Source organism: Acyrthosiphon pisum, chromosome A1, assembly GCF_005508785.2.
Source record: "Acyrthosiphon pisum isolate AL4f chromosome A1, pea_aphid_22Mar2018_4r6ur, whole genome shotgun sequence".
In the NCBI taxonomy this organism is placed as follows: domain Eukaryota; kingdom Metazoa; phylum Arthropoda; class Insecta; order Hemiptera; family Aphididae; genus Acyrthosiphon; species Acyrthosiphon pisum.
The window spans coordinates 139,826,482-139,898,570 of record NC_042494.1 but is presented as its reverse complement, the minus strand read 5'-3'; the positions used below and the strand labels follow the sequence as shown (position 1 = coordinate 139,898,570).

General features: G+C 29.4%; 1 protein-coding gene across 1 annotated transcript; it reads left to right on the top strand.

Moving 5' to 3' along the window:
* The first annotated feature begins 19,857 nt into the window (after window positions 1-19,857).
* On the top strand, window positions 19,858-54,553 carry LOC100571354 (activating transcription factor 3). Its single transcript, XM_003243510.4, has 4 exons — window positions 19,858-20,031; window positions 46,051-46,753; window positions 48,051-48,158; window positions 53,864-54,553. The coding sequence occupies exons 2-4, from the start codon at window positions 46,184-46,186 to the stop codon at window positions 54,386-54,388; spliced, it is 1,203 nt and encodes a 400-aa protein (XP_003243558.1). The 5' UTR covers window positions 19,858-20,031; window positions 46,051-46,183; the 3' UTR covers window positions 54,389-54,553.
* The last annotated feature ends 17,536 nt before the right edge of the window (window positions 54,554-72,089 follow it).

Sequence of the window (72,089 nt, the reverse complement as noted above, 5' to 3'; positions counted from 1 at the left end):
GATTTATTACAAATTATTAGAAATTATTATGTTTTTTTGATGTTTTAAACATTTAAAGCATCACGCATAAGTACTTATTTGTTTTTTTGTATTCTCTGAAAATATGATAACATTAGTCTTTATTTTAACTTGATTGTAATTAAAAATATATTATATTAAGATAACGCCTCATCCTCGAGCGTTGTCTCCATATAACCTATTTATGTAAATTTTAAATGATAATAATCATGACTTGCTTCAAAATATTGAAATAGAAATAAAAGCCTCATATTTATATAATAATTTTATCTTTACATTTTATAATAGGTAAATTCACTCTAATTCTAAAAATAACTGAGTAAAATGGATTATAGCTAACGTACAATTTTCTATGCGACTGTACGTTTGCAAGACGGAGAAAACTACATATGCAGGTGCGACATTCTCTCCCTGTGTTCAACTCATCTAATATTAGATGAATTATTTTAATACAGTTTTCGTTTTTTATAATTTAATTTGTTTGTTTTAGTGTCTTTTTAATATTGTATTCAGTGAAACCTCTAACAACCGGACACTCTCGGTCGCTGAAGATTTGTCCATTATTTGGAAGTGTCCGCTATTGAGAGGGTTCAGACTGTAGAAAGTTCGTATTTAGTTCCTAAGAAAGCGTCCACCATAGGTAAGTGTCCGTTTGGAGAGGTTTCATTGTAATACTAAAATATGGTATATCCACGCATATATCACAACTTGATTTAAGCAAACTGCTTATTAACCTACTTACCAACAGACAGAGTATACGAAATTGATAACAATAATAATAATAATAATACATAGGTGTAGTGATGTGAGTCTAGTAAATTTATCCTGAAAGGTATGTTTACCGACAAGGTATAAATTAACCGTGAATAATTTACAAAAACAAATTTATCGTGACCTACATTTTTACTATCGTTCTGAAAATCGAATGACCCCTTAATTTGTGCGTTTTTATATTTTTTACAAATATAATAGGATTAAAATAGGATTACAAATGGAATTTTTATTTTTATCATGTTACCCTATTTATAGCCATGAAATATTTTCGATATTTTTGATATTTTTTATTTTTTTATTTATTAAATTTGTTTATTTATACAGTTTGCTAGGTTGACTCAACTTCTTCGATCAGAATGGTTTATTATTGAATTCAAATATAACACATCCACTACAATGACATATACTCGACACTAATGTATTAGTGTAACAGTGTAATAAATATTGAGTTTTGCAGTGAAATGGAACATCTATTAGGTAGAATGCTCAAAATAACAATTTTTAAAGAAATAGAAATAAATAATAAATAAATAATTAGTACAATTTCTTATAATAATATGCACCTGGAGTTGGTAACCTTACGAATATTTATTTTTATTTATTTATTTAATTTTTTAGAATCAAGACAATAATCTGTTTATACATAATAGTTCTTATTTGATAAATATTTTAAATTACTGTTGATGCCTGATCCCTTCAAGCAATATAATAAATTGGTAGTTAATAATGTTTAGTATATCTTTTGAGACTAATGCCAATTGACAAAAATAATATAATATTCACTAATTCGGAGAATTCCGGATATTATAGTCGATTCTATAAAAATTCGATGAAATCTCTTAATCGGTTTCGTATTATTAACTCGCGGGTAAATGTAAAATATAAATCCTAAAAAATATTTTAAAGCTGTGCATGCAGCAGGAAACGGGTCAAAAACAAATAATAAAATAACTCACATTCATACTCATAGAAAATAACTACAGTATATGGATACAAAATGGCATTCCAGGAACTTAAATTGTATTAATTGAAATATTAATTACGTTCATTATTTATGTTTCTCAGTTAGAATTAAACTTAGCCCAAACAAACGCATGTAGATAGTAAAACTTGTGTAATACGTTTATGCAATAATATATACGTGTATATATTATATTGTTGTGTACAATGTGTAGAATATATATGACATTGACCGCGAGTATACATAAATGTGCTTATATAGTTTTGAGCATACAAACAGTTCGCAAGATATATATGTTAATATAAACAACTATATTATACTCTAAAGCACATATAATATTATTAAATAAATACGCAGTGGATCATCGTTGGTAAATCGACCATACGGTGAAGGAATTATAACCAATAGTGACCGCATTGAAATTTCGAAATTTTGGTTTTACTCATCTCAATAAATTGGACGGACGTAAGTACATATTATTTGATACGGCACCTACACTACACGACGCGCCATTATATGTTGTGATTCACAAAGTAAACTGCAGAGACATCCATGTACCAGACGATTCATTTATCATTAACCACTCGTTATTGCAAAAAGTATTAATGTTTTTGAAAAAAAAAACAATTTTGCATAGTTTCTAGTCGTTAAAAACATTTTTTTTAAATATTTTTTTTCTCATTTTTTAAAGTTTATTACTTTTTTGAATGACAGCATAATAGTATAACAGTTTTAATTTCATATTCCAAAGCAGAATATTTTTTTGAGTATTTTTATAAGTACATGTAAATCGAATTTATGACGAATAGTTTATGACCATAAGTTATAACTTATAAGTATTTAAAGTTGTAAACTCATAAACTACTCGTCATAATTCGAATGTATGTATTGAAATACTCAAAAAAATATTCAGCTCTGGAAGATGATATTAAAATTGTATTTTCTCATTCAAAAAAGTAAAAATCTTAAAATAACTATAAGGATAAAAAGTATTAAAAATATAGATTTTTTTTTTTTAAATATTTTCAAAAACGTAAATACTTTTTCAAATAATTAATGTCTTATGTTTAATTAATCACGCTGTATATACCATATAGTGTATTTGATACAACGAAAGTACTTAAGTGGTATATATAATGTTTTATAAGTAGATATATATTCTCAATATTTTGTTGAAATGTTTATATTTAATATATATTATAACCAGTACCTATCTGCGTATGCATATGACCACGCAGTTTAAACATTTTCTTGAAAAATAAAAACCGACCAAAAAATATATAAAGAAAAAAAATACTCGTCATAAATTGGTTTTGTTTGAAAGTGAGAAACGTCGGGACGTGATATCATCGATTATTATTATTATTATATGATAATTAATTGAACCATCATAAAATATGTGAAAAACAAACACAAGTGAATATTATAATAATAATATGCAGTCGTATATAATAACGTGTTTTATAATAAGTTACGTTCTATAATAATTTTAATAAACGACAATTAATTTATTGTAAGATATAAAAAGGTACGTATTATTTTATGATAGATACAAAATATGTATTATAATAGCCAACATATTTGTGTATTATACTTATACTTACTTTTCTTTTTTTTTTATCGGGACCAATGTATTGTTTATGTATGCACACACATGTCAATATGCATTATGCATATACCATAGATGTTTAAAGTTCGATAATATTGTATAGCGTTCGAGCGTACAAAGTTTTTGAGTGTTTAATTCGTGTATTTAGATATTCACATTTTATTAATGAATATTGAATAATATACCAAAATAAATAAAATAATAAACTGAAATTTAAAATTGTTTTTTTCCTTTTCACTAAAACCGGTTCCCGGACGTCTGGCTCTTGATTGTTTATAATAATATAATACCTTTTATAATATGTACACGAATACGCGATCATATTATACATTATTATAATTTATTATAACTTATACCTAAGCGATATCTGCAGTGGATAATTATCGTCTAGTCGTACGAGCTTTATCGCATATTATCATTATAATATAGTACCTCTATGTTTAATTATATTATGATTCTAATAAGTTATTAATGGTGGAGACTAGCATTATTAATTTAAAAATCTAAAAAGAAGTAACAGTCTTAAATGTACCTATATTATAATATTTTAATATTGATATTATTCAGTGGTAGGTAGGTATGTTATATGTAGGTACATTCATCCATGTAAAGAATATATAGGTACTATAAAAAACACAATAATATAATATGTTAACATAAATAGATAATTATGTTTTCGGGCTGGGTACAACATTTTTATTTTTCTAACCTATTTTCGATAGACTGATTTTTGTAACGCTTTGTCCATTGCTATAGAAATGCAAATCAACATTAATAATAAAAAAAATTAGATTAAATTCCTAGCAAAATTTAGCATATCTAACTATGCTACTAGATATTTTTCCACTGTTGTACTATGTAAAAAACATATATATTATTCCTCAATTTTCCTTGCAAAGGAAAAGTATCTAGAAGGTAGCTTGCTACTTAGGTATGAGCAGTACTATTAGCGAATAGAGCTTTATAATTGTCATACCTACGACACGACCCCGTGTGCTGCTGCAGTTGTACAAATATTAGTTTATTATTTGATGTATTGAGCATAATATTATTATGTACTAGTGTAATAGTATAATGTGTATATTATTATATCAATAAAAGGAACTATAAACCTTTAAAACGCGGTTTTTTTATAAATTATTGAAAACATGAAATTGATGGTATTTCCTAATAACTTCCTAAGCGTATACCTAAAAAAACAAGGGCTGCTAAATTTGAACTCGGGGTGCCAACGACACTATTGCACCCCCCCTACCTTTAGTTGGGTAAATGATATTAATGACATTTTTTTAAAATACCGAATATTGCGACAGCTTTTGTTGGGTTAGACAATGCGTATACAGTTACCAGGTACCTATCAAAAATTAATATTTATTAGTAAGTCTGTTACATAACGTATATATTGTAATATTATTATGATTAATATTTCATACACGCCGTTTTGTACATTATTATTGCAGTTGCGTAGGTACAATAAACTCTCAGAATATCAGTGAAATTTATTGAAATAAGCCATAATATAATAATGTATAAAAAAAACCCGTAATTAATATTATCCAAATCAAAGTTTCGAATTATTTCGTACGAGAATTATAATATAATAATATTATTTCGTGCGTTTATTATTTATATTTCTATATACAAATATTAGCACCTACCACGACTGAACAGGGATCGAAAGCGAGCAGTAGTAGGTACCTACGACTATACCTATCATCGCATCATTCGTCATAAGTGGAAAAAACAATTTTAATCAGCTGAAAGTGAAGGTATTTCTTAATGCTCATAGGTATTGCATAATATAAATCATATTATGTTGATATTATCATGACATATTAATGTGTTATTATTTGTATATCGAATGAGCTGTAAACCGTCGCCATTCGGAAATATGCGTTCGCATGACCACAATACTATACTACTATAATACACTACCTTATCGTTATTTTCATAAATTATTTGATAAATTTACTTGTAACAAAAACGTTTGTATGTTTACTATGTTATTGCAATGTTTTTTAAATTCCGAAACAACTTGATCATCTATTTGTATAGGTATGAAATAATTAAAAACTAAAAAAAAAAAACAATCATAAATGAAATGCTGAATGAATATAATAAGATAATAATAACTTAACTTCAGACAAATAAGAAATTGCTAGCATTATTAATACAGTTTTTTTTACTAATGTGGTACCTGACATTATTGCTGATAATGCAATTAAAAAAAATTAATACAATTATTGTATTAATATTATGAATAATTTTAAACGAAGGGAATTAAATGAACTGAACAATAATTGTTATAATATTATAACTAACCATATTTATTTAAAGCAAATTGAACCTAATGAAATAAGTTACCTTATTAGTGAATGTAACGAACTGCACTCTACTTCTATGAAGGATCTTTGACTAACTTGTTATTAAAAAAAAACCTGCTAATGATATATCACTGCCGTTAACTATTATATTCAGTAAGTGTTTATCTGAGGGAGAATTTCCAATGAGTTACATAAAAACAATTTGTATACCAATACCAATAAGAACAATAATATTAAAAACTGTACAGACTGTGGACGTATAACGTTGACAATATTATCTAAACTACCTACGCGTTTTTTGGATCGTGAAATTTGTGATTCGGAGCGTTTGTCAGGTATAGGTACCTAATATTATCCGAAGACTGTTTTATATTTAACTATATTTTATAGTTTACTCGACTGCTGTATTAACCCGACTTCAGCCGTGAAAAAATTAACAAACAAGATACGGCACTTTATCGGTGTAGGTACCTATATCTCTGTTTTAGTGTGCTTATACTTACCTCATTTCATTGGAAAATCGAGGTATTTATTTAGTACCTATGAATAGCTCTGTAAACTATTTCTGCCAAGATCTGCTTGTGGTATTTTTTGGATACAAGTGCCGGTTACTTGGTATATTTTCTAACGCTGTTTAAAATACTTTCTAAACTTTCCTGATATCTCTAAGAACATGATCACTTTAATTTTCATGAAAATTGGTCGATTAATTTTTGAATTTTTATGCTACAAACATGTGTACATTTTCTTTTTATGTAAATTGGAACAACAAACTACATTAGTTGGTTTATTTTGTTTCATTTTAGTTATATACATTAGTTGGAAAATTTAAAAAGTTTTAATATTTTTGAAATTTAAATTTTATTTTGGTGGACAGATGGCTACGCTGGTGTATTCCTATTTTGTCTCTCAATATATCGTATAGACAAGAATTCGGTCCATAAAACTATGCTTTGAATCTGCTCCTCGATGTCCTCTTTAAATTTAAAAAAAAACGCATGACTATATTGGATTAGTGGAGCCAATCCGTAACAGAAAAAAACACTTTTCACAATTAAATATATATATTTAGATTCTTATTCATAACTATTGTAGTAACAATGTGGAAAAGAGCTGTATCATTATTATAAGACAAATGATATAATTTTCGACAATAATTTTATATTATAAAACCTAACCTAACCTACCTATTTAGGTCTGTATTTTGAATTATAATATTTTATTAATTATTACCGATACCTAAACCTAAGTGATAACCAAAGACAGTGTATTAATTTTTAATGGAATTCTTGTTTACATTTTAAAACTACTTGATATAATATTTAAAGTAGGTAATAAACAATATTAACAATGAACTCAAATGTAAATATTGTTATAAAAGGAAAAGTTAATAACCGTTCTTCTGTACAGTAGGTGTCTGGTGTTGGTACTTCATCGTCGAGTATAATATTATTTATCATAGTTATTTTTAAATTGCAATAATAACTCACGAAGAATCACGTATTAAATTTTCAAGATTTTTTACCGAGTGAACATTTTTTTATCGATAGATATTTAAAGAAACAAAAACACCAAAAATATCAAATGTCTATATAATTATCTCAAAAAGATACTATGAGTTTTTTTGTTGCATAAAAACGTCTGCAAACTAATTTTTTTACAATGAATTCAACAAAAATGGATTATTCGTATACTATTTTAAGAAGGTTAGGTTAACCTATAATATGCCTATATCAAGAGTTATAAAGAAAAGTCTATACATTATATTAGATAGTTAAGATAATGTTCAAGATGCTATAATATGTTATTATGATATATACACGTCTTGTAAGTACAGAAAGTAATGCATTTAGTTTTATCTCCTCGTATGAGCGAAGATACCGTAAGTATGGTTGTATTTTTGTTCGCGTAAGAACTTATACATATTATCATGCAACCGTTTACCCGCAGCTATATAATAATAATAATAATAATATATGTTTTGTGCGGGAACTTCAAAAATCCCTTACGCAGGGCCGCGGGCCATCTTGCTCAACGATTTGAGATTCTCGGGGTGAATAGTTTATAAACACGAGGTCCTTTTTTCGTAAAATTAATTGGGGGCTATTTTTTTTTTTTTTGTAATTTACGGCTGCGATTATAGTCGTACCTATCTAGAGTTTATTCTGGGGGGAGGGTTTATAAAGATTTGAATAGACATATTATTCAGTATACACACATTATATTCATATTATTATAATAAATTACATTGTGTACAAAATTAGGTTTTTTTGCAGGGGTAGGGCAGGTTTGACCTCCCTATCCCCCTCAGGTACATCACTGCAAAAGTTGTATAGGTATTAGGTACCCTATTAGTATTAGCCTATACCTATTAGAATCTAATGTACGCGAACTGGTCAATCGTATTAAAAATTAATTATCCAAATATCGATTGATTATGACGTGCGTAATTTTTAACACTCTCTTACGCATTATATTTAAATTTCAAAGTTAAGTATTTATAAGCGATGAAAAACGTACAATATTACGATGGAGAAATAATAAAAGAAGAATATTATTAGATATCAAGGGTGCCTAGAAAATAATAAAGTATACGAAAAAAATTATATATGCTTTTAATCCATATACTTATTAGTTATTACATATTTATTACCATACTTGATACCATAGACTTTAGCAAGCAATAATTTTATTTTCGTACAGAATAATAAGTTTTGGAAACAAGTTTCACTACTCCCCCCCCCCCCTGAAAATTACGAAATGAACGCCCATGTTACATATTATTATATAATTTTGAATTTATTATTATGCTGCATATGTTATAATATAAATAACATACCTATACCTAAATAAATACTCGTACTATACTATTATACTAGTTGAACAATTTTCGAAAATATTTTTATTTTTAATTTTTATTAATATATTAGTATTTTGTTTTGATAACCAGCTGGACCTAATGGTGTTTAAAGTTCATGATCAATAGACCAATTATATAGATAATAATTATTATTTAATAGTCTGTGTTGGCAAAAAGTCTGATATATTGTATTTGTATTTTAGTTAAGCTTTTTCTATTCATCAATCCACTGTATATTTTATGACATAGATATTGCAATTATGTTAGGAATAAGATCTTATGCCCCCCTTTCCATGAACCTGTCCAGTGGGGTCAATTATTTTTTTGAAAGATTAATACTAAACTATTATTATACTGAATATCATCAAACTTTTTAAAAATTATTTTTCTTCTTGAGTTTAAATTTAGGAAACTGTTGAGATACTTTGATGATAGGTACACTAAAATTTTGATATTTGGACTTTAGATCTCAAAGTTAGCTCATGCCGTTGACCCTAAATTCTATTAATCGGGCTCTTGGTGTCTTAAGGCATTATTATAATGCAATTTATTAATATACAATTAAATACGTACACCATAGTATCTACCTACCTATCATAAAATTATCATATTAAACATTAAGAATTATATTTTATTATTCGGCCATATTTTCAACAAGATTATTCGGATAAATAATGGTAAATTGAGTGGAATATATTGAATAGTACTTAATGCATCAATCAGAATTTAAAATAATTTAGTTTGAATAGAAACAACCTGAGTGGTATATAATAATATTGTACAATCAAAAGTTTTGAAATATTACTGAATACGTTCAAATTAATTTGCAATTAAAATGTCTTGTCAAAATATAAACCATTGAAAATACAGTCAATACAGTTCAGTGATTCAATTTTAAATGTCTGTATAGTTTATGCACACCATACACACTTGTACTGATTATATATACCTATGTGTATTTGTGTATATTGTATAATGTACATACAACATAATATCATATTATTATCATCTAATAATAATATATTATGTATTATACACTTATACGTACCTAAATAGTGCATTAAAAATATAAATAATATGGATTTGTGTATGGCCTATCATAATGATTAATGAGGTACGTATAAGTAGGTAGTTATATTCAATAGCGCCGAACTAAATTTAAATTAGGGGGAGGGTGGAGGGGGGCAACAATTATTTCTCATTACCCATCACCTTTTGAACCATACATGGTACTAACTATTGGCTACATACCTTTTATATTTATGCTGACCATACGTACTTATAGAGTCAGGGGGGTTGCCACGAACCCCTACTCATCGAAAAAAAGGGTGGGCGGTCGCCTCTCTTGAGCATATCTATCAAGAAGTTTCAACAAAAGATAAATTAATAATAAAAGATATAATTTGGTAGCCTTTTAAATTTTTTTTTAAAATTCTAAATATTACATGTATGTATTACCAGATGATTTTACAAGAAATATGGAATAAATTATTCAAAATATGTCAATAGACAGACTCGTCTCGTGTATAATTCTGTGATGTACCTACATTGTACCTATTAGGTATGTTATTATAGTAGAGTGGATATAATAATAAATATATAAATACCCTATATGTATTAATTATATTTTAATATCTTATAGTGTATATAGACGTATATAACATATTAATATACCTATAGATTTTAATTTATGTGTTGATATATTATTTGTATACAGTGGCGGATTCAGGGGAGAAGCACACAGGCACGTGCTCCCCTGTCAATTTTCTATCAACAATTTTTTTATGTAACAACGAGTATCATATAAATGAAAAATTAATTTAATATGAATAATTCTGCAAACTATTAATTATTATTTATTATAATCATTATTATTTAAAAATAATAGTATGCAATATGTATGTATAATTAATTAAAATTATACAATGTATATGTCCCCCCCCCCCATTTCAAAATATCGAAGATCCGCCCCTGTTTGTATATTATTTGTCTTATATATTTTGTTCAAAAAATGTTTTCAACATTTTATATAACTTGCTCAAAATATTTTTACTCTTAAAAATAACTTATGAGTTATTTTACCTGATAGTAATTTGTATTAAAATTCAAGTTAAGACCCAAAATTACACACTTCAGGTCAAAATAAATTTTAAATTATACAGCCATCGTTTGTGAAAACAATTAACTTCAAAAAAATAATATTGAAAAAAATGTTTTTTTTTTTTTTACCATAGCTATATAATATATTATAGTTGTTATAAATATTAAATATATATAACGATATAATTTTATATTAATGATTTGCATTAGAAGTCTTAGCAATATAAATTTAACAATTAATTCTTATACCACTGTCTTAAAATATTTAAGAATACAATGTGTAAAACTGTATTTTATTGTAAAATTTTGACATTATAATTCATATTTTAGAATAATATATTGCCAGGCTACAAATCTGGTGGAGTAAATATTTACGTGATTATTGATTACAAATAACATTATCAAAATAAGCTATAACGGAATTCAAATCAAATGAGTTTAACAATCCAAGAAGTGAAAACTTAGGGTCTTATTGAAATTAGTTGTATGATGTGACTTTGAGATTATTAAAAAAAGTTTTTTTACTAGGTATTTTGCAATTAAAATAGTGTCGTTTAGAGGAAAAAGTTAAAAGAACTTTATAATTTAGTCTTTATTGACTTTATATTCTAAAGCAAATAATATGTTTTTAATGATAATATGATATAGATATTAATACCAATTTCACTCAGCTAAAAAATAACCGATTAATAAAACTAAATTAACGAGCATGCAATTATTATATGACATTCAAAATAATATTAACCATCAGTTTTTTTAACTAAGGAAATTGGTTTGACCACTAAAAATCTTATTGGAAAAATGGGGTCTGAAAAATAACACCCCCTGGCTAAGGCCTTGCTTTAAATTTAAAAAAAATATAAAATCATAATTAAAATGTGATAGCTCTACACTGAGATTATTTTGATTGTTCCTATAGTTATAGGCACGGAGACACGTTATAAGCTTTAATAGAATAATATATTACTATCCTATAATACGCAGATTGTATTATGCCATATAAAAAGAAAAGCTCTAATGCCGGTTGTATGTACTTAAATACTCATAAATAACATTACTATATAATTTGGAATTATTGATTTTAGATTTATAAAGATAAGTTTATAGATTTAATATACATTATTAGTTATTACTATAATAGTTTTGTTGTGTTTTGAAAAATATTGTCTTAATATAATTTGCCAAGATTATATTATGATATTGACATAGTCACTTATAAAGGTGTTGAAAACTAGAAATGTTCAGAATATAATATAGGTACAATGAACTCACACATTCGAAATGCCTATATAACAGATCTACGAAACTATTAGAGTTTGATTTAACTTGGAAAACCGTGTATATGTGCTTATGAGTAATTGTTGAAGGTGTATAATTCGAAACTATCGCATAAAATCGGTTGGCAACATCAAAATAGTTTATATCCAGTTAATCGGAAATTTAAATCACCGACAACCGAGTCAGTTGTAACTTCCAAGTTACCAGGGCAGGGGTTAGTGTAACGTGTATAATTTTGTTACCTAGGTAATAATAATAATAACGTTATTATTGGTATTGAACCATGAAAATCGAGTCTGTCCATTATCGTGACGGACAAGTACTACAATACATTGCACATATGACATAGGTATCTATATTAAATATGTAAGTCTTGTTTTATGTTTAAAAAATCTATTAAAGAATAAAGTCAATAAAACTAAATATTTCATAGAATTATTTCTAGACTTGTAGGCCTTATCAAACATGAATATACAAATCAACAAAATCTCCAGTTTCTTACTCGGTTGTCTAATTTTGAAGAAATATAGTTGAATTTATTTTATTATTTGTGAAAATATATATGTATATAAATGTATAAATAGGTACATCATAGTACTTTTTTTTAAATTACAAAATCACAATGGTACTGGAACTATTAAAATGTACATTAGAAATGTACAATATATAGCGTATTACCTATAATATATTGTTCAACAATCCTAATACCTACAATTTATTTAACTATTGTAAAATAAATTATATACCTAGGTACAATTTGATAATCAGGTTTTTTCAATTACTATTATCGTTTATATTTTTAACATTATTTATTGTTATACAGTCTGGAAATGATAATGATAAATTAAATTTATTTTTTCCTGTAATTGGGATTTGAGAGAATATAATTTGTGGTAACTCTTTTGTCTCTGTTTAAACCTTTAAATAGATAGATAAATGTATGCACAAAATATAATATCATATTATGATGAACTTTTTTTTAAAAAATGTGAATACAATTACTGAACAAATCATTTTTTTTTTATTGATATAATACAATACTTTTTAATAGTGATTTGACGAATAGATAGTATTGTATCGCGTGTTTTAAGAATTTCTTTGCTAGTGTAAAAAAAGTGTGAAACATGGAAAATACCTCCAACGCAGCAGGCATAAAATATAATATTATAATTATATCATCGTGTATGACTTCATTATTTTTCCTCCAGAGCGTAGAGTTTGTTAGTTTGTTGATGTTTTTAATCCGAAAAAAATACACACACGTCGAAGCTATAGCGAGGCACAGTCCGAATCGATCGGCGAATTTTCAATATTGCAAGGCAAGCCGTATTTGCAGCGTGTATATATAAGATTAATGGCTAGAAAAAAAAAATACGAAATAAAATCCTCGCTTACGTGACAATCGATTTTTTTCTCGTCCATAAACAAACATCGAGAACAAAAAAAAAACAATAAATAAAAATAATAAATGAAAAACTACAATAATTTCCGAGAATAGGTACGTATACTACCGCTGTCCGTGCCCGTGCCCGTTTCTCGTCTCTGCGGTCAGAATATAATAATAATAATAATAATATTATGCACACCACCTTCAGTAGGGGAAGGGGTTGTGGTGGTTGTGGTGGTGGTGGTGGTGGATCGTTTAGGTTTGACCCGTTTGTTTATACATTGTATGTACAACAATATACTCGTATATATATAAATTATATACCTATATACCCATATACATTTTTATAAGATATGTATTGATTTGCAGCGTCAGATTCTGCAAATCTGAGCGAAAAATCTATTTTCGGTAACGTCACGTCATCGACTAGTAAGCAAAACTCGATTTTGACTGCAAGCTAAAGATTTACTCACACATATGATTTATGTATCTAAAACACTTTATGATACATAATGCGATAGTCTAGAGGTATTCAAATTGTGCGTCGCGGCTCCCTGACAGCTTCGCGACATCTATCGAAGGGAGCCGCGTAAAAGCACCGAAAACTAAAATGAATGTAGGTCAAGTATAATAAATATAAATATTTAAAGTGATTATAGAAACGATAGTGAAACATATTATCCGACTATTTGAGGTTTTATTTCTAGTACTAAGGTCACTGTTATTACCACCCATAAATTGGCTTTTATATAATATATAGGTTAGGTATCTGATACGTATCGTATCGGTATTGTTTCAATTTTTCCATAATAATTTGGGAAAATATTTTTAGCCGTAAAAATATTGTGGACACACAAAGGAGCCGCGGGATGAAAAAGTTTGAATACCTCTGCCATAGTCTAATAAAAATATATAATTCAATATGATACCTTCTATAACGTATATATGTTATATAAATTATGTAGGTACTACTTGTTCAGTGTCCAGCTTCACGTTGACAGTGCCAAAGATTTGTTGTTTTTTATAGATGGATTTGTAAAAAAAAAAAATGTATCTTACATATTTGAGGTAATTATATTATAATACCTTTATAGTAATATGATGTGTAGCCAATGGCAACTCTATAAAAAAAAATTTTATTTTATTTAATTGTTCGTGAGCTGACAAAAAAGTAGGTATGGTGAGCTTACATTTTAGCTACCAAGGAATTGAAAAATAAAGTATAAACATGTTCTAAGTCTCAATAATTGGTATGACTCTTTATTGAAAATGGTCCAGTTGTTTTTAAGTAAATTAACTTCGGATAATCTTGCATTACGTAACCCTAGGTCACCATTTATATAGCAAAAAATACTAATTTCAACTAATTACATACACACAGTGCAGCAAAAACCGGGTGTGCAGAGCGTGCCGCGCACACGGGCCCCAAGGCTTACATACATTTGGAGGGCCCCGGGCCCAACCTGGAGCAGACACTAAAATTGTCTAAAAACGCAAAACTAAATAGTTACTCACAATCATTTTTTTTTAAATTAAACATTAGTGTAGTTGTAGGTATACTAATAATATTACTTATTAGATTAAGTATGTTAAAATAGAATGGTAAGTTTTAGTATATAATAAAATCAAATGGTACTAGATAGAATCACGTATGTGGTGTGTACTATGTTAGAAAAAGGTGGGGATCAAGATGTATTCAAGTATCAACGTTTCATACTTTCTTAGTAAGTACTATTAATTTTTCCATAAGATCTATTTTTATCGCGTCTATGGGTTGTTACTTGTTGTTTGTCGAATTTTCAGAAGAACAACTGACTGATACTCGGGTCGTCGAGTGACGACGTGCCATAAAAGTAATGTTATTGCTTATTAGTGTTTATTTATAAACTATTAAAATGTCGTGTTATACCAAGAATAATATCGAAACAATATTATATAATACATACAATAAATACAAATTAATTTGGGAACGGGCCCAAAAAGAATATCGCACACGGGCCACTTATTATGTAGTTGCGGCACTGCATACACACTATCAAAATATTACAATATTCTAAGAATATTATTACGTAACCCCAATGGCAACCATATTTCACACCTATGTATACAAAAATCCCATTGAAAAAAGTCCTTTCAGTTTTTCCCGAATTTTCCAATTTTTCTATTCGTGAAAACCTCATATTTTGGAATACTAAGAACATTTGAAGAAAAAATATGAGCCAAATCGGCCGTTCTCGATTGATGCGGTTACCAACGAACTACAGATTTTCATTTTTATTATACCTATAGATAATAATATGTAGTTATATAATGTGTGTACCACAGCGGTATATTATATTATATTATATCTTCTTATAATCCTATACTATTCAAAGTTCAAACGATATAATAGAATAATATATTATGATATTATTTCTGTTGAAAAACTTACGTTATTATGGCGAGTGGTGTATTATATACCTATACGCACGTCGCACACAGTTGCAATAAGCGTACGCACAAAACCGAAGATGTAACGAAATTCTACAAAATGTTATCCCTTAAAGGTCAAGTTAGACTGATTAGTCTATATTACTATACTTGTACGGAAAAACCGATATATAGATAGTTATTGTACCTATATATTTTATTTTTCGGGCAAACGTTATGTGGTTAGCATATTCCAATAATGCATCATAATATATTATGATATACGCCTAATAATTATAATTATAATAATAAAGGTACCTATCTACTAACATAATATTATAAAGCTAAGTAACTATAATATGTACATATAAAGGTATGTTATTATATTTTGTACTCCGAAGGAAAATAAGAGAGGAAAAGAGCCCTCGGACATTGTTCCATTCAGCAAATATATTTGTACAAAATATGTGATTGGGGGTGTTTGAAATGACTAGCGCCACTGCGACTCTTCCGTTTCGGGAAAGTATTATAATATAGGTTTTAGTCCGTATTTAAGGAGGGGGCACTTCTCAAGGAGAGTAACATTTTTTTCAAATTAATGCGATTTATTTGGATACCTAAAAATAGGTACCTATATATACTGTATTTATTCAATTATTTATTTAATCACTCTGTATATTCACATTTAATACTCATGTTTTTCCCAAATAAGTTGGTTAACTTGTTCAATAATAGTATAAGATACAAAGATATCCCCCCCCCCCCATACGATCGTCTCCGTGGGGCCCCGTAGGTATTTTTGTTACCGAGAAATGAAATAAATAGTAAATAATCTATTATATTATTATCTATATTATATTGCCTATAAATTATTGAATCAACTTTAAATTTATAATTTCATCGCTTGCTATAGCATAACATTTCGATTTCTGGGAAGAAAATAAGTATCTTAAAAAATATATAAATACATTACTATAATAAATATAATATATATTAGATATGATATAATTTCCGACCACGGAGCACGCAAATACAATATAGTTTGTTCAAAATAAAGTAAATTTATCATAGGCACCTATATTTACATTTGTAAGTCATCCAGTCATTGTATTCACTACTGGCCATAGACCGTAGGTATACATTATAATATAATAGTACAATGGATGACTAGAAAGTATAGACTATAGAGTATATTATATAGGATAGTCAGTATATATATACGTTGTGAGCTTCGCGACGCAACACAGTAATGCAACTGATACTGACGCCAATAGTGTGCATCATGTCTATTTTATTGTGACTTTACGTGCACGACTCCGTCTATTATACTCTTCATAGTATAAGATGTACAAATGGTTTTAATAAATTCAAATTTACAAACAAAAATAAAATAATATCGACGTTGCATTTGACAGTTCTGCAGATTATGTTGCGTTATTTTCCTATGCTATGTTATAATAATAATATGAAGTTTAAAAATTGAGTTTTATATTATATGTATAAAAAACGACCTATGCGACCGACAATTATCTGCATTAATAAAAAATGGAGATAATCTATCTATAAATAGGTAAATATTCGATAAGGACTATATTATATTATCACAATTTTATCACTATTCGCTAAGTTAGATAAATTTGAAATGCAGATCATGAAGAGGTATAGTTTATAATTTTGGTTTACTGAAAATTGCAGTAGGTATATAGATATATAGTTGTTATATTTTTAATGTTAATACTTAATATTTGGTTTAGCGTCTCATCCATGTATAAGTGCAATAATATTGTATTCATAGTAAACATTGTATTTAAGTCTTTTGCTCGTTATTAAAAATTAAAGTTACCGTTGAGGTTAACTATATTCCTGTACATATTGATGTAGCGTATAAAACAGGTATAGACTAGAAAATAAAACATGGCAAGATAAAATTATTGTCTCTATTATAATGGACTCTTTAGATTAGTATGTAGAGTGTAGACTCTTATAGGTTTAGAGCAACTATACGACGCTTTTCCCTTTAAGCATCCCTATGCATTTCCTGTAATGTGCGTTTATCTGCATTGTTACAAAGACAAAAATAAGAAAGTAATATATGATATTCGTTTTGTAAAACTTTAAAAGAACCATAGCCGTTGGTACACCTACACGAAAAATAAATTCAATCAAAAAACAAAATTCTAGACTGCGCGCGGCGTGCCGTCACTGACACAGTGACATATATATAGTATAGGTATAGTATCGTGATGCAGGTACAGTGGCGCCGAACCTATAACCCAAGAGGGGCAACCGCCCTCCCCTTTTTTCGGTGGGTGGGGTCGTGGGGGTCCGTGGGTACCCCAGCAAACTACTTATGAATTATGTTCCTAACTCCTAAGCTTTTAATGAATTCATATGCAGCGCTGTAGCAAGCGTTTTTATTTTGTAAACGGGGGTGGTGGTCCGTATAACTTTTTACTTGCCCCCCCCCCCCTTTTCAAATATAGTTCGACGCCACTGTGCAGGTATATATAAGTACCTATTAAATGTGTTGCTTAGCTCATATTGCCTTGAAAAATATGATAAACACGTTTTATATTGTTACAAATCATAACCGGTGGGTTGTTGGTTATATATCAATATAGTATAATATATAAATATTTTTGGGGACGGAGTGGTCAAGCGGACTAAGGCGTCGGTTGCGACGCGCACCGACGCCGGCTCAAAACCTCGGCCGCGGGTGGCATTTTTCTCGGGCAAGTCACGGTGTCCGGAGAGAAGTGCCACCATCCCCCAGTAGGGTATGGTAGATACCTATGTGTGCCCACAAAAAAATCTTCCAAGCTAACAAACACACGTATTTAACTTTCAGTACCTTCCCCCACAGTTTAAAATCCACCCAATAGCCATATTATATGTATCAGATTAAGACATCGATACTTTTTAGTGTCTAAAGCTATATACATTAAAAAATATTATTTGCATATGCAAATAATTCAAGTATAACAATTTGTCAATGCCAAAAGTATTTACCTATATCTATTATATACCTACATTTAATCAAAAAAATTCAAAACTACTAGTTTCGGTTAGGTTAAGCCATTTTTTGGTAGGTACCTAATATAAAGAATAAATTAAACATACAGTAATTAATAGTACTTATTATAATAAACACATATATTATAATATGTACTGTGTATTATAATACATTATAACAAATTTATATTTAACAAATATATTATTATATCTATAGTTATATATAAATGTAATAGGTATACGCAGCACATACTTTTTAAATACTATTAAATTGAAAATTTGTATTAGTTATATCTTTTGAAAAAAAATACTTACTAAATGTGATTTTTATATGCTATTATATGAGTATTATACTGCTATAACGGATGAAAAATGTACAATAGTAAATAATTACTACGATAGATTATCGGTTTGTAATTCACTATAGGTAATGTATTTGTGTAGATATATATAGCTGGTATCTATATAATATACCTAAGGTTCAATAAAAATCAAACAGATTTCTGGATTTACCCATGTCGGCGTCATCGCGATTAGCTCGTGCGCAGATACTATATAGATAGGCAAGTACACGGTTTAGGTTAATATATATTTAGTAGGTATATTATTATACATATTATTCACTTGGTGTATACTTAGATATAAATTAGATATAAACCTACGTCATTTCGCGTTACTATTGTCTATTGTACATATAGGCAACGTGCTCCAAATACTATTATTATTATTTGATATGCTGATGTTGTTATTGAAGGTACCTATACACTTGGCGGCGGCGGTAGATAACATATTTTATTAATATGTTAATACACAATAATATTATATCGTTATCACTTTAATAATAATATGTACCCACGACAGACGGGCACTTAGGCTGTGGTCCGTGACACGCGCGTGCGCGTGCGTGTGCGTTTGCACGTGACAAGCGGCCTCGCGAAACGGTCAAAATCGAATTTTCCCGCCAAACCCTGGCCGGCCACCCGTCCAATAGGTTCGGCCGGCGGGCCGACGTGCCGGCCAATCGGAACGCCGGGAATTGACGTCAGCGCTAAATTTAGAAATGCCACGCGAGAGGGGGGTGTGAGGGGGGACGGCGGCGGCGGGGCGCACCGGCAGCGTGCCCGAGTGTCAGTGCTGTGCGCTCAGTTCCGCGATGGTCGCGAGGCGACGTGCGTTCTTGTGCGGTGCGATTGCTAGTCCTCAGCGATTTCTGTCCGTCGTTGTTTTTCCGATCTCGATCATCCGACATCACGATTATTACAGTTGTGCCCGGACGATTTGACTTCGAAACCGTATTCGGTAAGTACCTACTATAATAATATTAGTTAACTTCACCGGTATTATATCAGTAGATACCTATGTCAAGTCTCTGCAGTTTTTTCTCCACTTTCCCGTCTTCTTGATGCTTACCTATATTAAATAGACACGAGAAAAGTTTCGCTAAGAATATAATAATATTATTGTAGACAAAAACCGTACCTACACACGTACACGACATTTATTAATGGTGGACACAACATGAAGCATGGAGCCTTTTTTAACCTGTTGAGATAATATTATTATTATACAAACAGGTGTTTTATTATTTTAATTGTTTAGGCAGTCCTCCTAGACGATTAAAACGTAAATGGTGTAGAGACCTGCTACAAATTTTAATATAGAAATAAAAAAAAAATATTAACTAATTAAATATATATAATTCATTTTCATTTTCATATATAACTATCAACATTAAAGTGTCATCATTGGGTGGCTTCTTTACTCACTTTTTGTATTTTGTATACTCATGTTATCTGTACCTTATCATATATGCTTATTATGTCATTTGATATAGATTGTATATTTCGACTTAAAATAAAAAAAAAAAAAATGTATTTTATCTGTCTGTCTTCTATGATACCTACTAAACAGTAATAGAGCATGTAGGTATGAGATACCTGCAGGTTATAGGTAGGTACGTAAAAATATAATTAGTTTTATTCAAAATCACTGACAATATGCAATATATTAAACAGGTAGGTACCTCCTACCAATCTACTATACCTATAATTAAATTCTTAATGTCTTACTATAATGCATGATTTATTGCAAAATTTAATATGAAAAAATAAAAATAAATTAACAATAATTATTGTAATAATAAAATTATATTATTGTACCTATAACTGCAGATTATAATTATTTTCTAACTAATTTATATTTATATCAAAGTAAACTGATTTGTATTAGGTGCCTATTTTTTTAATCAAAATTTGATAAGAATTTAACGTTCGACGAATTCTCGTCAGTCTTTACTCATTATAAATATATAATATACTCGATAATTCGTATTTTCATTCATGATCCACGGTCATCAAAATATAACCTTTAGGAACGTAATCTTAATGAACTCGTGATGTTTATATTATGCGATGGTAAGTTTATCAGTATATTATAATAATTAATATAGAAGTAATTACTCGTTATAATGATAAACTGCAGTTATTGCTATACAACTATGAATATAATATTATATAAGTAGATAATTTATACACGTTAATTTACTTAAAACTATCACGAACAATGTAAAAAAAAATATATGCATCCATGCAGTCACATATTTCGAATATTTTGATGAACATTAAATCAAGCTCATTAGGATATTACATTGCAGCATTACAATTATGAATAGGTACATCTATGATTTTTCATGCATAAAAGTACATTTATTATTTTATTTACTTCGTTTACGTGAAAAAGAGGACGTTAAATTATAGCACGTGCCTATTGTATAGCCTACGCAAGCTTCGGCCTCAGATAATCACTTAATTTATGTGATATATAAATTAGTTAATGACTCTTTCGAATAAAAATTTAAAGTAAAAATAATACATCACACTTTTACTATTTATTTTTAGTATTAAATTATTTATATAGGATGATTCAAATAAAGTATGTTAACCCTCCTCCCCTTTAATGAATGGTTCAATTAAATTTCTGATTTTTAGAATATTTAAGTATATTTACTTAGAGTTTTATACCAATTAAGAAATACTCTACAGTGATACAAACTTATTTTGTTCAAATTAGAACCACAGCCGTTTCCGCAAATTGCTTTTCAGAGGTTTCTGAATTACTAAAATGTATGCACTAAGGATATTATATTTGTGTATTTACATATATCATTACATATATCCAAAAAACCTAATGGTTTCACATACAATATAAAATATAAAATATAAAATAAATATTATAATATACAGTAGACAGGAGCTATTCTATATTTTAAGGTACTATTATTATACTCAGATTATTTTTACAAATTATGAAATGTTGATAGACTAATATATATATATTAGTACAATTTTAAAATCACTGTAAATTATGGTGTACTTAATCTTGGTTAACAAAGTTTAATGAATCAAATACGACTTTAAATTTAAATTTGGATTATCAAAATTAAAATTAATAATCAACAATTTACAATACAATATGGTAGTACTTGTTTGAAAAAAAAAATAAGTTTATCTATATCGCCATAGGACACTCGAGGATCACTTAAGAATCTTTAAATGACGAAAAAAATTGAGTATTTGAAAATATAAGTAATTTTGTAAGTCAGTATAGATATTATATAGGTATAATATAAATATATTAGGTACTTATAGCTAAGTTATTTTAGTAGTTAATTGAAAATTGAAAAATCAAATTTTTTATATAAGTACCTATATGTGTTATTGAATGTAAAATGAGGGTGAGCACTGAGCATGCTTGATGAAACCATTGTGAATCTCATATCTTTATCATGATATTTTCATAGGTGTTATAACATATAAACATTATTAGGTATCATTTTTTCACATTTAACTGTACAGAGACTTGGTACGTAAATCGTTCTCAATATTACCTAAATATAATTTACCAACATTTAAATAAAATATTGTTAAAAATTACGTATTAAAAATATTAATTTGTTAAAAAAAAGGAATGTACAAGATAACAACATAACATATAATAATAATAATACATTATAGGAAGTCATTTTAAAAACAATATTGCTTTAAATAGTATAATGTAGAAACGTAAGAGTTTAGAATTTATTCAAAATAATATAATTTCATAAGTATAATAAAATTTTCTATAATAGGTATTTAAATGTGTTGAAGTTTATAATATCTTATAATAATATTATAATATTTTAACTGTGTACCTATATTTTTATGTTGAACGCTCTGTATAAACTTATCTATAAATTGTTGTGAAAGCGAAACAGATATTTTTTTACATATAATTAAGTAGGCATAAATTAACAATTAATATTTGTATGCACATCATAACTTTAAAATATTTAACGATTTGTCATGATGGGTATCATTACAAATTTTTACCGCTATATTTGACCTTTTCATATGGGTAAATAGATATTTTTGCATTTATAGTTATTATAGTTTTTACCGTGATATTTATGGTAAAATGACAAAAAAGTATATACCTTACACTTGAGTAAATCACATCATTGTGTAAATATTCTATTTTTTTCTATCCAAAAATAAATACTTATTTGTATTTTGTTCACTTAAATACATGCATATTGTAGGTACCTTTTTACTCCCTTAAAAACATATTATTGTTAGGCAACTATATAATGTTAATTTCCTCATCTCTCCTATTTATAATATTTTTAGTTGTAACAATTAAGATTATATTAACCACGTGTATTTTGTATTGTAATGCATAGTACCTACCTACAAATTATGCCAAATTATAATTCCACTGCCTGACGTTTTACCCCAATATCAAAAAAAAAAAAATGTTAGTAGTATATTGTTTTATCTATTTTTACTGATAAGATAAATAATATTAATTTTCCTTCTTGGTTATAAAATGTGATGATGAACATAAACAATATATATTAAAACATTATTAGTTACTGCGCCATAAATGTAAGTATACCTAGGCATATGTTTATCTTGAATAATTATGACAAATATTGAGTAATCGGCAAACAGTTTTGCCAAGGATGTACCGACTGACTTGTTCATATAAAGTCCACACGCTATATTATTATCGGAAATGCGCGTGTGTATACCTATTTAAAAGAACTAAGATTATAAAGATGTTTGTGTCTAATAGGGTTCACGAGAAATAGGCAGGTACTCAGTAAGGCTCATAGTTATGCTAACTACACAATACATTCTGTATATTTTGTTACATCCCGATAATATTAGTATGAATTTAACAAAAAGTTACTTTTTTTTTTTATTTGCGGATTTGCCAAGGGATTTGCTTTGGTGAAAAATAGATGTGGCGAGTAATGCAAATTGTACCTACATATTTATTATTTTATCAATTTAAATCTCCAGACAGCTTTCTGTCATTTTATAATTACTAATTACATATTATAAACTAGTTCATTGAATTCTATTGTGTATTTCAGTATTTGTATCTATAATGATATTAATGTATTTTATATTATGCAACTCTATATTAGATAATTCAAATTTAATTTATAGGTTTTTTCCGTTTGCTTTTAAGATAACACGCATCAAACTTCTATCATATACTGTACCTATCAGATAAAATGTCATAGGTAGGTTTTAATGAGCTAAATTCCAACTATTCATTTTTATTTTTATTATTATAAATTATAATTTAATTAATAAAAAAAAATGTTTTATAAGCACTAAAAATCATTTTGTTTTTGAAATAAATAATCAATAATTAATAATAATTGTCAATATTTAAATAAATAAGTACTATTTACACATTTTTGTTTATAACTTGTTGCGATTATTATTGCTATTAATTAAATTGATTAAATATATTAATATTTACCATAGTCATTTTTATTGGTAAATATTGTTAAAATGGTACCTACTTTGTTTTACAATAACATAAATATGTCGATCACAATTTGTTTTATAATTTATCTAGACTTTTACAAAAAAAAAAAATAGTTTTATAAAACAAGGTAAATATCATACAAGTATACAACAATATAAATTATAACCAATAATATATTATAAAATTATAATCGGATCGTTTGATCAGACATTAAAATATAAACCTGTTGCTATTTGTTATTTTGGTCATACATTTGGGTTGGATGTTTATGTCTTTTACTTTTTTTTATCGCTTATAAACATAATATATATAGGTAGGTACCTATATGGTATATAGGATAATGTAATCGCGTAACTACATTAAATATAAATATTACGTATATGATATATTATGGTATTTATGTATGAAGTGTATATAATATGTATTGAGGTTAATACTAAAGATTTCAGACCACACAATGTAAAGTACGAAATAGCTACCTACTAAAGTATAGTGTTTTATGGTGGCCGGAGGCTTAAGGAGAAAATATATACGCGCAGTAAAATTGAACAACGGCTCAAAGAAACCTTGGACGCTTACAAAAATATCTTTTTTCGCTAATAATAATTATTGTATTAATTTATCTTTTATAATAGTGGAAAGCTCCAGACATCTCCCCGAATTCAGATCATTTAGAGCTAATTTTTTTTTTATTATCCCTATAATGATTCCCAGTGGTTTTAGTGGAAATAATTTACGTTAGTTTATATAGGTACACAATTATTTGTAGTGATGTTAATTTTTTACATTTATTTAATTTTTAATGGTGAAAGCTATATAATATTTTGTTTATATATAGGTATGCTGGCAAATGATAAATCGTAAGTCATGAATCTAGTGAATATTAAACCATTGGGTATATTATAGAAACTATATATATATATATATATATATATATATACATATATAGAAACTCTGTATTAGTATATATTACTATATAGTTGCTGTTAGTAATGTAGGTATATAATATACTTTATTAAATTAATATGTACATCTATAAAGGAAACGAAATCTAAGTATCATCCTCTAAACATTTAACAGATACCTGCCTATGTAGTTTAGTAATTAATTCTGTTATATAGTAATTTTGTCCATATATGTATACTTTTGTAGGTGCATTAAGTATTTAACGATAATCAATTATGATTGCTCCAAAGAAGTTGAATTATTAATGGTTTAAAAGTTGTTTCGAATGAGAGCCAATAAAGGAGTGAAAAATAAATGTTAACTCTTAAGTGCTCTTCACAGAAAGCAATTTCATGTTCAGCCTATATGCTCTTTGTAGTAGGTACCTGCACAATATTTGTCAAGGAATATAAATAAAAAAAACATTGATAAGCAATAATTATGAATAATTATTTATAATTGTTCTGATAATTATTTGTAACCAAACCTAAGCAAATCTGACTTAATATTTCACGTTACCTAATAAAATTAAAAACTTTCATTATTAAATGTTTTGATGCTACGTGTATTGTATTTTAAAACTCAATTATTTTTTTACGATGCTTAAACTTATTAAATTCACATTGCTCTTGAGTCTTGACTTGGCACTGTATTTTTATTTTTTATTTTCGCAATTTATTTGTCTTGACAGTGTTTTTCTTTGTAACAATTATTCTTAATTAACATAATATAATTATATTATACAAATAAACACTCAACGGTGTTTATGTAAATTATTATTTAATTAGTGTTTAATATCTACAACATATTTACAAGTTCTCATTCAAATTTTAAATCCTAAACAATATTTTTTAAAACATGATAATATTTAAATAGACCTGTCCTATATAATTATATACGCACATAATAACGCGCATGGAAAAAATCTGTGACTGCCCAAATAAAAATTCTGTCCAACAGACAACCTACAACCTGCACTACACACGGTCAATACGTACCATAAGAAAAAAAATCTTTAGATATGCCGTACAAATTAAACACATATTTTTAGTCCATGAATTTTTTTTTGTGTATTTTTATGTCCACTAGAGTGTTTGCCTCGTTTCTTATACTTAAATAATTTGTTTAATGTCTTCCAAGTTCTATTTTCTATATCTGAGCACACGGCAGTGAGCCAGACCAAGTTCAAGCAGCATATTCTGTGTGTCTTTACAAATTAATCAATTCATCCAATTTTTCCGCTTTAAATTTCTGATTCTTGGCTTTTAAAATTTTAAAAAAATTATCAAGCCAAAATAACATAGGACAATGCAATATTTAGCCTATAATATTTAAACCGTTTCAATATGCAGGAGAGTTTCAAAGTTTAAATGTTGTTACTGGCTCACTGACTATGGTTCATTACCATAATTATAGTGCACTTGTCTTATGGGTAGAAACGTGCAATTTGGCACAAAGATTGATCATATTAATATAGTGTAAGCAAAGACAAAAATATTTCTATTGTTTTCCATTTTTCTTCAGTTAAAATATTTAGGTATAATACAAACCCTTATAAGCACAATATTACAATGATACATTTTATAAATTGCCACTATTCTTAAAAAATTCTGTTTTAATTTTTGTAGTAAATAAACAATGTAGTAACCAACAAAAAATAATGAAATCCCCATCAAAAACTTAACCATTATAAAAAGGCCAACTTAAAGACCACTTGATAAAAAAAATTCAACCTATCAAGTAATGATAGGTATATATATCTACTTTGTGGCCAGATCTACTCTTTCTTTAGGCCGTAACTTCATTTTACTCCAACTTTCGTGAGCAACAGTGTTCTTTTATTTTTGATGCTTACATTTTGCCAGTTCCTATAGCAACTTCACGAGTGAGTGATGGAAAAGAGAGAACTTAGAAGAAAATAAAACTTAGTTCTCCACCCAAAATAACTTGAAGTAGGGTTGTATATGCTGAGGAAAAGCATGTTTTATATCTCATTAAAATAATTTTGACTTTGAAAAATGAAATATTGTACTTGCAGGTCATCTGCCTGTCAGGCGTTGACAATGCTCAAGAAGCTAATTCAGAAACTGGCAAAGTGTTAAGCAATAAAAAAATAAATAGTTGCTCATGATAGTAGGAGTAAAGTGAGGTTATGGACTTAAAAAAGAGAATACTTGCACCGTTGTCACAATGTACAATTATATTTATCACTACATTGGTAGGCTGTCTTTTTTTAAGTGCTCTAATTTGGTTTAATGGATAGATTTTTGACGTAATATGTTTTCGGAAATAAAAAAAATAACAGCTTATTTAGAGACAAATTCAATTAATTATCCGATAAATAATTTAAAAAGTCTCATCTATTGAGAGTTATATAACATACGATTATGAATATAGTTACATAGTTTTTTTTATTATTAGAATTATTACAGAATGATACACTAATCATTTCCATCCCGTTTTATCCTTTAATAACGCGTTTATTCATTTTCTCGTTTTTAGAATTTTTTATAACACTTATAGCATATATTTTCATATAAGTACTTAGATTTTCTACACAATTTAAGAAATATTCTGATGCACACTTTTTTTTTCAAACGATAACTATTATTTTTTGCTGTACTCAAATACATTTTTATTTAGGTCGTATTTCTTAAAATGTTGACGTGTCTTAATCAAAATATGAAAGAGTGATTTTTGTGTTATTAAACTTTATATCCTAGGGATAATAGTTTTTGACAATGTTTTTTCATAAAATATTAACTATATTATATAATATTTAGTCTTGTACCTATTTATTATACTCAGTTAGTTATTAAAAATTATAAAATTTTAGCAGATTTTCAATAATTTAAGATAATTATAATTTTTTAACTATCACAGCCAACGTATATTTTAAACCTATACTAATATCTTTAGTACACATTGCTTAATAAGTAATAACTCGACAACTATATTACTCGTTCGATTTTTGATTTAGATACTAAATTTCCAAAAATCTTTTGCTTGAAATGTTACAGTAAAAGGGGTGGTTCTTGTTTGGGAAAAAAATTATATCATCACATGATTCTCCTTAAATGGTATTAAAAATCTAAGTACTTATTTTATTATACATTAGTACGTACTTAAGTGTTAAATTTCCCTGTATAATATAGCTATGAGTTACATCATTACCTATATAAATTACTGTATAATATTATAATATTAAAGACATTTTTCGTACAGTTATTTAATGTTGGTATTATTACTAAATATTTTTTTTTAATTTTATACTGCATCCTACCGGATATTTATCATTAAATAAAGAATGGTAGGTACCTACTCATTTAATAGAATATTATATATTGGCTCAAGTTCAACATTTTAGTATTTTACTTAATGCTATGTAGGGTAAATCTTTAAATCCTAACCACACCTAATAGTGGTTTCATTTAGGTATAGTTAAATGGCATAAATTATAAATATAACTCTAAAAAACAAATTGATCTCCATGTTAACAAGGTCGTAAATGTTATTAGCTAGAATTGTGTCATTAAAATTGTTTTAATTGAGATGCATCGCTAAGGATAAAATTATTATTATTGTATATATTTTTTTTAAATATAATTTTCAATTGAAAATCGTAAAAATGAAAAGCAAAATTAAAATTAAAATATAATCAAATAAAATGTTAAAAAAATTCTAATTATATCTATCTATTATATATCTATCTTAAAGAATAACCATAAAATATGCAGGTTATAAGTTATAACTGCATGCCATATAAGAATAAAATGTATATTACCTATCTAAATTTGTTATTCATAATGGTATGTATTTAATATTAAATTTATATGTATGAATATATATGTATGAGTGTCAGCGTGTGTGTATGCTTGCGACTGAATGTAATTAACATCAACGATGGTTAATATGATTCGAGAACCTTTCTATACTATTTAATATTTACCTGTGAATGAGTAAAAAATAAATATCAAATAAAAGTGGTCTCGAAGCGTGACCTTCGAGACGTTAAACGTTAATCCGTTTATTATTAAGAAGGAATTCAATTCCGATACCTACAATATTAATTAATACTTCCTAATCGTTCTGTTTCCGGTAATTAATAATTGCCACCATAATGTCATGTATAGGTAGCGGCAATACAAAATACAAACATCATGGATTTAATGCCTATAGTTATCTATCACTACAATTCGAAAAACAATTAATAGTCACGTCATACATTACAATTTTATATGGATAATTGGATAAATCTGTGAAAACTTTGCGTCCAGAAAGTCGTCACCGCGTATTTAATAAGACGTTCGGCATAAAAATTTCGTTTTTAAACATTATTAATTTATATTTTATATTCTGCACGTGGAGAAGTGCAAACTTTTTATTTGCGATATTGTGTTGTTGATAATTCCACGGCAGTATTCGGCATTTCAAACGCGTAGACGATTTAATATTGCGTGTTATCCGCTGATGAACGTGTCGTGGTGCAGTACTCGTATCGGTGAGGAAACGATAATAAAACCAAATGGGTGTTCCTGGAACAGGAATGAAAATAAAAAACTAAACTTGTTGATTCGCCATTTGAAAATCACGAGAACCATTGTCGACGAGAATTAACACGAACTACCACCGCACACGTACGACATACATACAGAATAATGCAGTTGCAATGGGCGCAGTCACCACCTACATAATACACGTACTTTTATATTATTATACTATAGGTACCGGATGTATAGAAATATTATAGCTGCATTTAAAATTTAAAAAAATTTTGATCAATGATATTATATAGTTATATTTTGTAGTAAAAAAATGATAAGCACATAGTAAGATGTGAAATATTTTCGTTAAGTTAACAGTATAATATTTCGGTACAATCTTACTATAACATAGTATATACCGCACTCTTCAGCCGTTCACTCCGTATATTCAAAATGTCGTTATCTTTATGGCCGGATCGTGACGTTGACCGGGATCTGCATCAAGTTTGATATCGTGCAGCAGAGGAATACGTATATTTTCGTGAAAAAAATCGCACGTCAACTTGCATTGTTCTAAACTCGATACTATTGTTTGCCTTTTTCGTTATTTCCTTTATTACATACAATAAAAAATAATAATAAATAAATAAACCGCACGTATTGTAAAGTCTCGGCGTGGATATAATAATATATATATGTATAATGTACAAGATAAAACGTTGCCGGTTGGAATCGTTCCATGTACATTATTTTTCTCTCTTTTTTTTTTATCATTAATATTAAACTGGAGCATGTGTGAGCCATAAATTTTGGGCGCACAGACGCACACGTCTGCACAACACGGTGAAATGTTATGTACCAAATGATCGTGAGAATTCAGCATGTGCATCATCCCGGGGAATCGTTTTTTTTTCTTTCTTTCTCATTTTTTATTTTATTTTTTAGCCTCGCTGTCTTTGGTCGCCCCGATTATTCTGAGAATGCAAATCAAACGATTAATATTTCAATAATGTAATTCAAGAAACAATAATATAATAATTGTATATATTATAGTCATTCTACAACGCTTCGCGTCCATAATATAAGCACCTATATAATAATATGTAACATGCATCACTTCACCATCGGCCACTTAATCCAAAAACGGTCCACGGGTTCCAAGTAATAATTTTACAACGCGTAAAATCTCTTGGGATAAACGATGATGCGTGCAAATTGCAATTACACATAGGTATAGGTATATACAATACCGCGACGTCCTGGTGCATTGTTATGATATTATAATAATATGTATGCGCGCAAGGGCGTTGGAAACACAACAAACGGTCCTAAAATTAAAAACTTAAAATATAATATAAAATAATACCTATTATACTAACTGTCACCTACACACGCAAATCGCTGCACCGTCGATAAGTTAATATTCTACAGTTAATGCGACTATCTAGTGTAAGTATTATATAGGTATGCGCATATAGAATATTCAGTACATAATATGGTGTATAATTGTTATTGTACATAACTACCGCATATTATACAGTTTTGAAGTTTAAATTTACCCGTATCGCCGTGACAACTATAGTTGAACACATTGCTTTTTGGCCGTTGGCAATGTGCCATTAGTAATTAATTTTACTAGGTTTGTTTTCATTTACATCACTTTATACCATGCGGTTACAATTTTTTTCAAACAGTTTAAAAAAAAAAATATACGTTAAGTTGACGTGTTGAGAAATCAATAACAGACTTCAATAATAATGAAATAAACCAATGGCGTACAAAGTAAGTGTTGCCAATGATTTAAAACTTGTACACAAAGGTAAACTCGGTGTCTTAAAAATTAAATGCTCAGTTTCTAAAAAATAAAACTCTATACAAATAATGTTCGCAAAATAAGTCATCCGCATAATTATTTCATACATTTTTAATATCATTATCGATACTAAAATATATTGTAACGGCATAATAATGAAATAAATATAATATTGTGATCATTATTTATCCTTTTTTTGACCATCAATAACATCGTATTATCTTAAATGTTGATACCTATGTCTGAAAACAACTTTTGTGCAGTTTTTCGCGAACCAACCTTTAATTATTTAATTGTTAAATTAAACATTTTCTTCAGTTGTGCCGCAGGTTTTCGAAGTTAATTATAAGGTTGTTTAAAAATAATTATATAAATTATTGTATGATAAATGTTTAAAGTTTTGAACTATATCTACCATATATTAAACTATAACCATTTACTAAACTACGTTGCCTTGAACTGCCTTATCTGTTTTTTGTAAACTGGTCGTCTTTTTTTCTTTTTAATTTTGCTGTCCTCTTAATTTTTCTTCGTGACATTCATATTACTTTAGCACATTTTATTCTATGAAAATAAAATAAAACCAGATAAAATTATAAAATACCTAACACATTTTTTTTCTCTCCTGATTGAAAGTTCCGAAATTTATCACTACACCTAACGTATTATAATATATTATACAACGCTCTTGAATGAGTATTTTTTTTTAGAGTTCTAAGACCGTAAGAATTACGCGTCGTTTCTATGCAAACATTGAAACATATATAATATCATTATGTCAAATCTTATAATTTATATGCATATTTTTATGTTATTGTGCACAATACCTGATTTTATATTATTCAAGAAGAGAAAATAGTTTACATTTCCTGGAATTTAGTTATAATGTGTCGGCACTCGACTGTTGTCGTATTGGATTTGGTCAATAAACAATAAATTTCATAAAAATTATTACGTTATTTTACTCGAAAAGACTACTCACGCTGTATAATAGAGAACGTTATTATCGTGTAATATATTATAATGTCATAATATAATATGTGGTACTTTGGGTGTACTATGTGTATTATTATTTATATATATATATATATATATAATACATAATATATATTATATAAGTATATAACCGCGTATCACAAAAAAAAGATAATAGTTCACCGCCACCCTTAAAAAAATATTAGCCGGTATAATATATTATTATTACGATGATAATAACAAAATGTAGAGGAATTTTATCTTTCTTTGTAACCAGCAGCAGTTTAGACCAGCAGTCTATATACCTGCAGTTACCTATACGGTTATAATATTATTACAATGTCGTCGAAACGAGTTTATTTTGTTTTTGTCGCCACCCGTCGCCGCGCCGCCACTGATCAAGCGCCGTTAGATTGATACAATATAACATATTATTATTTTAAAACCAATACCTTTCATTCCTAATCGCTGTACCAACAAACTAATGGCTGAGTGGGTACTTATATGGATCTATATATATAATATGGCTGCATTGTCGTTTTACTTTTCTTTTTTTTTTCTTTATACCTACGGAGTGTGTTTATTAACTTAATAATTATATAAGTCATAACTGTAGGTAGGTACCTATAGGCTATATACGTATCGCAAAGGGCTGACAGAATGCAATAGCTTACCTACTTTTATATTCAATATTCGGTGTATACGTCACATTATCTACAGATTTACTCATTATTTTTTTTTTATTATTATTAAATCGAAAAACAATATTACATACTTACCTAAAACTTATTTAAATTCAAATGTATCTATCTTATTTAAGCAAACTTGTAATAGAGATATTGAGAGTTAAGATTTAGGTAAAATTCAAATTTTATATTATATTATATATAAGTTTGCGACGCTTACCGATTATTCGATAATATGACTTTGTTTATATTATAATTACTAGCTGATCGAGAGCACTTCGTTATCCGACTTTTCGGTCGACTGAACTTCGGCCACGACGGTTTAATTTATATATACCGAAGGGTTGTTAATCGGAAGTTTTATGCTGCAACAGATGTCTCGTCGACTAATATTGTAATGCACGCGACGTGCGTCTTCGTCTACCGCGTTACACACACACACACACACAAACACACACATATCAATCTATCTATCACTAATCACTATTATTGTATGGATATCAAACGACTAAATAATATATAGGTAGGTACAGGTACAGAGGTACAGGTATACTCGTGACGTGAATCTCGAGTTGTACGCCTGCAGCACGTCCGCTCGTCGAGTCTCCTGCAGCTATCGCGCGTTAAGCTCTTCGTGAGCCTTTCGTTTTCATTTGACGCGCGCCAGAAAATAAATAATGTGTAATTTCTACGGTAATGAAATTTTCGCAACACACACGCCGACGCCGCAACCGCCGACAGTCGTTATATTATGATCGGTCTTCGCGCGCGGGAGTCCAAGGCCGGCACGGCTCTTCGTGACTGTTGTACACATACACACACACACACACACACGTACACACACACACACGCACACATACGCACACAAGTACTTTAACTCATGAAATATATATATAAATAATAATAATAATAATACATTTATTTAATATACATAAATGTGTTTGTGTGTGAGCGCGCGCGCAGATAGGTTAGGCGCATACGGTGCGAAGGTACATATACCGTCTTGTCATGGTAATTTTATTTGTTTGTTTGGTTTTTTCTTTCTATTTTTCGTGTGCGATATTCGGGTCACACGAGCTGCGCATTGTGTACAGCAGGACGCGCGCGTGGGAACATCACGGTACGACTTTGACACGTTTAAAATAATAAAAAAAAAAAATCCGTATTATCGTCGACAGCGGGATTAAACGATTTTTGTTTTGTTTTACTACAATAATCGGGACATGATCCAATTATCATTGCTTGTCTATACAGATTGAAAAATCACCGATGTAGTAGGACGCGTGATGCACATAATATATACCGACAAACATAATATTATATAATGTGTACGATAAAAATATGTTACGACAATAGCTGCTATTGTATTGGCTGCACACTGCTACCGTGGTATGATTATAAATAATTTACTTACGATTATAAAATAATAATAATATTTTATTAAAATTCCTCCAGCTTGTAGAGTTCAAAGTGGTGTTTTTCATTTTCTCGTGTGTTCTAACTTTGAAGTTTGTAAACAACTTTATGACCTAAAAAGTATCCTACAATTTTACTGTGCTGGTTGATGGATGTCGTACACGTATGTTGATTATATTACTCTACATTGCTACGTTTTACAACTGTAAAAATTAAAACTAATTTTACTGTTTGGAGTGCATTTGAATTATTAGAACAATTAAAAGTCCGCAACTAGAGTTAAAGTCTTCAATAAATGACAATAAAAATAATAAAAAAACGGTCGTGTATATTATTTGATATTATTTGTTCAGTGTTTGTTTTAAATTTTTAATGGACCCTTTATAATGCGTTTTCTTAATATACATATTGCTCGATAATTATCATTCAACCCGCATTGCGCAACGATGCATTTACTGCAGTATAGTGCATTTCCGTGTATTTAATTATATGTTTAATTAATTATTATAAAACTAGCAAATCATATGATTATTTAAATTATAGTTTGATTATAAATAATTATATCTATATATATAAAAATGGAGCGAGAAAAATTTACGTTACCTCATCAATTGAGAACGGCGAGTTCGATTTGGCTCAAATTTTTTTTTTTTTATGTTTATAATTGCCAGAAGAAAGTTTTTACGAAAGAATATTTTAGGAAAATTCACCAGAAAGGCAGGAAATCGGGTTGTCAAATATATAACAAAGGCGCCATCTGTCCAGAGAAGACAGAAGAATTTATTCATCGGGTTTTAGTACAGTTAGGTTAGGTTAGGATTTTGTATTAATTGATTATATTTATTAACCGTAGGTGAAATTAAGTAAAAATGACAAACTTGGTAGGTATAACTTTGATACTCTAGAGTTAAATCATAAATTTACGTTCAAACAGTTCGAGGTCCGCGATGTACCACAGGTAAATTGCCTACCTTATAATATACCTACTGCTGCAAACCAGAATTTTTATTCCGGACAACGGAAAAGTTAAGATAAGTTTTGAACACCATACACCGAATTTAAATAACGAATTGAACAAAATTTGAGTCATATAGAGTTGGTACATTTAACGGACATCGAAGTGCACGGGATTAGCTATTAATATAATAATTATATTTCTTTTTTGAAATGAACACATATTTTTTTTCAGCATTTGTTTGTCATAATTATTTATTGCGTATAAATTTGAAAATTGAAGTGTACTTTGGTAGATTCAAACAGTTGATTTATTATTATATAGTACCTACTTATATGTGATTAGTGGTTAATAGCGCATTGCAACACGAGTAAAGATAAAACGCCAAAACATGCATGCAAATTAAAAACTCAAGAACTCTGTATTCATTATACGAAAGAAAAAGTTATTTAATAAGTACAACTTATGTGGATAATGTGACGATAATATAATACAACATAAATTATGATAATTATAAATCCATTGATTATATATGTAATAAGTACCTATATACATATAAATGTATGTCTGTATCAGATAATTCATAAATTTCAAGCATTTATAAGGAGTTGAACCGTACAAAAAAAAAACTATTATAAATATATCCGATTTGGAATTTAAACGATTTACATGAAATATTACAATATAATTGTAATGTTGTACGACTATACAAGTAAACATTTGAAGAACACGATTCGATTCTTACGTTTTTATCAAATTAACAGTATTGGTAGTGGAATATTGTTGTATAATGCGAGAACGATTTCTTATGTTTATAAAAACTGATAAACGATTTTTATTTTTTTAAATCAAAATTGTATAACACCAAAGCGGTATACTTGTGCGACGTACCTACGGCGTGATTCAATATATCGTTGCAGAGACGCTGTTGGTTGTTAAAATCTTATAATATTATAATAATATAATGTGTATTCATCTATATTAGATATTAGGTATATGAAAAATGAATGTTTGTCTGTCTGTGTGTGTATCCTTTATGCATTTCTAAACGATTGGACCGATTTTTTTGAAATTTTTTGTGTGTGTTTGAATGATTCCCGGGATGATTTAGATTCCTAATTGAACCCGAATTGAGGTGGTGCTCAAATGAGGATGTTGAGATTTACGGTGCACATTTTTGTTTATGAATGGTTATTGCTATTGGTTATATAGAAGAAATAATTAGTAGAAATAATTATTTATTATTTTATTTGTTGTCATTGGTTAATCAAGCTAATCAGGTGCAACCATGCATCAAATCGAATTTTCACAAATTGCCTACTATGTCACACATTTTCTATGATCTGACGTAGTCGGATTGCTTACCGGGGAGACTGAGTTGCACCCAAAAGGCGAGTTAAATAATCACAATTTTTTTAGAAAATTGTATTTTTCATCAGCAACGAAGTGTGCGGGATCAGCTAGTATATTATATAAAATAATCGCAACACTATGGAACAAAAATCATCCGTGCCACTGTAATATAGGTACGTTTTCGTCGTGCGGTTAAAAACAATAATAGAAAAAAATCTCATGATTTAATTATATTTACTTAACTTGTAGTTCTAGGAATAGAAAACGAGTTGAGTTAAATGTAATGTTTTTTTCTTACATTATAATATAATGTATATTATGCGAAAGAGGCGCCTATGAGTTATGTTCGCAGAAACCCGTGTGGTGTGTCCTGCACTCAACTATAGGTTTCCATTCGTTCCAACGCATGTGTGTACAATATATCTAAATGTTCATATTATATACAGAGTGTCCCACCGTATGAACACCCGCTGCCCACCAACCGAGTCGTTACTATAAGTACATTACCTCCAAAAACTTAAAACAGACAACAGTATATTTTAGTGTAAGTATAATGGAAATTAATAGTTCGATTAAAATGTCTATTAATATTTATACTAGCCAGTAATACTACAGGTAGGTACCTACTATAAGTTCTATGAAAACTGCTCTGTATTTGTATTGTTTTTTTTTATTTCGAGCCGAGGTAAATCACAAATAATCGGTGCACCTACAATCTACATCTATGAATTATATATAATATAACTGTGGTTCTCCTATACAGCAATCGTCCTGCAAAACAATAATATTTTAAAAATATATTTAACCAGAAAATTGAAGTTAATGACAAGGACAATCGCTGTTGTGGTTCAGAAACACCCTGTAACAATAATATATACACATACTTATACGTCTTATATAAGTGTGTATGTGAGTCGGGGAATTATTGAGCTTCTAATCAAATGTCAGGTAGAAAAATAATTTCTGACAGGGTTAAACTCTTTTGATGTGAAACACCCTGTATATTAATAAATCGTAATGCACATATATAATATATATAAACATGTACTGTGTATTATGTGACTCGGTGCGCTTGCGCTTCTATATTAAATGCGAATACTTGTGTGTAGCATATAATTATTGCGTTAGCGTTTTGTTGCGGCGGTCGTCCATATTATTATAACTGACCGGAAACGCTCTGCACATACGTAGGTATTATGTGGAGGCCGTGCGGAACAAAAAAGACTAAAACCGAATCCTCTCGTTGACTTTATAATGATAGGTACTTATATATTATACGTTAGGTCCGGATCGCCGTGGATTGCGAACTGCAATCGAAGCCGACGAGATGTTTTTCCTTCGAGATTCCGCATCACGGGACTAGCTAGAAAACCTATCAAATTAATAATGATGATATACGGCGTACGACGTGCGGAAAAACGATTCGTCCGGTAAAAATCTCCGGTTCGACAGTTGATGGGTAGAAAAATAGGTAGAAAATAATCAAATGCGCGACAACATAATAATAATATTATAACAATTGAATGAAACAATGTGATTTTCTACCAATGCGGAGTTACACGTCAAACACATAGGTACCTATATATTATTTTATTAAATGCGTGCTCGTGGATATAACATAATATTATATAATAATAATATGCACGTCTTGTGCAACTTGATGAAACATTTGGATCGTCTGAAAGTGGAATGGCTGCCAAGGTTGTTCGGGCTCGCGGACAGGGAAAAAAATCATAAAAATAACCGCGGCTTTAGTATTATTATTATTATTATTTGAGACCATCGTACGCCGGAAAAAATAAGCGCGTGTATGCAGTACATCGCGGGACGCGCGCGCAATACACAAATTATTATTTATTACGAATTACCTACATAGTATAACCGTCAAAATCTAACAAATCACGATACAATATCGAAGGCGTTCGTTGCATGGTATATGTAGGTATTATAGGTATTATCATTACAATACATATTATAATAGCACAGATCTAGTAAAGTAACAATCGTCTGTATATTTTTTTCCTCCGGTTTTGTGGTATATACAGGAATAATATACTTTCCGCACACCTTTATACCGCGGTTACCATAACATAGTACATTAGCAATAGGTACACCGCTATATCATTATAATATAGATACGTGGTCACAAAACAAATTAATTATCAATCGACCGTTTAACGATAGGTACTACACCCACTAAAATTCGGAATTCTGGAGAAAAAAAGTATGCACATAAATAATAATAATATCCTCGACTCGTTCTTTACAATATTCTCACCACATTCTAATAACATATTATAGTTTATAACAATAGTAATAATATTATGCACCTATATTATTATATACGCGGTATGTGCTCGTCAGTATTGGCGTATCGAGTTTTTTTTTTTTTTTAATAAACAGCGAAAACGTATTTGATAATTTGCCCACAGCTGACATCGTCGTAGTGCTGATTGCATATAGGATATAAATGTGTGACCAATTTTCGTTTTGTTTTTTACCTTTAATCGTTAACTACTATTATTTTATATAACAACGAAGTATTAAGACAATTGTAATAAATGCATCGCGCGTTGTGTGCAGTATCTGCAGATGTAAATATTTTGTTGGAACCTAAATTATAATTTATTTCCGGTTTCACAACAACGACTTATTACCCTGTGAAATACGATGTAATAAAATTGAAACAAGTACTTATATTCACACGCACACACATAATGTATTTTACTGGTGATGATATACTGTTTTAGTTTTAAACGTTTTATATTTTGCTATTATATACCTGCCTACTATAATATAGTAAAAGTCTATATCCACATAATATATCATAATAATATGATGTATCACGCATTTGCGAAAGACAGTGTTCAATAGTGTACTACACATTGTTTAGTTTAATGTATAGATAAATCGTATTTATGATAATCACTTGGATAGGTGTACAATGTCGTTATTAGTTCTTTGTTTTTTTTTTTTTCATTTCATTTGTTATTATTATTTATTACCATAATGTTAATAATCATAAATAATAATAAATTCTGAGCTCCCACATAAATTTCTTTGGTGAAACACTGCAGTATTCATTTAAGCAACATTTAGTTTAATTTATTTATGAACTACACGTCTACACTCGATGACTGTGATCACGTGCAGTTTGATATATTTTCCGACACCAAACGGTGTTTTCTACAACCTATATGTTGCTTGGAATGAAACTAATTAAACAAAACAACAATATATTATTATTCCGATGTTAATATTTAATAATATCGCTCGAAGAGTTCGTTCGGAATCGAGTGCAAATATGTTTATGGTCAATGAGCTTAGTGTTTATATCAACTGACGATTAAACATGAATGTTAATTCATTTAAATATGTGTATGCATATATTTAAGTATGTATGTTTATGCGTATATGTATGTATGTATGTATGTATGTATGTATGTATGTCTGTGTGTTTGTATATGTATGTAAAAATATACTTGTAAATATGCTCCAACACACAAACACACACCCACTATTATAGCACTGTAGTACTATACAGTACACACATATTAATATATACAATTGATGATGAGCATTTGCCCATATCGAGGCCATGGTTTCACATTAATCCTACTTATCATTTCAGGAAACTGCACCTAATGGAAAGAAAGTGATTAATAATTCACCTTCTACGCGCGATAACGCGTTTATGATCAAACGAATCTTTTATCTTAGAGTAAAAAAAAAAAAAAACGAGATTTTACTTTATAATTAACAATATACGGTTGAAAATTATAAGGTACCTATCGTAATCATTTAAATACACGATAGTACCTACACGGTGCACGCTTTATGATTTTGCGCGCATAGTAGGTACCTGTATAATAGGTATTATAATAATTTATTGCGTTCGGCAATCACGTCCGTGCGTGTTTGTGTACAAGTTAACTAATAATTTAATATTTAATATTTAACTAATAATTTTAAATATTGAATGAATATTAATATTTAATACATAGATATATTAATTTGTATTTTACAATATATCATAATATAAAGTTCGTTATGTTTTGTTACGGGTTTATACAGCCATTATAATATAGGTCAACGGCTAAAATGTTAAACATGTAGTGTTATAATAATTTATTATTTATAGCAAATACGAAAACATTTGTCTTGTACATAATTTTTACAAACACTGAAGTCGATAGGTACCTAGCCAACATTTTTTTTACTTTATAATTAAAGTAGTTATTATAAACAATATAATATAATAAGTACATTATATTCTTATTGTACTATGCAATAATTATTACTTTACAGCAATGTACCTACCTATGTTATGATATTTTGTTATTGGTCAAATGCATATAATTGATATTATGACGTATATTCATCGATCATCGGTAGTGATATCTATATAATTACATGCAAATATAAAATAAAGTTTAACGGGTTGCAAGTGACTCACTCGAAATGGCTTTCGGTGACTTGGTTATATAGATACCTACTATAGACGCACGACGTGAAATTAATATAATTTATTAATCATTTCAAATTAATAAGTTAGTTAATTAAATCATAATAATTATATATTATATTAAATGCGTTCAGTCTCTCATTTACATTTCACACATATTATAATATAATATTATACAGTGTACAGTGTACCGTGTTCACTATACAGTGTACAGTGTACACACATAACAAATGAGATTACCTAGCTTATACTTTTCGCATATCACATATAAAAGAAACAAACAACCGATCGGAATTCTAAATAGATTGGTGCCTACCACACCTTGTTATTAATGTCATAGACGTACGTAATAATAATATATCAGTAGAAATTCTATGCGTTTATTTAATATTCTAGTTTTGGAATTCCCAACAAAAGCAATAGTATTATAGTTGTATATCGGAGTCCGGAGTACACCTTTTATACGAGTCCCACGTCATACTAGTTATAGATAATAGTTTTTTATTTTACCGCAAGTTTTCCTCTCGAAATTATCATTGAAACGTAAAATCAAATTATTAGCGTAGGTATATTATATATATATATATATATATATATATATATAGTTCCTATATAATATGACATTTTATGGCACGGACACACCAGTAGGTAGTAGGTACACACTGCAGTTTTGAAAGTTGAAAACACTGTTGCGGTCCTAACAACCGACAAAGTATTCAAATAATATGTAATAATAAAAATAAAACATAGAACGCATACAAAACGATCGATGATTTTATGATACAAGAAATGTAAATTAAAAAAAAATATATATATAATAATAGTTACCTATGTAATATTATATTATATTAATATTATACTCATATCAATACGCTTGTGAATACATACATATCACTGCGGATTTCGCATCATGTTAAGTATCGTGCTCATAAAAATATAATTATTAATCTTTTATTGTTCTGCATCCATATTCTTTGGGTGTTTGATTTATGCGATATAAAAACCGCCACCTTTACCGTGAAATTCAATACCGCCAGCAAAATATTGTTGAGTGCGGTTGTTTGTCAACTGCCATAACACTATTTACATGTTGTACAATATACACGCAGGGACGAAACTTGGCTTTGATCCTAAAATAAATTAAAAAATAGAAAAAATTACGCACGGTGATGACTGCAGGCGGCTCTGCGACGACGACGTCCTCCTCGTATATATATATATATATAATATTATTCTTTAGGTCGTCTCTCGTCTTCCGGTCGAGTATTCGCGGATCGACGGATTTTTTACGGTGCAAAACAATACATCATCCAAGTTCACGCAAAACGATGAGTGTCCGAAAAAAAATATTTCCTAGAATATTATAATAAACTACTCTCTTTATATTTTCTCTCGTAAGCTTACAAAGAGAGCACATATACGAACTACTTAGTGCGTTTCACAATAAATGTCCCTCAATATCAATAAATACGCACCAGGTGGCGATTTTTCGTTATGGTTTCCAAATCTAATTACGGCGGGAAATTTAAAATTGAGTGCCAGCCCAAATTGTGAACCTCTGGTCTGAGTAAAAACCACCGTGTTAGTATCGAGAGACATTTGTTGTGAAACGCACTTTATAAGCAGGTACCAAATACCAATATATGTTACGTGAAAAGTACCCGCGGGAAGTTCGAGCAAAGAGAAAATTACTATATCAAAATCCAATACTGACCCGGGGGCGTACAATATAACTGAACTATATACTATAATAGGACACTTATACGTGACATTTGTCTGTGCAGCTTCCAAAAAATTCTGGACCTGCAAAATCTCAAAATCGCATCCCAAGTCTTGACCTGCACATGCGATATCCCGAATTCCGAAAATAAATGTCGTAGGTGCACTCGTATAACCTATCCACGGGTATAAGGGACATTATTGTTTTCGTAGTTTCGTACACTCGATTGTGTGTATATTGCACAATAATTTATCCACAGCAGTTTGTAGCGTGCTCGACGAGTCCTGAAAGGTTACCGTTTATTATAATATACCGCCCAAACGGTTATACATCTTACGCGTCACAGCAACGTTGTATACCCGTTTAGACACCTTTTCATTAAAATAAAATATATTATATTATTTTACCTCTTAGGTACATATTACAAACGCGTTATGTCGCGTTTACGAATATTATGTAATATTTATACAAACAGCTATAGGTGTATACCTCATAATGCGCGTACAATTTAATGCACACTCCACTAAAATTTTATTTTATCGTAAGATTTTTTTTTTTAATGCACGCGTGCAGCAGTCCGGTATTTGTATGGCCGTTTAAAAACTTATCGGGTTTAATCTGGTGAAAAAAAAATAATAATAATGTAGTTATATTAATATTCAATACTACCTACCTATATTATTTTAATCTCACTAATTTTTCACTGGTGGAAAAACACACACAAGTTGATAAAATATTCGCAATTTAGCATCATTATATTAATGTTAAAAGTATAATTATTACATCACACGCGTCGTGAAATAATAATATCGTTAAGTAGGTACATTATAGTAGGTATAATTTATATGGGTAGTACACTAGTACTATTATAATATGCATACCCAGCTGTATAGATATTAAAATATTATTTAAGATTTGAATTTTGTTTACTATACAGCTATGTATATTACTATGTTGGATGTGAATAATAATAATAATATATAAACATTAAACACTAAAAAGTATATATCTACACTAGGTACCGCATGTTATCATAATATTATTGTGAATTGCCAATTGGTAACTATTTCATGCATGAAATATCAAATGGTATATTATACCTAATGCTGAACATTATAACTATAAAATCATAGAAATAATAAAAGTCGTAAAATATTACGAATTAAAACTTAATAACTTGCTGGTATTAAAACCTACGAGGTTCACATAACGTGAAAATGTCATAATATCCCGCATAATATTGTTGAATATTAATCGTGTATTGCAGACGGCTGTGTATAGCATTGTCGCGTTTCATCAATAAAAATAAATTAGCTATTTAAAAAAATATAAAAATTTTGACAAATATCTCACATAATTCATAAATATGGTAATATGTTTGCAGTTGACACGCCATATATTAACTAGCATTAAAATATTATAGTCAGTTGTTATATTATTACGGAGCGTGGAGTACGAAATAATAAATTGCGATTCAGCCATAGATCACGAAAAAAATGGAACTCATGTAATTTTGGGTATTCTCTTTCGTTCCTTTTCGTTTTTTTTGTAATAGAAAAAATGAGGATGACCGTCATTGACCGATGACAGTAGAATAAAAAAAATTCACTAATTTGAATATTTAATCAAAATTCCTAATTACTGCATATTATATAACTATGAGAATATTGTTATATTATATAATGTTACATGGATGGTAAAAATACACCGAGGAAAACTTCACCAATCATAGGTGGCGTTTCCATTTAAAAAAAATTTTCGTTCGTATATATTATAAGTAGGTAGAAAAATTAGAGAATTATATATTATATATTTTTCCTCTGCAAAAGGAAAATTGAGGAATTATAGATATGTTTTTGGGTATAGTGCGCAGTGGAAAAATATCTATAGTAGCATGCTACATTTTTTTTTAGGAATTATATTAAATTATTTTTTGTTTTTATTGTTGATTTGTGTTTATATGCGGCAATAGACAATGCGTTACAAAATTAGGTTAGAAAAAAAAAGTTGTACCCAGCCTAAAAACATATCCATGTTAAAAAAAAATTGGGAACACGCTCATCTGCTGTATATCTACTATATAGTATAGGTGTCGAATATACTGTGTCATTTAGTATATTAGATCACTGCGATTTATGTGTACAATTTAAATACAATAAATCGCATTGCATACCTACGAAGAATGATTTTTACTAGAGACAGCCTGTCCAACTAAATTTTTAAGCATATATTTTATATTATATTAATTATACTAGCGGCTTTTAGTAGAGCTAAAATATTTAAAACCAGATAAGCTAATAAATGAAATCGAGATAAAAATTGATAATCGTTAAAATATTTTTTCGAATACAGTATAAGTTAACCCACATTTTTCAAGAACAAATTGCATACCAATCTTATAAAAAATCAATAAACATAATTATAATATTATTTAAAAAAATATAACTATATACCTAGGTAGCTGATATAAATCAATACCTATACTTAAAATCGATCTAAATAATATTTTGAAAATTTCCCCCATGTAGTAAATAATAAATAATAAATTGTTATTGTAATAGAGAAAAGCCAAATATCTCAACGAATAGTTTAAAAATAATCAAGTTTAACATAAAATATTGTATACTTAATTAATATATCATTTTGGTCAATAAGTATTAAAAAGTGTGTTTTTTTTTTTCAGAATCAGTATCAGACTCACTGTCACATTTGTCTGGATCAGATATTATACTGGCGTACCTATATTATTATCCCCGTGATTTATAAACGCCTTACTAAGCACCATATTTGGTTACCTTTTTCGCGGTCATAACAATATGTCTTACTCGGTTACCGGGGGAGGTGGGGGCGGTCAGACAGCGGTCGCTGCGCTACCACATGGCTGTTCAACGATTCCGAACACTCCTGATGTGATCAACTCGCTCATATCCTTGATGGATCCATTCCAAAATTTCCCCGGTAACGGGTCACTCGCGTCTGAAGACTCGTCTGGCTCGACGTGTTCCCCCGTGTCGACGTGTTCCCCCGTGTCGACGAGTTCCCCCGTGTCGACGTGCTCCCCCGTCTCGCCGACGTCCAGGATGCAGAGCATCTGTTCCAGTCTGAAGATCAAAGAGGAGCTCAAGATGGCCATCCGGTCCAAGCAGAGGAACGCGGCGACGGCGACCGTGACATCGACGTGCGCCGGCGGAAGTTCGGTGGAGACCGGCGGACCGACCACTTCCGGTGCGTGTGCGATGATCGTGGCGGCCACGGCATCGGCTGGTCTGGTCGCCTCGTCGCCAGGCGGCGGACACGCAAAAAAACGAAGGACCGACGAGGAGTCTCACGGTGACGACGACTACGACGACGACGACGGAGATGATGTATCGTCCCATGGCGAAGGAGTAAGCATCCAATGATCAATATAAATACTATACGCCTATATAATGTCTTATCACATGCTTTAATAATAATAATATACCACATGTCCTGCTCAGTGGTTGTATGATAGGGTCCTATTTCTCTAGGATAATTATTAAGAGGGGCTCTATATCATAGGAAGGGGTGGTAGAAATCGGCTTGGGTTTTTTGGGCTTACCGATTTGTCATACGCCTAACTATTTAAAAACTAAAATAAAGAAAAAATGTTATTATTGTTCGTTCATAGTGCTAAAATTTGTCATTAATCACATTAATCTCGTTCTATGCGCACGAGTCAGATTGTGGTACATATATTATAATATTCATGCGCACGCGCGCGATATCGGTCTTTGTAGTATTTTTTTCCCGTCCGTCGACCTTTTTCTTCGGTACAAATCGCGTTCTTATAGATATGATAACGCTGCGACAACGTCACTTTCGAATGCACGCCTACGATAAACAGCCGAAGAATGCGATTGACGCGTGTGCCGCTGCGACGATGTATAACAGTTATAATAATAATAATAATAATAATAATAATAATAATAATAATAGTAAATAATTATGGAGTTCGTCTGTGTTTAACATGCAAGTCGCATGCGTTTGCTGCATATGGTGACTTATTTTGGTTTGCGGCCTCAAAACCGTTTTATAATCCGTACGGCGTGAGTGCGTATAATATTACAATATAAAATATACATCACATAGGTGCATCGAAGTATTTATACTTATCACGCGCAAACGTGAATCATAATCGCGATATTCAGATTCGATCAGCAACTTTACACGCATCCTATACTGGATTAAGATAGAGAGATATTGTAAGGGGGTGTGCAAATATTACACAAACTTCCTCATTTATAAAATTATATTACATATTTGTGTGATATACGTTCAAGTTAATGCCCATCTCAGATCATCACTCTGCAGAATCCGTGCCGGGTACCACCTATATAATATATAATGTTCAGTAGGTAACATCATTATATAGGTATACACTGCGAATAATCATCGATACAAAGTTCACGATAACTCTCTGTCTTTATTTCTCTATCTCTCTCTCGAGTTGTTTGTTATAATATATAGCTAGGTATGTAATAAATGACGATAGCAATTATTATATTATGTTATGTACTATAATATGAACGGACTCTCCTAGGGTGCACGCGTCATGTAAACGTGTGATAAGGTTACGCGTGGCGTATAATATAGGTGTGTTTTGTCTGCGTTGTAATTTTGTGATAACGACATGTGTTTTTTTTTTTGTTTTTGTGTGCACAGCTAACAGCCGAGGACGAGGAGAGGAGGAGACGGCGACGGGAACGCAACAAAATAGCGGCGACCAAATGTCGGCTGAAAAAACGCGAAAAGACTACGAATCTGATGCAAGTGAGTACCTGTGCCTCCTACACTGTGCGTTCAATATTATTACTATTATAAGTAAACAATAAGCGTGTAAACTACAATTTATATGTTTGACGGGATATTGCCTATATAATATCGACCGTGTTATTATTGTATCGTCTGATCTCCGTCGGGTCGTGACGATCGTGGCTCGTCGCCAGGTCCATTGTCACACGGGCAGCCGGCAGTCGTAGAGTATAATATGGTGTTATTATTATTATTACAGTAGTAGTAACTATCGTAGTAGAAGTAGTAGTTATTGTGCGATAGTGGTTGTAGTAGTTATTGTGGTAGTGGTTGTAGTGGTTATTGTGGTAGTAGTAGTAAGATCAGCTGTTAGGTAGCAGTGTATTATTGTGTGTTTGGATTTATGTCACCCTACGGTCACAAATCCTAGTGCGTATCGTTCGCGTATATTCTAATAATGCGTCGTACGCTCGCCGTACGCCTACACGACTGTCGCGCCGAATCGCGTGAGAGAGAAAGAGAAAGACTCGGTCGGAAATAGAATCTCTTCCGATCGCTGCAGCTGTAGCATATATATACGGAGAGCATGGTATAAATTATGTACGTATATAGTGTTTTGTACACTCGTGGTTATCTGTCGCGTGAACCTGTACGATCTGGGTGGGGAGGGGGGGAGGCTGGGCAGGGAGCTGGTCTAAGAAGTCGCGCGTGTGGTATTAAATATGAGCATACATATTATATTATATTAGATGTACAATATGACGATTGTTGTAAAAAAGGGGCAACCGGACTAGTTGAAAGGGGCAACCGACACGTAGCCGGAAACCGTACGTTATATTATTATCATTATTATGCGCCCGAGGAGAAGACAAATCGGCTGACTTTCAAGCGAATAAACTTTAATAATATAATAGTATTTTATTGCACGTGCCTATATCTGCTACAATATTATAAGATATTATATTATCCTTTATTGACTATAATATATAATATATCAGAAATTGACATTCCGTCATTTTCCCATTGTTATTGACATTAGTGGTTTTCAACTTTAATAGCATTTTTAAGTTTTTTATTTGTCGATTATTGTTGAATAATTATTAAACCGATAAATTAACATCTGTAAAGCCGGATTAAAATGTACGGAATTTGAATCCATACTTAATATTTATTGATAGTTAAATTTTTTTTTTTTATCAAAGTTGGATTGTTAAAATAAATAATACCTATAAGCTAAACTTTTCTGAAAAATAACATAAGTTAAAAAAAAAAATAGAATGAACTTCTATTCCACCTAGAAAAGCAACCAGGTTTTTTATGGGTTTCTCAAAATTCAAATTGGGTTTGAACCATAAAAGCAGCCTGGGTTAATTCGGTCTGGGCTTTTTCATGTCAACCTTGACCTATAGGATATAGGTATTTTGTAGACGGTATACGGTATACAATATTATATTATACAAACACAATAACAACAATAATACGTAATAAATATACGCCATAGTATTATGTGTATAATATGAGTAAATATTATTAGGTATATTATCATCGTCTCTCGTCGTCGTCGTAACACGCGCATCGCACATGCGCCGTAAACGTCTGTCCCGAAAACCGTTCGACTACCGTGTTCGAAAAAAAAAATTGAACCTTGCACGTCCGCCAGGCATTGCACGTATATTATTACACGAGAGTACTCAGATTTTGTGTGTGTGGGTGCGTGTGTGTGTGTGTGTGTGTTTATAAATATATAGTACTACACTGGCGGTGACGTGTGAAATACGAACACGACACTGCGAAAGTGGGTTAGAATTTAATCGTACTCCGATTTTTACCTATATATACGTGAGTACGTGTGACTTAACTCGAACGACGACGTCGTCGCGTCTGCAACCGTTCGACTTGACGTGTAGATACTTTTTAACTATTTTTTTTTCTTAATTCTTTTTTATTCTTTTTTCGCTCGACCCTTCGCAGAATTTCACAGTGATCGTGGATTATTGACTATTGGCTATATTTTTTTATTTTACCACGTAATCACTCTGCTCGTGGGTTTCAGAGAAATAATAATAATAATAATACAACATTTAAATATTCTGTGGAGTGCCCGATAGTAGGTACCTATAAAGGTAAACACAATTTTATTATTATACCTTATATTTAATACCATACGCGTCTCGTAATATATAATATCATGCCCATAACACTATTCCGAGAGTTGATTTGACGTAGCTGGCGTAGGTATATAGGTGTATTATACGCGCGTGCAGGCGGTCACCTCGCGCGTGAACCATGATTCGACGACACATCTTACAAAATAACCATAAACCCATAATAGTTGATATTATAATCATGACGTTTTTCCCTACGATTGCAATTTAAATATTTGTCGTCGCGGTTTGTTTGAATTGCGTTGTTTTCATTTCCGAACGCGCGGGTCGGTTAGAAAATCTATTTGCCGTGGAACAATATTTGATTGTGGCGGTGCAGTACCTATAATGTATAATACTATTATATTATAGGCTCGCGCGAAACGTAATTTTTTTTTTCATTTAAAAAAGTCCACGGTGCATCACCATGTGACTCGAGTTATCTGACGACCTCATAGCCAGTGATAATAATATGTATACCTATATAGATTTTTTTTCTCGGAAAAACGTTCTCTTGATAAAAACTGGTATTATAATAATATCGAAGTTCATTAAACCTCAAATAAAATTAAACTGATTTACTATAAACCTGTTCAGCATAGTAAGTAATAATAGAATAGGTATTATGTTATTGTGTAACGACATCGTCGTAGATGAACATAATATAATATTCGTCTTTCAGTTGTTTTAAATTTATCGACAGACGATATTTTAAGATTTTCAACAATATAATAATATTATTTTATCAAATTTCGATACGTTCAACGCACTATACTCTGGCGGGGTCGTACACTGAATGCACTATACATATTTACAATAATATTCCGTTTTACTGCGATTACATATTTTAATGATACACAACACGTTTTCGAATTTATAATGAGTGTTTACATAATAATATAATATTATAAATGGTGTTGTCATAACGTCTAAATGTCTATAATATTATGTTATGGTAGACCATACATATTTTACTTGAGGGCAAGTACCGACGAGATAAGAGAACTTACAAAAAGCGTATTTAAAATTGTTTTTAGTATTGACGTAGGTAGGTAATAGGTATATTATAGTATATACATATTAGGCACTTGCCGGTCGATTAAAAATTAAAATATTCTTAAATCTATTTGACGAATGAAACTACGATTGCTCAGTATTTTTAGTATAAAAAATTTTTAACCACCTCTTTGCAGCTGCAACTATGAGAAATTCGTTTGTATGACCCTGGCGGTGTGAAGCACAACGACATTATATTTATCTGCTAAAACGTTTAAATAGTACATTACAAATAATATTATTATGATGTATTTCTTATGTGTTCCGCTGTATAAATGGCTATAATAAACGAACCGTTTTTGGTTGAGCAATAATTATTGTATTTCAGACGAAATTGAAAAAAACCTCCTGCGCTGTTATGTACAATATATAAGACGGGCGCAATGCCTTACAAGAGTCGGTCACTTTTGAGGATTGAAACAATATAATATTAATAATATTATTATGTACAGACAAGGTCAAGAGTACGTTGTGCACGTCTCGAAATTCACTACATTCAGTCCACCTGTGTAGGTATAATAATATGTACCTATACTCCCGTTGCAGCAGTAGAGGTACACTATGTAGCCTTCAAAACGTATTGGATATATAATAATTATATATTATTGTTTCAAATAGTCTTTGGACTGCGGAGCTCTTATCGTGAACAATATAATAACACATCATATTCTCGAAATGTTTATGGCTGGCGGATGTGATGTACGGCGAACAATCGCGTCTGTGTCGGCAAGGGTTTCGGACACTTTCTTAGGAGAAAACGCGGTTGGTTTTAAAATGTTAACTGAAAAACCCAATACTATATACCGCATAATTTAGTATGACTGACTATTTTTAAAATCAAAAAAAAAAAAAATGTATAAAGCACACCTAAAAAAACTATTTATTTAAAATAGCCTATAGTGGACTTATGTCTAAATCAATAAAGGATATATTTTTTTTTGGAGGGGGGGGCTAAGCCTCCCCTAGTTGCACGCCACGAAGCAAAATAAATAACAATATCATCCTCGCTAGACTATTATAGCTATATTTAATGTTTTTCTTTTTAATACAATAGTTGATACTAAATTTATTTTATATGCTTTTAGAATATATTATGCAAAATGTACTCAAAATATAAAAAAATTCTCTAAAATAAAAATGTTTAAAAAAATGCAAAATAAGAGTTTCATTTTTAAGCTCTTCGGTGTATTAAACGAATTTTATGCTTGGAAAGCATTGTCTTAGGACTTTCATAGAAAAAAAATCCCTCCCAAGTTTATAATATAAAATATATTTAACTATATATGTCTATACCAGTAGCTCTATCGTCAACTCTGGTATAATGTAATAATACATATTCTCGAATTAGTATGGCTGGCAGTTGTGATGTATGTATGGCGAACAATTGCGTCTGTGTCGGACACTTTCTTAGGAGAAAACGCGCGCGCGGTCGATTTTAAAATGTTAATTTCAAAACACAATTTCATACCACGCTCATAACGATTTAATAATATTATAGATATCGTATATTATACATAATAAACTGTTGTAGGTAGTCCGTATCAGTTGAGTTAAATACAAATTGAAATCGAGGAAATTGAAACGCACGTTTACATTGGAATAATAATCGTCTATAATAATTGATGTTATACGCGGTTTGTGGTATGTAAATAGCAGGTTTGACACGAAATTTTTACGTCGAAATTCGTAGTAATAAATAAATTATATAAAATACAGTATATTACATCAAGTAAAAAAAAAAAATTAAATCATGCTGAAATCCTTCGTTGAAAATATACGTTTTGCCTTAGGTACCTATCATAAATGTCAAACGTATTTCTCTAGTCATATATTTCTTTTGATTTCATTACTTATATCTGCTCACATTATAATATTGTCCACCTTAAAGTGATCGCGATCTTTTGAATGCGCATAAGCGCAAATAGGGGGGGGGGGGATTTAATGGCTAAGCCACCCAAAAAATGTCCTCCTAAACATTTCCTACATTTTGTTTTAAGCTTATTCAATATTATCAAAGTTAGGCTTGAGCAGTTTAGCTCTCTCCCAAATCCCAAACGCTATTTGCGCCTATGCTTGCTATTAGAATGCAGTATAATATAATGCCTGCATATTGCCATGTATATACTTACTCCAAATAGGTTTGAATATATTCTAATATATTGTATAAGCATATTACGATACAGGTTATATTCGTATATAATAACCTATACCAACATTATCATAATTGGGCAGGAAAACCCGTTTGCAACGTTAGTATGTTAATGTTTACGTTTTGATCAAAAGGAACAGCGAGGAAAATAGTGAAAAGTTTTGTGACGAAATTATTAGTATCGGAAAACTACAGTTTAAAAAAAAAAATGCTTCCTAAGCTATATTATAATTATTATAATTTGGGTATTATAGGAATGTAACACGTGCAGCTCTAATATATTTATTATTTACACAGTATATTATTATGTGTCATTTTCGTAACGACTCAGCCCGATGTTATATTACATATTTGTAACCAACTTTTATTCACAGGAATCGAACGTGTTGGAGACGAAAAACTACGACCTAAAGTCGCAGATCCAGGAGCTGGAGACCCAGCGGAATGAACTGATGAAGATGCTCTCGGCGCACCCTTGCGCCAAAAGGCACCCTCACCAACACCAACAGCAGCACCACCAGCATCAACCGCAGCACCAACACCAGCAGCAGCTCCAAGAGCAGTACTCGGTGGAACCTTACGCGACCGACCCCTATCGCCAACACGGTCACGTGGTCGTTGACCCACCGGTGCTTAAGGACACCATGTTCAACGGCGGTGGTTACGCCCCTGTGTCCTCGGTGGCCAACCAATCCGCTGGCGTGTACCACCGACCGGCCACTACGACGGCTGCGTCCATGGCCACCGGCCACTATCCCATTGTAGGCGTCGGGGGTGGTGGTAACGTTTACGGGTCTTGCGTCGACGAACTGTACGATTATAATAAAGACTTGATTTCTGGCGGGGGTGGAGGACCGCCAGATTTAAGTCATCAGTACTACGACCATGGTATATGTTGATATTATGATGTACACCTACCGCATATTTTCTTCTTTTTTTTCACGCCAACCCACCAAAGTCCGATTTTCAAACATCGAAATATTATTATTATTTTTATTTTTATGTTAGTTTTTTACAGTTTATCTAATAACAGAATATTACACCCGTTACACGGTAAAATATTGTTCTAAATATTATTATGATAATCTCTTCGAAATTATAATATTATATACGCTCGCTCGGGCTGCTACTACCTTCCCCCGAGGGTGTGTGTATGATGGATTCCAAAAAAACCCATTTTTACACCGTCAATAATATTATATATTACTTATTTTATTATTATTATTATTTTACTGTTATTAATATTCTTATTTTTTTTTTTTATATTATTATATTGATTACGAGTAATAGTTACCTAGATAAAATATATGTGATTACATGGAACTATTAAGTGCTAACATGCGTATATATATATCATATTATTATATATGCGCAGTAGTAAATATTATATATTTTTATATACATAATAATTATAATATACTATATAATATTATATACTATTATTAACTATATATTTCGAAAATGCGCGTTGGCGTTATTTTTATTTTTGCGGATTCTGCACATGCGTTGTCCGTTTAAATATAAAATATAGATGGTACACGCGTAAATATTTATTAAACTCGGTATACTTTTATATATTAATTCGGCACGGGGAATAAAATATTAAAAATTATAAATCCCAGCATCGATCACTATTATATACGAATAGTAGTCGAATGCAACCAAAGAGTCAATATTGTTATAATATTTGACCGTATTGTGTTATAATATTATATGTTATGGGGTATGATATATTTTTTATATTTTCCTCTGTGGAAAATCCACCATTACTTTTTTGTTTTTAATACTTAAGACGTATTTATAATATAATATTATAACATTGTACTGCAGAACTGTTTTGTATTATTTATTTATTTATTATTATTATTAATTAATAATATTATTATTATTTACTATTATTTACAATTATTATTGCTATATTATTATTGTATAATGTTAATATTTTATTTATTTGTTATCACTCACGTTAATTACAATTTGTAATTTTATCGACGAAAACGCACGAGTTATTATTTTCACAAAAAGCAAAACATTACAATATATATACAAGTCGCGTGCACGTGTTTCATTATTATAAAGGTACTTACTCAGAGTTGAATGTGTAACGATGCAGAATTTCAGAAAAATAGTTTTACTATCTCAAGACATAATAACACTAATACCGTTGACCGAATGTGGTTAAAAATAAAACAGATTGCACGTGTTGGCTGACCAAAATGTATTAAATATTTATAGTAGGTAGGTACCTACCTATCAGTCATACTAGCAAAATAGTTTTTGCGTCAAAATAATTTCACAATCATAAAATATTAGGGTATATATAGTTATATCGATATATATATATATCGATTTGAAATAATTCCATTACATACTTTAATACACAATTAAAATACATTGTATATAATATGTTTTATAGACGTACGCGCTTAATTTATGTCCACGAATACGACGTATCCAAAACGATTTAAATATTTTAAACTCGACAACTGCGGGATGAATTGAGAACATTTCCAATTGATTGATCGATGGTACAAGTTTTTTTTCCTCAAACCGGATTGCGGTCCAACGAGGACGTGGTATTATGACGTATAGCCATATAGATATCTACCTATATGTAGAGAATTTGTTAAACGTTTTTTTTTATAAAATGGAATTTTGTTTACTATAAATTTAACGTAGGTACATCAGCGAAATAGTTGCAGGTACTTTGTATATTATGAACTTATTTCGAACAATTTTGTTTAGGAAAATTCTCTCTGCAGACATGTCTGTGGACCAAGCTAAAGTAACGAAATATATTATGTTTAATTCGAACTATAGAATAGTATTTACTCGAACATTAAATTTCAAACCAATACATCTAAAACTGTAACAAAATCTGTTCAGTGTATGATATAGTGTTGTTGATTGTTTTTCTTTTTGTACAGTTGCTACAATGAGTAAACAATAAATTAAATTTCTATAGTTTCCAAGCCCGGATTAAAATAATTTTGGGCCCGGGGCCAAATAACAATAATATATCCATTATCCATATATTATGGGAAACGTTCAACCCGCCGGAGGCCCACCATTGTTCGATATCTGTAGTGGGCCCGTGCCCATGCCCCCCTCCCCTTAATCCGTGCTTGATAGTTTCTTATAATATATTTTTTAGCTCTTATCTTTTAAGAAGTTAAAGAAAATATATTTTTACGTCATGATTTCATTGTTCTCAAAGGAAATTGTAGAGTTTTAATAGTCCTCAGTGGTAAACTTCCCCACGTGCTGTAATCTTTCCGATATGTAATAAAATAAAATAAAACTAATTACAAAAGTGAGAATAGACAATACGTTTTGTAGGTAGACGAAATCAAACAGCATAAACGTGCGAGCCATTATAAGTGTTATAGATATGATTATAATATTACTAATCTATTATAAATTTGTAAAAATATTTTAGTTCCAATAAAATCTAATAAAAATTATCCATTTTTATCAGAAATTCACTATTAACATTTATCTTACATTTAAAAACAAAACAAAACGCTTGTTATATAAAGTGACGTAACCACGAAAGTTGAGCACCACGTCTGGACCTCCTGCACCTTTCATCTGTATTCAAGAATTCCAATCGAGTGATAACTTTTATTCGAGATTAATTTAAACGAAAATAATAACACAATTATATACATTGTAGAAGAACAAAGTAAATAAATATATATACATCGGTCCCCCTCAGGAAATTCCTGTTCGCGCTACTGATAACGCATCATCTATAGAGCTGTAGAATTTATCAGTAACATTTTTTTAGTAAATTGACCAGTAAAATTTGTAAAAATCTTTTAATGTGTAATTTTTATTCAATATTCAAATAAATCTTACGTGTCCAATGTCTTAGCTTCTCAAAACCTTTTTATAAAGTGTGTAAATGAAGGATGAACACTTTTTTTTAAAATGTTTTCTATCTACTAACCTATCTAATCTATACGGCTAATGGCTATTATGCGATTATACACTAAAATACAGTATCTGCCTTCATAGTCGTATAGGTTACTTTGACTAACTAAATAAAAGTTATTACACTAGTAATAACATTAAAAATGAGGGGTCACTCGATTTTATAAACGGTAAAAAAAATCACCGTAAAATGTACGTAAGTTTACTCTTACCCGTAAAATTTACCGAGCTCACGTCTCTAATCATCCATAGTCAAACACGAGCTTACATTCATTTTAAATGTATGTATAATATTATGATCAAAATGATACCTTTGATGTTATAACATTTTTATTAATATTTGATTTCACACCGTAACAAATACAGTGACAATTGCTTAAATATTTATCAGAAATTAAGTCACACAGACAATGTGACCTTAATTCTTTTTTAATCTTGTAGTGCACTCTGTATTTTATATCATTGAATATCCATTGTGATCTGCAGCTCTGACCATAGTTACACGATGAGACTAAAAAACAACATGCCAAAAATGAATTTTTCTGCCAGATGTTAAATCCCAATAATCCAATAATAGGTACTTTATTTGCAGACCGAAAAATACATTCATCACATCGGTCGAGATTTCAACGCACCCATAATCGTATATACAACTACATCTGATCTATTTATATAATATAATTAAGATTCGCCTATTTATAGCTGAATGGGTGTAAAAGAAAACTTTTTTAATTCAAAGGTATTAAAACTGTTCAAACCATATATTTTTTTTATTTGAGTATTATAAATTATTTTTAATCGACACTGTGTGATCATTATTTGTTTTTACGTTAATATTAAAAACAGTTATTAATGTATATATACATTACTATAGTCAGTAAAGTCACTGTCACGAGATTGTAACAAATAAACTGTTGTTAAAATACAATAGATATATAATTATGTTGTATATTTTTAAATTTGAATAATAATATTTACTTTCACTTACAATAAATAAATAATTTCATTTTTATACTAATATACTTAACGATTTGTTTAAATTTTTACTGTGATAAATTAAAATTTATCGAAATATAATTTTTAAATGTTCATACTTACATAATTTATGTAATAAAATATTGTTTCATCCGTCTCATAACAATTTGTTTAAAAAACACCGTTTAAACAAGTTTTTATAATATTATAATTTATTGTACATAATATAGATACCTCATACCTATTATACTTAGGTACATTTACCACGTTGTATGTATAATGTGTATTATATAATATGTAGGTTAGGTCAGTTAATTATAATAAATTACTTGTTTGCGGTAAAATAATAACCCATATTAAATAAAATACTTAGAAACAGTAATAATAATAATAATAACAATAAATTATATTGATTAAGTTTGTCCAATAATCCATTATATTACCTGTTACAAGAATACATTCAGTTTTCATAATTACATTAAAAAAATTAAAAAAAAAGTTTCTAAATTGATCTCACTGAATGCAATGTTTAAAATAATTTTGAGTCATACCAATATTATTGCATAAGTATGAAGAATAAACATAAAAAAACACAGTGCTGATTACCAGGAGCACACATGGCGAAATTTGCATACTTATGAATTGTAATGGATTAATCAAACATAGCAGTATTGTATATTATCGTAATAATATTAACTTGTGTATGAAATACGAACTATAATTTTGTTTTGAAACAATACTATCAAACTTTAAATTTTTCTATGCAATTAAGAAGGTGTTAAAAATGTATACAAGTTTAAGTATATATTATATAATTTCTAAACGCTACATTACTCCGTATAATGCTATTATAATATTTCAAATAATCATTAATAATCGACCATATATTTCAGATTGTAGGGCCTAGTAAAAATCAATACAATAATATTTTTATTTTATTATTCTTTTATTCAATTATTATGTATTGCATGTATTATTTTACACATAATTAAGAATCAACTTGAGATTTTTTTAAGTGAACAGAATATTATGATTGTGAATTTTTTTAACCATCGAATGTCCTCATAATATTATCATTATGCTTATTTTAGTTTTGCGTTAAATAATTTCTATTGACGGCGCACGAATATGCAATTTAACACCACGTGTGTCGTTTACTCGCCATTTTAAGCATTTAACATGCTCCTGATTTTGGTATGATGGAATCCATTTTAGAACAACTTAAAACACTAGAATCACTGACATTTTCTACATTATAAAAATGTAATGATTATTACGATAACTTAAAGATTGTATAAATAAATAAACAATTATGTATTAACAATTAATATTGAAATATTTAGGTTTTTGTTTTATTGAACAATGAATTATATACAACCCGTATTATGTACGCACAATACGTCGAATCGCTGTTTTGAAATTAAATATTTTAATCAATTAAAATGAATTAATTGTAAATTCTTTAAAGTATTATTTTACGTGCATATGATTATTATACGATTTATGACATTGTTATAATATAAAATTGAAATTATTATTCATTTCACTTTACCACACCTATATAATATTAATTGAAAATTATCCTTTAACTTACATCCTTAACTATTAGTAAAAGTTGACTGCAGTATTGTTAAGAACACTTTTACATGTATTCAGAATACTGCCGTCTTTCAAAAGTATTTCAATATAAATACAAATACATTTTAAAAGTATTCAAAAACTGTACAAGTACCTATTTTTTGTAGTAAATTTTATATACGTTTATCACAAATGTTTACTTAAAATTATTTATAAATATTTAAATTAAATAACTGATAAATACATTCTAATTTGTTCAAAAATTTCAGACGTCACATACCTATATTATGTCGTCAAGTTAAACTTCAGCGAGGTAGATTGAATTTTAGGTATTGTGTCATCTACGTACTTAATGAAATGTAAAATATTCTTAGTTTAAATTTATATTTTTTATATTATATAAATTATACATTTTTATATCAAACTGAAACATAGGTTGCCCAAGTGTGTCAAAAAATGCATTCTTATTTTTTTTTTTTAATAATATTTTTAATTTATATAAAAATATTATTCGCTGAAATACGAGTGGAAAAAAACACAAAGAAAATGTATTTTGAGAGTATTTAAAATACGCTTGTTAAAAAGTATTTGGAATACCAAAAAAAAGTGTAAGCAGAAGTACATATTCGAATACTGGCGTCAAGTAATAATCATAAATAATAATACTCATGATTAAGCCATTTATACAGCATCGATATACATCGGCGGTTCAGAGATTTCTATAGTTTATAATAAATCAGAATTACAAATTGTTCACGATTATTGGTATTAAGGTATTTCATCGTGTATGAAGCGCATATATTATTTACAAATGTAAATTGTAACTTATGTTTTTGTACGTGTTAGAGAATTATTAATTGAGGATTTGACGTATGCCGGACAAATGCATTTTTGGCATTGACTTTTTTAGGTTAATGTATAGTTTTGGTCTAGTTACAATGGATTCCATGGCCGACGAAATGGTGGGGAAAGGTGTAGATGTGTGATATGTATAGATGCACATTGCATTTTAAATATAAAATACTTAAATGTGCAGTCTTCGCACTGTGCCAAAAATTCGGACGTGCCCTTGTAGAAACAATACTTCATTGTTTATTGACAATAGGCGTATTCTTAAAAATATATTATACATTTAAACTATTATAAAACATGAACGCATTTAAAACTAATGTGTAATTCATATCTACGATTAGCATAATAATAATATATTATTATGTTAGTAGTTTTTCGTTTTTTATAATAATGAATAAAAAATAATATTGTAGGCTAATGGCTTCTGTAGTTGAAGCTTTTTACCAAAAAAATAAATAAATAAATTACAAATAAATAAGTCGTTTATTCTGTGAGGGCGGATATAACAACACATAATTGCACACTATAATTCTTACAAAACTACAAAATTGTCATTAAAAATTTAATCTCCGAAATATATCAGTTAGAATTTTAAACATAAATATGACTGAAGGCGATTTGTTGACTTTAAATAAAAACAACACACCAATAAACTACTCATTACAATAAACCTAATATTATATTATAATATTACGATTTTGAAACATTTATAATAGCTAATATTTATTTAAGAGTATGTCAGCGCACTATTCGTTTTCCCTCTTTGGCCCAAGCGCAACATAGGAAAAACGCATTTACGCAAAATAATTTTTCTATGCGTTTAAGTAATCTTAGAGTAAAGTCACCTATTACAAAAAAGATAGAGAATAATATTTTTGAGGGAATGACATAACGATTTTATATTTTATTTGTATTTGTATATTGTATTTGACTTTGTATTCGACTTTCAAAATAAATAAAAAAATGTTGTAAATTTAAATGATGTTTAAATTGTTTTGAGACAATATTTAGACAAATCGATATGTCATTCCCTCAAAAGTATTATTCTCTATATTTTTTGTTATGGGTGACTTTACTCTAAGATTCTTTAAACACATAGAAAAAATGATTTTTCGTTAATGCATTTTATCTACGTTATTGCGTGTAAGCCAGAGAGAGAAAACAAATAGTGCGCTGACAGCCTCTTAACGGAAATAAATTCCAATTACAAATAATAAAATATAACAATATTTTTAATTATGATATAATCATACAACATAGTAACAATATAAATAAAAATTGGATAGCAAAAGTACAGTAATAAATAACAATAAATAGGCTTAGGACAAAAATAAAAGGAAAATATATAATAAAAATAATATTTATGAAACCATTCTTAGAATATGTACCTATCCTATAAAAGGATACAAATTACATATATAACGAAACGTATAATGTAGCTTGTATAATATAGACAAACATAATATATGAAATTTACACTCGAATGATTTATAAGGGTTTTGGGTTTTGGATTCTGCATGTATTATATTCGGGTGTTCGAACGCCAGAATAAAAAATTCAACTAAACGCTTGGGTGTCAACAACCATTATTATTCGGGTTAATATTGGTTAATATACGTGTGTGTTTTTGGTAGGTTAGAAGAAACATTATTTTTTTATAGTTATTTCTATAAGATATTTTTTTTTTAAATTTTTAATTGTTTAGCAAAATGTCCAAATATAGCTATTATTAAATAAATAATGAACTACAAAATTGAATTGACCACATAAAATATATCCAAAACTATAGATCACACGAAGATTGTAAAATAAAAAATGATTCGGATTTCGGGTTAACCAGAGTGTTTTATTGGGGTTTTGGTTAATTCGGATGTTTTGAATATAAAACCATTTTGCAGGGTTAAACGGGTTTCAGGTGTTGCATGTTCTGGTTAATTCTGGTGCGCAAGTTCAAGTATAATATACAGCAGAATCTGCCAATTACGATGCCGTATATATAACGATGTTCCGGATGTAACGATATTCCGGATGTAACGATTCCCAGGCACGAATTTGATAGGTTTTTTTATACCTCGTGTGCCGTATTTTTTTGTAATCCGGATGTACAGAAGTTTGGATATAAAGATCTGATTTCCAGGGTCACTTGAAGATCGCTAATAGACTAGAAGCGGATTTTACAGCATCGTAATACATCGTAGACAAATCAAAGTGTAATTAAATTTATACCAACTACGCGTGATTAATATAATATTATGACTTACTATATTTTTATGTCGGTAAAAAACAGTAAGTTATATTTTTTTTTATACTGCAATATATCAACGCCATATTTTTGCATTAATCATTCTAGGTAGGCCTAGATATACCGGTTGATTATATACCAAACTAATGACACTGCCAAAAATCGTTTCGGACGTAACGAAATTTACGAAAATGTTGGCACAAAAAAATCTAAAGGTTATTTTAAACACATTCGCAGACATCATAATAATATATAATATCTCATAAATATAGGAACCACCGAAAGTTAATTTGATTCGAGCGGCATAATATTATATGATTTTTAAAATTTAACGATATATTAAAATGCTGATTCCCAGCTATGGCATAAACCTGTCAAAGTAATTAATATTATTATTATTATTATTATTATTATCACTACTACTACTATTTTATTTTATTTTTTTAGCAGCATTAGACCTTGATTTACGTGCCACGTGTTTTTGATATAGTAAATAATAGCTGGAGAAAATTATTTGCAACATGCCACGACTTCTATACTGCTTTAGAACATAATAATATAATACAAATATTCCAAATGTTTACGATGCATAAAATTATGTTTGTCGTTTTACAGTCGTAACACAATTTATTATTTACCATAAGTACCTACTTTAAAGTATTATAATTTATTCGAATTTTTATTTACATTTTTTTTTTTTTTTTTAGATGAGTTCCTATTTTTTTGAGTAAGTGAATTGTAAACACTGATTTTCTATCTTTATCTACCATATTATATAGACAGGTCGTGTTCTATATAACTTATCCAACTCACCGATTGATCTACTAAATCTGCAATAAGAATTCTGAAAACTGATTTGAAGTATTTCGTTGAGTCTATTCTCCCAAATGTTTTATTTCTTCACCTATATTATACTTGTATTTTTGAAAAATCAAAATAAAATAATCGACGATATAGGAAATCGATCTCGAGTAGATTTAACGACAAATACAAATCTGTTTATAGAATTATCGCTTCACTAAATAAATCGGTAAGTACGTTGAAAAATATCAAAATTATGATTCAAAATATAAATAATAAATATATAAAAATTATATAAGATAATATAATATATATCCGAAAAATTATATATTATAATATATGTACCTAACCAAGGGCAACTATTTATATAGAAAATAAATACTTATTTCTAAAATGTGCTACTATAACTGTATAATGTATATCATAAAATAATAACGATAATTATTTTAATAAATACAGTTATTATATAATAATAAATGTCTCCTGTTTTCCTTTTGGAAAAAAACATTAAATCAATGATATGTCTTATGGCAAGCCATAATTCAGTCTATGGTTCAGACATACAGCTAACCAAAACGTTTTAGCTACCAAAAAACAATTCTATTAGATTTAACCAATATATTTTTTTTCATTTATATCGGAACTTGAAAATTTCACTTATTGTAATGGTTGAGGGAGATAAATTGCCACTCCTAAATTCATACTTTGCATGAGACCATTATATTGTATCAGGATGCTACATGGTTAAAATTTCAAGTTTCTAGCATCACGGGAAGGGCGCCAAAAAACGTTGTTTTTTTACGATCCGCAATTTTTTTTTATCCTCAGAGATAAAACACATTTATATGTCAATAGAATACATCTATATCTACATGTTGCCCATGTGAAACAAATACAAAACATCACCGCTTCTCATGTACGGTATACATTATGATATTCTAATGTACTAATTTATATTTTTTGTATTCATACATATATTTACATACTTAGCACGCCTTTTAAATAAGTTATATTTGTTCTGTAGTTCTTCATTGTGCTTCTGGAAGACTAAGTATCTGTGCCATATATAATATAAAAAAATCAAAACTAACATTAAACAGCAAATTACGGAAACGACCAGATCTAAGACCAAATAAATTAGTTACATTGGAGGAGCAAGTCAGTATAATAAAATAATATGCTGGTTAGAGCAACTGAAATTGTCCTGTTTCACTGGAAAAAAAGCTCTTCTCGACGCTGTGGTATGATATTTTAAAATATTATATTAATTACATACTTGTGAATTTATCCCAGAAACTCGTTCTTATTTCTATTAATATTATGTCTTATGTAAACAATAACGAAGTAGATATTTTCATAAACGCATAGTATTAATATTTTTTTTAATGGACACGATGACGAGAGACATGCACTATTATAAATAATAACGGTGACAGATAAAAACTCCCTTTACTCTATGTAAATGCATTAATACAACAGGTGTATGTCTTAATATATTATTATTATTATACCTAGTGCTGCCATACCATGATTTTATTAAACACGAAAGTACGGTCCGACCGCATTTTCCCATTAAACTAACACTGACGCAGAAAAACAGTTAAGTACAGAAGCCCACCTTCTGCATAATGTAAGTACATTATAATAAAAGTATTAACTACTGTCTATTACATTATTAATTAATGTAAATTAAATTTTACTGCAATTATGCAGTTTAAACAATTCACTGAGTACTGACTATATAAATCTAATAATGTATTACGAGAACACAATGTAATTTCGATTATAAAAATACGGTAACGCAGTAGTAGTCTTAAATAATAATATTAATATGCAATTAACCCACCCCACTGCAGTTTGGAGTCCATATTTTTTTCCGATAACCCATGTCTAACCTTTGTACGTAATAAACTCGAATATTAAGGTTCACCATAAGTCCGAAATCTATTAATTTATTGGAGCAGGTATAATACACAATACCTACGCAAGCATGGTCTTGGTAAACTTAAGAGTTTTTTCTTCTTTTGTCAGTGTAAAAGAAAAGATTATTTGAAAATTGAAAATCATATTATCAGCATAATAAAATTGCATGTCTATTTGATTTTTAACGGCCGGTTGACCATTATAATCGACGTGAACTTTCACCGACTAACCAAATGCACCGATTAGCTAGCCATTAGGTGAAAATACAATAACAAATAACAATAGTTTGTACTTGTTGTTGTGTTCGAATTGCAATGTAGTTTGACTTTGTATCTCAAACGAAGTGCTTAAACGCACTATACGTACACATATAAAAATAAAGTAATATTAATATAATAACAGTTTAATCAATAGCATATAAAATGTACGATTCTTATTACTATATTGTAACATGTAGGTACACTCCACCGCCCACTTCCGTAAAAACTACTGTCAACCACTATAATATAGAAATTTGCATACATTTGTATAATGTGTATAGTGTGTTTATTGTGTAAAATAACCAATAATATTCTAACAAAGTGTCACACATTATAATATGACAAATTGACACAAAACTGAAATGTGGCCTGCGAGATGTACAGTTACACACGTGCCTTATAAAAGTCGAGTAGGCAATTTAATGTGCTCCGTACAATGAGGCGACAAATATGCAAGCCTGGGCAAGCTAATGATAATTTTTAATTGAGTTACATTAAGATGGTAATAAATATTTTAAGATGTTTAAAGTTAATAGTTATCGTGATTTTTTTTAACTCAGTTAAGTTAAAATAGTTGTATGGAAAGTTACTATTAACTTATTAACTTAAGTTGTTATTTTTTTATGTTTTTTAAATAAATAAATAGCCATTTATAATATGGTTTAAAATAATAAAAACTAAATCATCAACAATAATTGCATGTATTATATTTATTATTCAATTATTTATAAATTAATGTAACTTGGATTTGATTAAAAATAACTTGTTATTTATTAAGTTTATCTCAAAAAAATCAGTCAAGTTAAAAATTAGCTAAACGAAAATGAAAATTTAAAAAATTAAAATTAACTTAACTATAACTTTTTTTATAACTCATTTATATCTAGGCTTGCAAATATGACGTCAATGATGGTAATATATCCAGACTAAAGGATAAAGGACAGTTAGAATTTATGAGAAGTTGGAGGTGCAGGTTAGTTATAGGACCAGGGTCCCTATTTATGATTCGGTGTGGTACAAAGACCACAGTGCGTAATAATTACAATAAAATACCTTTTAACTCACTTAACGCTACTTATAATATTATGATATTGATGAAACGACGGTAAAGGATATGAGTTGATAGGTTGTCACAGAGGTCGACAATTGACTAGACCAGTGTTTCTCAACCTGGGGGTCGGCAACTTATTATTTAGGGTCGCGTATGAATTAAAATTGTATGTATTATAATATGTATCTGTAAATATTTGGTATACCTACATTTTGTTGATTAAAAATAATTATAATATTATATGTTGTATAATTACATATAGTATTATATTTTATGTTGTGTACAATGCACAGTAATTTTCGTATTGATTATTAATAGTATTTAAAAAAAATATATGTAGGGGGTCGCTAAAAAATTGAAATTGAAAAAGGGGGTCGCCACAGTAAAAAGGTTGAGAAACACTGGACTAGACGACGTGGTGGCCTCTCACACAACCTACTACGGTTGTTGGTGGACTTATATAAGAGGTGAATTGAATGACAAGGACTGAGGTAACCCAAAAACCAAGCCTGGGCAAGTTAATGATACATTTTAGATGAATGACGTTAAGTTGATAGAAAACATTTTAAAAAGTATAAAGTCAATAGCTATCTTAATTTTTTTTTATTTCAGTTAAGTTAAAAGTAATATGAAAACTTACAATTTATTAACTTATTAAGTTAAGTTAAGTTAAATTTTTTTTTATATTTATATAAATAGTCAGTAATATGGTTTAAAATAATAAAAAGTAAATGTTTATGCAATACATAATATAATCATTAATTATAATGATATTATATATTTTATAATTTACTTATTTATAAATTACTGTATCTTGGATTTGATTAAAAGTAATTCGTTATTTATTAAGTTAATATCAATAACAATCATTTAAGTTGAAAATTAAGTTTATTAAAATTAAATTTAAAAAGTTTAGTTAAAGAGTTAAAATTAACTTAACTTTTAACTGAGTTTTAACTTCTTAACTAATTTATGACCAGGCTTGCAAACAACATACGACGACTTGGTGGATGATCATCACAGAAACGGAACGCAATGTTGACGTGTTTACTATGATGTTTCATTTTATGTTTGAGATTTATAAATACGAATTAATATTATGTAGTATACGATATATATATAATATATTAATATGTATATATGACGTATACACGTATTGACTATTGACGTATCATGGAGTATAGGCGTATGGCATGACTCAATATAACACAATATTCACATTATACAAATGTATGCATATTAATGCACATTTTTATATAGTGGTTAAGGATAGTGTGGAAGAATAGTGGGTGGGGGTGATCGGTAAGGCGATCTGAGAAAGTGACGTTCCGATGATGTGGCAGTCTTATGATGCGGTGGTATGATGATGCATCCTCAGAGTCGGGTTTTTTTATCATACTTTTGTTTTCCAAACAAACTGCACTAGGAAACACTATATTTTCACACCTGTTGTATAGACTGCGGCAGCCATCACCCTTATGCATTACTATGGCAGCGCTGATTTAGTTATAACATTTATCTGCAATACAGGATGGAATGAAATAATTGTAAAAAATTGTAGTGGTTATAAAAAGTAAAACCAATCGGTCAATTCGAGTCTTCTGTTAATAGTAACTAGTCGTTAATGCTATTTTTTTTTGTGTAAAATGCTGCCATTGTATAAAAAAATAAAAATAAAATTGTTTTGCATTTCCGAGAGATTACGACCGGTAAGTATAAAACCCATCAGTCACGAATTGTATATTAAATTTAATGATTCGATATTTTACAATACTAATAAAAGAACATTGAAATCAAATGTCATACCAAAAATTTTTGGTTTGTATAATATTATGGTCAGGTGGGGTAAGTGGACGCCAAATTTACAAGTTCAACTTTACTGATTAATGCAATAACATTTTTATGTTTATGTGTTATGGCCTTTGTAGTAGATTATATCTATTTTATAAAATACCATGAATATAATCCTGCTCAAAATGTATTTTTTTTTTTTAAAAATCCAAAATTATGCACTCACCACGGTGGACGGGTTAGTAATCAATTAATAATTTTAATAATCAATTAACTAGTACTATATAATATTGTACTATTAGACACCATCGTTTTTATTTTGTATACATTTATATAATTTAGTAGAACTTTTAAGTTTGTGTACCATTGAAAATTCTTTATGTAATTGTGTTTAATAAAATAGTTTAATGTTTTCACGTAAATCATATTAGGTATACTGAAAATTTACATAAATAGCATGCAAAAAAAAAAAAGTGTGACTTCATCGATTTTAGTATGTTTTATTCACATTGATATATTTTTAATTTATCAAGACATCTACTTTTCACATTTTCACACTCGACACGCTACCGTCAAATGTCTATTTTATTTCGTCATCGACTTAAACAATTGTTATTTATATTTTATTTACAGTACTTTTTAGTGTACATCGTTAATGTGTTGAACTACTTTTCTGTGTGTCATGACTGTATATATGTTTATTGCATTGCCATAATTTGTATTAAAAAATATATCAAAACAACAGTTTATATATAAACTGTTGTGTTGATATTTATGTTATAATTCAATCAAATAAGACTGCAATAGTTTTAAAAAATATTAATATATTATATTAAAATAAGTATCACAGGTTTCTCGGGCATCTTAAAAAATAACGCTCAAATAAATGTACTATCTTATATATTTGATTTACCTCTGGAGTTTTTTTTATTATATTGATGAGTCAATGAAAATGTTTAAATATCTAAAGTACAGACTTTTAAAAGCATAATATTGTACCCATCACATAATATTATTATAGGACTGAGGTGATCGGAACATTTACCGTTAGGTCTCGATTATAATACTCGTATTTTAATATGTGGAAACCAGCCAAAAATCAAATGCAGTTGTTTTTTTTTAGTAATAAATACACTCACGCGGTGCACATAAGCATAGTAATATTTTATGGTAAGCACAATAAAATAATTGAATTTAGGATTGTTTCGTCGGGCTGGACTCCGACGGGCGACGACGCAATGGCAGCAAGGGCGGCTGCAGTGACCACGGATGCGACTGAAGATTGACCACATCACATTATACTCGATGCAATTAATATACTTAAATATTGCCGCTTTCATATCGTGATTCATCGTGACACAGAATAATATTGTTTTACGGCATACACGTCGGTGAGTAAAAAAATATCGGACCATCGGAGTTATGCGGCGACGAAACCTGGTCCATTAGTAGAGGTGCAAGTGCCAAGTTCCCAAATGGCACTATATTACCGTCGAAAGAACAGGCTCCGGGGACCTGTCGACACGCTGCTGCCGATAAAAAACGATCAGGAAAAATCTTCTCGGTGTTGATGTAATTGATAATAATATGATCCATGTCGTCGGACGGTCGACTCGATGTGAGCTAGAGCAGACTGTGGTTTGACGCGAATCGCAAAAGATGCCATGCCTACATATTTTTACGGACAATATTATGTGATATAGTGTTTACGATTAATATTATTATTATTATTATTACAAAATATTATATACGAATGAATACGAAATGAAACGTTTTTGCTTTTCAAAACATTGACACCTGTCAAATAAAAACCAAATAAATTACATAACAATAATAACGCTTATTAGTGTAAATACTAAATGTACACAAGATTACGGCAATATTATGTAATTTATAGGTATCATCTTTTTACATAAACATTTCTTTTGATTCAGGGGTAGAATTCCAACCACAGTAACTGCAGCTATTCTAAGAGATTAAAAGGAGTTAAGCGGAGACAGAGTAATACCGCTACTAAAGATCATTGACTAAATACTAAATTTGTAGTTAAAAATTTATAAAATGTTTAACTTTTATATTATCTAAGGATCGAAAATTTAAAACAAGGCTCCACGTAAATACAGGGGCGTTCCGAGGCTTCCCTATTAGGGGGGGGGGGGTTATCAGTTTGAAAAATTGCTGACTACATTAATATGACGAGAAAAAATGTAGTAATTGTATACTTATGTTTTTATGTATGTGTAAAATGCTAATACAAAACAAATGTCTGTATTCAAATATTTTATTAAACTTCTATATAGTTATCATCATTATAATTTATATTAAAAACAAAAACATATATATTTAGTATACAATTTATATTAATATTATTATATTTAGTCAGTAGTCACACAATTTGTAATGATTATTAATACTAGTCTGTAACTTACATTTTCACACGCCGACGTTTGAGGAGATACCATGGTTATACAAATGCATTTGTTAACGATTTCCTGAATATTTATTTTATCTACAATATCTCGAGCTGTACCAATAAAGAATCAAGTCTCTCGTCACGCATTGTCGTGCTTAAGTGGTTGTAAACTAATTTCAAACGACTAAAAGAACGTTCACTGGATGCAGATGACACTGGTGATGTTAGTACTAGCTAAACAATGCGAAATGCTCGTGGTATAACATTTCTTAACATGCATGCTTTTTTGAAAATATCATCAAAATGTTGTGTAGCTATCATGGTAGAAACGGTTGTAGAAAGAACATCCGAAACAGAAACTGTAGCTTTTTTCTTAGAGGCTTCAAATAAATTTAATGGAGCCCCCATGTTTAATTTTGACCTTTTTAACACCATGTATCACTTTCTCGTGACGAGCTTTATAGTCATCATCGAACTGGCTACCACATTCTTCACATTCTAATTTGATACGTTTTCTCTTATTCATTATTATAATGTTAACCCATTGGCGCCCAAATTATTAATTGTTAACTGTTCAAAAACACAATGAATTTTAATGTTACTATTTTTTTTTTTTTCTTAGACTTTTTACTATTTTTTTTTAAGTATACATTTATTTATAAAAAATCCCTAAATATGCAAAAATATGCAAAATAAAATTTAATGTATGTGATTCCATGCCATTCGAAACGAATTTATAAATTGCTGCGCAATGGCCAATGAGCATGACTAAAAGAAA

Excerpts from the sequence above, each read along its gene's own strand:
- LOC100571354 (XM_003243510.4), top strand. The coding sequence starts at position 46,184 with ATGTCTTACTCGGTTACCGGGGGAGGTGGGGGCGGTCAGACAGCGGTC. Across the intron at positions 46,754-48,050 it reads TATCGTCCCATGGCGAAGGA|CTAACAGCCGAGGACGAGGA; the intron begins GTAAGCATCCAA and ends TTGTGTGCACAG. Across the intron at positions 48,159-53,863 it reads AGACTACGAATCTGATGCAA|GAATCGAACGTGTTGGAGAC; the intron begins GTGAGTACCTGT and ends TTTTATTCACAG.